General features: G+C 36.4%; 1 protein-coding gene and 1 pseudogene across 1 annotated transcript; both read left to right on the plus strand.

Annotated features, from left to right (window-relative positions):
- Positions 1 to 3,987: 3,987 nt before the first annotated feature.
- Positions 3,988 to 7,658, plus strand: LOC129246478 (zinc finger protein 830-like; annotated as a pseudogene).
- Positions 7,659 to 38,867: 31,209 nt separating this feature from the next.
- Positions 38,868 to 60,592, plus strand: LOC129244497 (tubulointerstitial nephritis antigen-like). Its single transcript, XM_054882153.1, has 6 exons — positions 38,868 to 39,146; positions 53,932 to 54,131; positions 58,364 to 58,819; positions 58,916 to 59,099; positions 59,159 to 59,507; positions 59,572 to 60,592. The coding sequence occupies exons 2-6, from the start codon at positions 53,954 to 53,956 to the stop codon at positions 59,713 to 59,715; spliced, it is 1,311 nt and encodes a 436-aa protein (XP_054738128.1). The 5' UTR covers positions 38,868 to 39,146; positions 53,932 to 53,953; the 3' UTR covers positions 59,716 to 60,592.
- Positions 60,593 to 68,112: the final 7,520 nt, after the last annotated feature.

The following is a 68,112-nucleotide window of genomic DNA, read 5'->3' on the forward strand; positions in this document are numbered from 1 at the left end:
TTATTATAACTTATAGTTTCGGCAGCTTTAAATTAAAAATAAGAAACAAATACCAAACTTAAATGTTTTTTCTGATATATTAAAAAAACGTTAAATATAATATATTGCGAAGAGCAAATGGTTGCCAACACTGCACAACTCGGCCATTGTGACGACATGCACTCTCTGATGGGCGCAATCTTGCTTCTATCATTTTTGTTCACTTTCAAATCCTATTGCGCGCGCATTAAGAGAATTCAATGAGATCTCGAGGTTTTCTCCACTTGACTATTCGGTGTTAAAGAATGAATTTTCCGAATTTTTAAGCCCTTTTTTAAATTTATTTAATTTATTTATTTAACTATATTTAGTAATTTAGGCTCATATTAGGTTTGAAAAGTCTGTAGAAACTATTATTATGTTTTATTATTATTATTATGACTTTTGGCAAGAGTCACAATTAAATTATCAGTAGTAACTTCTGCTCAAATATGAACGAGACGTTATCAATAAAACGGTCCGCGGATGACATATGGCAAAAATAAACTTTTTGTTTTTTGGTAGGACTGTTATAAGCTTACATGGCAAATTTCAGCGTGATATGTCACATAGTTTGTTTTCTGTGCTACTGTAAACAAGTCAAGCTCGAGTGTGTTCTTCGAATTCTCTTTTATGACTTCAATTGTCTCAAAATGTTTTCCACGGAGCGGCAACTTGAGCTTGGGAAACAGGAAAAAGTCACATGGAGCCATATCAGGCGAATATGGTGCTTGCGGAACGATATTAACATTATTTTTGTTCAAATAATCGCGAACAAGACGTGATGTGTGAGCTGGTGCATTATCGTGATGCAAGAACCATGACTTGTTGTCCCACAATTCCTTCCTTTTAAGACGAATGTTCTCGCGCAAACGCTTTAAAACGTCTAAATAATATTCAGCGTTAACCGATTTTGCGATTTGTGCGATTTTCATGCACAATTTCCTTTACTTTTCCGATGTTTTCGTCGTTTACTGATGTTGCTGGACGACGTTCATGAGGCAAGTTTTCAACCGATTTACGGCCCTCTTTGAACGATTTGTACCACTGGAAAACACGTGCACGCGATAGAGCAGAGTCCCCATAGGTTGTTTGCAACTTTTTTAAGGCGTCTGAAGCCGAAATTTTGTTGGAATAACAAAATTTCAAACGAATTCTTTGAATTTCCATCGTTAAATTCGAAGAACACACTCGAGCTTGACTTGTTTACAGTAGCACAGAAAACAAACTATATGACATATCACGCTGAAATTTGCAATGTAAGCTTATAACAGTCCTACCAAAAAACAAAAAATTTATTTTTGCCATATGTCATCCGCAGACCGTTTTATTGATAACGTCTCGTTCATATTTGACCAGAAGTATCACGTCGCTCTGTGGATTTTGGTGCATTTTGGGCTTAAGTGCATTTACATTCGAGATTCTGTTTTATTTTTTCATTGGGGGAGGATTTTAAGGTGGTGACACAGATCATCTTTTTGTCGATTTTAAAGCTGCATTCGATAGTACGAAAAGAAGTTGCCGATATGCTGCGATATCTGAATTTGGTATCCACTAATGGCAAAACTAATACGGCTATGCAAGATGACTTTGTTCAATACCAGCCGCACCATCAGAATTGGCAAGGACGATGACAACATCAAATGAGCGTTCCTTAGAGTGTTTGAGAGAAAGATTCTGCGCAAGATTTTTGGACCTTTGCACGTATAGCGAGAATAGCAGGCGATAGAACGACGAGCTGTATGAGCTTTACGACGTCATAGACATAGCGCAGTGAATAAAGATCCAGCGGATTCATTGATGTCGGCCGAATTTCCACAAAGGCTCCAGCGCTGTATTTGATGCGGTACCAGCTGGTGGTAGTCGCGGAAGAGGACGATCTCATCTGCGTAGGAAAAATCAGCTGGAATTCGCTAATGGTTACATTGACCACCAAATATACAAGGTGGCGCAAAAGTAACCTTGCGATGTTTTTTGGCTGTAATTTAAAAAAAAAAATGAAAAACTTTGATTCTTCTTGTGGATTATTTTTATTTGGTTTTTTAATTTTTTTTACATCAAGTCGAGAATATGATGTCATGTAAATGGCCGCCGCCACAGTTGATTGCCATTTGAGCCCTTTTTATGGCATTTTCCATCACTTTGGCCAAAACTTCCGGCGATAGGTCCTCACGTTCTTGACGGATATTGTCTTTAAGAGCTGCAAGAGTCTGAGGCTTGTTGACATAAACCCGCGACTTCAAAAAGCCCCACAAAAAGAAGTCTGAAGCGGTCAAATCAGGGGATCTTGCTGGCCAGTGCAAATCGCCAAAACGGGAGATTAGGCGCCCGGGAAATGCATCCTTCAGCATATCGGTTGGGGCACGTGCAGTGTGTGCCGTTGCACCGTCCTGTTGGAACCACATGTTTTCCAATCCCAATTCATCAAGTTGCGGCAAAAAGAACTCGTTGATCATTGCTCTGTAGCGCTCACCATTCACAGTAACCGTTTGGCCCGCGACGTCTTCGAAGAAAAAAGGTCCGATGACTGCTCCAGCGAAAACAGCTCCCCATACAGTGACTTTGAGCGGGTGTAATGGCTCTGCGTGGGTTACACGCGGATTTTCAGTGCCCCAGAAGCGTAAATTTTGTTTATTTACGTACCCGCTAAGATGGAATGGGCCTCATCACTCATGATTATTTTTGATAAGAAATCATCTTCCTCTTGGTGGTGCTTAAGGATGGCTTGAGCGTATGTTAGACGCGATTGGCGGTCAGCACCTAACAGCTGATGCACCGTCTGGACTTTGTACGGAAACATCTTCAAATTTTGTATCAAAATTCGCTGTAAAGTCCGTCGACTGATACCCATTTGCGTAGCACGTCGTCTGGTCGATGTCGGCGCTTCCATGACATCCTCGGCTACAGCAGCAATATTCTCTGCAGAACGGCTACTCCGGGGTCTGCCACGCCTGACAGCATCTCGTGTTGTGCCAGTCTCTTCGAGGCGAGCGGCTAAACGTCCCAGTGTTTCACCAGTAGGCGTTGGACGGCGAGGAAATCTGCGACGAAATTCACGTTGTGCCAAAGTCACCGACCGATTATTGGTCAAATAAATAGTCAACAATATTCCGCGTTCTGGAGCAGTGTAGTGTAACATTGTTTATTAACGTGTATTTCGCATGTGTTTATTACACAAATGTCAAAACAGAACGGACATTAGGGGCCAATCGCAAAATTTATAGCATTTTCTGATAGGAGGATTACTTAAGCGCCACCTGTTAGGGAAAAAGAGGAAGATGCATTGAAAACTTTGATATGAATTGACGTTCAGTTTTCAATACCCAGTCGTTTGCGCCTCTTTAAACGCCCACGCAAAGTGTTGGAGTGCTACAAATGTACGCCCATATGTATGTGTGTACGTGCAGTAGAGTAGCACGTGGTGCTAAATGCACACTAAGAAAAACTCCACAAACAGCAAAAAACACAATTCAGCGATTGCGGTAAGCACTAACAACAACAAAACAAAAGCTTCGAGTTAAAAAAATTGCGACATGATCTACACTCCTCCTCCTATTTTATTATAATTTTTTATTTTTTTTTGTACGAGAATGCAAAATTAAGAGTTCAATAGCAAACGCTTAATAAAATGCCAGAACTTAATGACAGCGACAAGTATTTTTGACATTTCATTGTCACATCTCTCGCAAGAACCAAATAGCCATTTACTTAAATGCTTATGGCGGCATAAAAATTAAAATAAAATACACATAAAAGGAAAAATAAAAATAACTCAAATAGCAAAAGAAAATGAAAAGTAAAAATCAGAGTAAAAAAAAAGAAAATGAAAATAAAAACAAAATGTTTGAACTGCATTTTAATTGCTTTGAAGCGCGCCAAACGATTCAGCCAGTGGCATTGCCAAACGACACATTTGCTTTATAACTACATACATTCATACATACATACATATGTACATGTGTAATTCTTATGTTGCACGCGAACGTGACCAAATCGCCTATGGAAAGCCATGCAATGCAATGCGGTGGCGCTACTTATGCGATTGCCGATTGCAGTACGCGCCACTATGCGGGTGTGTCTGCCTGCACATTGGGCGCACAAACAAGTGCATGCGTATGTGGGTATGTACCTTTATTGTATTTAAATAATTATTTGTAAGCATTCAAGCGATTTTGTAGACTTGATTTTTTTATATTTATTTTTTGCTCACAGATATTGGCCTACTGCACTGCATTGCGGCAAGTTTTGCACGCCTAATTGATTCGTTGACAGTCAATAGTCTGTATACCTCCCGCACCGCGCGCCTTGTGCTGCGATATGCGCTCTGGTTGTAATTGTGCGTGCCTGCCACGCCTGCCATAATTCTTCAGTTGCCAGCAATCAATTTAAAAACGCAATGACAACAACAAAGTGCAATCAATACTCCGGTGCAGGCAGCTCGCACACATTTTCGCTTCTCTTTTCCACAAACGCCAACACTTGTTCTAACTATCTACTTTGCGCACAGACATATCAGTGTGTGTGTGTGTGTGTGTGTTGTATAACTTTGAGTATTAGCGTGGGTCGCTGGAAATACTGACATGGAAGAACCTTACTTGATTGAAATTTACTTGCCTCAATGGAAGTCCGAAAAAGTACAAACAAAGGATGATACATATAAAGGGTAGTTAAGTTTCAAGGGCCGGTGTTGATTTTAAATGAAATACAATCTTTTTAGGAAATTTTTGTCATTTCTCTTTATTATGATAATATTGGTATGGCTCAATTAGGTGTGGGGCAAAATATCGGCCAAATGGCCATCGCGGCTTCGGCGGCACACCTCCATTCGATGGTCTAAATTTTCGATGACGCTGAGGCATGGTTGAGGTTCTATGCCATTAATGTGCCGAATTATCTCATCCTTTAGCTCTTGAATAGTTGCTGGCTTATCGACGTACACCTTTTCTTTCAAATAACCCCAAAGAAAGAAATCCAACGGTGTCAAATCACATGATCTTGGCGGCCAATTGACATCGCCACGACGTGAGCTTATTCGGCCAGCAAATTTTTCGCGCAAAAGAGCCATTGTTTCGTTAACTGTGTGACAAGTGGCACCGTCCTGTTGAAACCACATATCGTCCACATCCATATCTTCCAATTCGGGCCATAAAAAGTTCGTTATCATCTCACGATAGCCAACACTATTTACAGTAACTGCCTGACCGGTCTCATTTTGGAAAAAATACGGCCCAATGATGCCGCCGGCCCATAAACCGCACCAAACAGTCACTCTTTGTGAGTGCATTGGTTTTTCGACAATCACTTTTGGATTATCATTCGCCCAAATGCGGAATTCTGCTTATTGACGAATCCACTGAGGTGAAAATGTGCCTCATCACTGAAGATGATTTTTTTCGAAATGCATTTTGATTTGAACGCCCGTTTTCATAATAAGCCTGAATAACTTTAACGCGTTGCTCGATTGTGTATCTTTCCATGGTTCAAATTGAGTTAGTCTGAAATTGAACAATGTCAAATGAAATGCAGAAAAACACTTGAAGTTTAGGTGTGGTTCACATTCAACATCGGCCCTTGAACTTCAACCACCCTTTATTTCAACTTAAAAAAAATTTTGCCCGGAAAGCAGTATTTTTATGTTTTTTTTTTTAACTACAATGGACACTACCCATTTTTTGTTGCTTATACGAGCTCATATAGCGATTAAGAAAATTTGATGGCGCTTGTAACAACGGATTCGCTAAAAATAAGCAATTTTTAAACTAAAAAATCTTCTTCTTTACTTGCCAATTCGATTCCGAATATAGGCGATCAAACAATTTATACAATATATATGTGTATTACAATTAAATATCGAATTACAAAAATATTTTACGTTTAATATAAATTTGTTATAATTTTATGATAAAGGTCTCGATTTCTCGCTGTCTCCAATAAAGTTCCGACTTTGCCGAATGTCTTATACTATTTCTCAGCCAGGATAGTTGTTTTCTGCCTATGCCTCGTTTGCCTTCTATTTTTCCTTGCAGGATTAGTTGAAGTACTACATGATATTTGTCGTTTCTCAAAATATAACCCAAATACGCAGCTTTTCTTCTTTTTACGGTGGTTAGTAATTGTCGATCATGCTGAGTTCTACGCAATACTTCAGCATTTGTTACTTTATATGTCCAGGGTATTCTTAGAATTCTTCTATATATCCACATTTCAAATGCTTCTATTTTATTCATTTCAATGGTTTTAATGATCCATATCTCCATAGCATACAGAAGTACGGAACTAAAAAATAGCAAACTTAAAATACCCACCGTATTTCCGCAATTTCCTCATTTACTTATTTTATTTCTCTCTCTTCCTTGATGACTCTCTGAAAGCAAATTCACCAAACGACCGAGCATAATTTTTCATTTGGAGACCCATCCGACTTAATGTGCATGCATATAAACCTACGTATGTATGTATGTATGCATGCCTATACGAGTAAGTGCATACTAAGAAATGTTCGTCCGTGCGTGCGTGCGCATATTTACATACTAATATGCAATATGATAAATAATCCATTGTCGATCGCATGGCTTATTGGCCGTACCGCTAACTGGCTAAGCGACTGGCAGCTGCTTGATTTTAAAAACCAACTCACATTGTCTGCCTTGCCATGCAATTTGACAATTTGCGATTATCTTGTTTTAAATGGCTTGGGCAGTGCGCATTTTATTACTAAGATTTGTCATTTGTGATTTTAAAGTTGTTATTACCGTTGACAGTTTCACAAGTGTAGCGTTTACAGTGATTTATTTCTAATACTGAAAATTTATTGAATGCGCATTGTTGGCTTTTATCGGTTGTATGTATTTTCACAATATGGAAATAATCGTTTAATGATCTTACAAACACCTGTCAACTACTTTTGATAAATTTATTAACAGATTCTAAATTTGTCATTAAATTGTCAGTGTCATTAAAAAAGGTCTTATTTGTATACAGATTTTTTTTTCTGGGATGACTCCCGTGAAGAGGAAAGAAATGCGAATGGCCACATAGAATGCATTATCTGCAAAGTAACAGTGAAGTTAACACCTTATGGAAAGTGCATATCAACTCAAAAACGCACAAGGAGAGCATATAGATTGTAAAACAGATAAAATCGACATTTAAAAGCGGACCGGCAACTGGAGCTGCTTCAAAACTAAAATTGCTGCAAAAATAGCGGAAAAACCGAGTGAATGCAGAGGAACGCAGAAAATATTACCAAAGACAGAGACTGCTCCAACACCTACAACAACAGTTCTTTCCCAGAAAAATCATCCACAAATAAAATCGATACGCTGTTGCCCGAAAAGTTCTTTTACGACCCCGTTAAAGATGCATAGACTCGTAATGTAGAATACAAAGACCCACTAACTGACGAATGGGAACGTTTTCGATTCATTGCGCGAGAACAAATCGAATTTGCGTTTGATCGTGATATAGATGAAATCAATGACCAAATGAAACACTGGTCTAGATATATGAATTTTGAAGCGCGAAAAGGTACACTGGGTGGCACGAAATACCATCAACCTGAAACGATGCAACGACTGAATTCTCTGATTGGTGCTCTAAGTCATTTATTTAAGGAAATAAATGTATGGAAAACAATTTGATTATAAAAGTGAGAAAATGACAGCATATCAACACTTACCTCTCCACTATCTATCACTCTCTCTGCGGAACTACCAAAAAGGCATTACCTCACGGAGCTGGTTAGCTCAAGGGCTCCTCATTATTGTTGACGTCTGCGAAACTATGCACGTCTTAGATCGTTATGAATCTGTGTTACATGCGCGCAGATTCTCTTCCAGTTATTAGCTGATTTCACCATAAAATCCATAATATTTTCTCCGTTTAAAAATTTAGAGATTTCGGAAGCATAGCGGGGGCATTGGAACATTGGAGCACTCTTCCCTATCCGTGCGGTTTGGGCAGTTTGGTGAACTACCTAATGACCAAATTTGTGGAGGTATTTTCTAAACACTCCGTTCCCTGAAAGGAATTGACCTAGTTTGTTCCTCCGTGGTTCTTTTCACGCATCCATCTACCCTTGAGTGACCTAATCCACCGATTCTGCCAGAAGGCGATGGAGCGGCGCCTTTCTTCTTCAGCGATTTCTTTACGCATTACACCTTCATAGAGTTCCGATAGCCTTATATACATTCTTTGCATTTCTTTAGCTATTTGTGATTAGATAGTCTGCGAAGCGCTTAACCAAATGGCGGGTTTTGAATTGATAGTTACGTGCCCAATTTTCACAATTCATCCTACTGCCTTCCTGCTGCTTATTAACACTACATCAGTTTTTTGCGCTCAGCTAATTCCGGGTTCATGGGACATCAACCAAGCCTTGATCCCACTTACTGATTTGTTGACAATCCTCTCAATATCTTGAATGCGTTTTGGCACTATTACTCGTACCACCGCGTTATCATTCCAGAATCCAATGACTTTCTTTCTGGGAGGCATATCTTGTCTGAGTACCCCGTCGTAAATAAGGTTCGATAGCAGTGAGCCCAGAACTGATCCTTGAGGAACCGCTGCTGTTACACTGTACCCCTCAATGCCTTTGTCGGTTCTAAACCTCAGTTTACGGTCCGAAAAATAGCTCCCAATTATTTTGGTAATATAACTAGGAGCCCCTACTTTTATGATGGTTTCTAGTATACGCTGTGTTAAAAGCGCTTTTAACGTTACCAAAGTGCAGTATTATCTTGCCCTCAATGGCATCTGCTGCTAATTCCACCACGTATTTGATTGCATCAACTGTTGAGCGAGACTTCTTGAAGCCGGTACGTACCAGGATCTTTGTTTCCTTTGGGTAAAAGCACAAGGATTTGCATTTTACTCCTGTTTGGGAATGTACCTTCATTTAGGCAAGTTTGGAATACCGCTAGAAATATGTCTGGACGTTCAACGATCGCAATTTTCAGAACACTACTGGTATCCAAGGGCATCTCTCTCAAGGAGGTGACGGGTACGACGACTCCACGGACCCCAGTCAAGATATCCCTCGCTTGAGCGACATTATAAGAGTTAGCTAGAAAGTTAGGTGACAAAATCCGTCTGTTCCCATATTGGGCGGTGTGTTGGATTCTGGGAATTGTTGTTATCCCATTTACCTACTTTTATCTTGAGAGGAGGACAGTGCACTTGTGGCCTCTTTAAGTATTCAGTGCCTTTTACAAGGAGTAATCCACGCGACGATCATTGGACAATGGATGCAAGTGACGAGAAAAACCATCATTTTGGAATTTATTTATTTAGGGCTAATGGTTTTGGTCAATTTGTTTAGCCTAGTTTTATCCATTTGGTGCTCGAGTTTGATGCCACTTACTGCAAGACTTTCTCTTTAATGGAATAAGATCTCTGATACCTTTTGGGTATTATGTATTGACTGCGGTTTAAAAACCGCTTGGTATATTTCAATAAAATGTAAGTTTGCAATCAATTGATTTTGATTACTTTTTATTTATTTCCCTTGCTAATGCAAGGGCAGCCGGTCTCAGCGGAAGAGTTATAACAACTAAATTTACAAAAGGCGACGTTAGCGTCTAAATGCCTACACTTCTACCACTAACACTAGCTACTGCACGTTGTTAGCCGCGTGACTTCTGCTGCAATATTCCGCTTATTATGCTGTGCTCGTTTTGTTGTTGTCACGAGCAAGACTGAAAATATTTAGTCAGCATTATTGGCATGAGTGAAGTTTTTACCTGTCTCCACGCGCAAAGCTATAGACGCGTTGTCAGCGAAATCGGTGGGAAAGGTAATTTGGCCAGCGTTAATTTGTAATTTAAGTGGATGGGTGTTTACTTGTGTTAACTACTCCCCCTCTTGAAGCGAAGGCGTCCTCGGCTTCCTTTATGACCTTATTCAGTGTTACCTTATTTTTTCGTCGTTTCCCCAAAAAAATTGCTATGCTCGTAAGTGTAGCCAGTAGGATTAAGAGTAGGGCGCTTCCTGACTGTATGGAGCGGGTATCAATAAGGTCACGTAGGTGCGCTATGTGTTTGAGGTTCTTTATGTTTATTCTCTGTAGGTATGGGAGTGATAATAAATCGATGTGCTCGGTGAAGTTAACATGTTGCGCAGGTACAGCTTCGGGATGCGAATGTATTACTTCGTTCCAGTTACTGTAAGTGGTGGTATTTATCATAATATCACCCTTGAAGGTTATTAAAAAGGTTCCTTTGGTCAATATTGTCACGTTATCACTCTGTATTATCGCCGGGTGGTCGTTGATTAAGATTATGCCATCATCGATTTCTTCAATAGCGGACACATGATCAGCGGATTTGGACTTGCATTTTGTGTGGTGTTCGTTAAGTAGTTGTTTCACACAAGGACTTTCTTTCAAAGGTTGGCAGAAGTTTGCTATTACAGCCTCTTTGCATTTCCAGAGTGGAATATATTCTTTCTGGCATTCGGCCACAAGGTGTGTCTCCAAAGAGATAATCCTTCCCTCATGAACAACGGGCAGTAACTTTACACTATTACAAATTCTAGCTATTTTTGGGAATTTTATAATGAAGTAAATAAATTGTGTATTTTGATATATCTTAACTTTAGAAACAGAAAGTAAATCGCTTATACTAGTGTTTGTAGAGTGCTCAGCAGCCAGCATATCATTTATTTCGATGCCATTAAGTAGGGCTGGATTGATTACATTTACCCTTCCTAGAGCTACTGATGTTATAATGGTTTCTAATTCCATTATCACCGCTCTATTTCTAGTACTCAGTAAAGAAAAGAGATTTCCAGTGTCAATTTGTGTCTGTTTTGCCTGAGTTAGGAGCTTGTTAACCGTCGTTGTCAATTCATTAATTTGTCTCTGTGTAACCAAATTAACTGCTGTCTGCTGTTCGTTTGCTTCTATTAGAGCTTCGGCTCTGGTCTCGATTGATTGAAAGTCATCAAAGTCCGGGGTACCTGCTATGTATTTTAATGCCGTCCCTAAGATATTAATACTTCGCGCATGTCGGTGATGTATTTTGACTGCGTCTAGTAGTTTTAATATCTCATTAGCGTCATTTCGGAGGAGTTGCCTGGCGTGCGAATGTGGAAATTGTTCTAATATTGTGTCCGTCTCTTTGGCTATCGTTTCGAATTCTGACAAGTTTGTCTTGTGGAGTAGAAACTCATACTGTTCATGGATGATTACCTTTCCTGTAGTTATCGGAATGTAGTGGGAGCTGGTGTAGTTTAATATTTTTGCGTTAGTCCAATGGTCCTTTGTCAAGAGTAAAGTCACCCTAAGAAAGAAAGAATAATTTTCAGTTCTTCAAGTTGGTTTTGTGAACTTTGCGTCCGTCGATCAATACAAAGGTACCCATATCTCTTTGGATTATTTTTTCGGTGTAAAGCTTAGTGAATTTGTTACCTATTCTCTTATTAGTCTTTACAAAAACTTTTTCCCCTGGTTTGTATTGCATTGTTTGTCTTTTTATATTGTTTCTCTGTAAGTCTGTTTTTTGGGTACGTATGAGTCTGTTTTTTATTTCATTTACGAGTTCGTTCGGTGTTGCATGAATGATATCTATAGGCTTCCTGTTTGTTACAGAATGGATGGTGCGGTTGTACTTAGTCGTTGCTAGCAGAATTAGTTCCGTCGTGTCAGAGATGCAAGTCTCAAGCTTTTGACAGCGTGCAATTTCAGTAAGCGTACTGTGGAACCTCTCTACCTGGCCGTTAGTTGCACTGTGTGCGGGTGGTGTGGTGTAGATTGTGACTCCGAAGTGGTTTTTTAGAATTGATCTGATAGTTTCTGAATTTAGTGACCTTTCGTTGTCGCAGACAAGCACTTTAGTATTTTTGTAAAAATTTAGAAGTTCGTAAATTTGTTCTTTAATATCTACTATGGCCCTAGATTTGATTGGAAAAACTATTGCGAATTTGGAGAATTTATCTATTGTTGTGAGAAAATGTGTCTTGTCCGTTGAATAAATATCAACGTGAAGCATTTCTCCTGGGTAAGAAGGTATGGGAGTTGATCCAATTTCGGGCTTGGGGGGATGTCGCTGATATTTTGCTTCATGGCATACTTTGCAATTTGAGACTATTTCTTTTAAGATTTTCCGTAAGTCAGGAAAGTAGTAATTTTCGAGAACTTGTTGTTCGTTTTCGCGTAGGGATCTATGTGCGCGGTTGTGTTCGGTTTGGAGGATTTCCCGCTGATCTTCCTTATTAAAAACGTCGATAACCTGCTTTGTGCTGGAAAAGCTGTGTAAGCCATGGCGGCAAGGGTACTGTAAAAAGGTTGTAATTATAGACCTATAGTTATTCATCTAATTTTTAAATCTATATCGTTGGCCTATGGCATTTATTACGCTTTTTTCTATTATCTAAAGATCGAACGCCTATGGCATTTTTAACGATTTTTCTTACTATCTAAAGATCGAACGCCTATGGCATTTTTAACGATTTTTCCTATTATCTAAAGATCGAAAGCCTATGGCATTTTTAACGATTTTTCCTATTATCTAAAGATCGAAAGCCTATGGCATTTTTAACGATTTTTCCTTTTATCTAAAGATCGAAAGCCTATGGCATTTTTAACGATTTTTCCTATTATCTAAAGATCGAAAGCCTATGGCATTTTTAACGATTTTTCTTACTATCTAAAGATCGAACGCCTATGGCATTTTTAACGATTTTTCCTATTATCTAAAGATCGAAAGCCTATGGCATTTTTAACGATTTTTCCTATTATCTAAAGATTACATTAATTATTTTCAAATTAAATTTAATCATATTAAAATTCCTTTGATTTTGATGGTATCAAAATTAATTTAATTCAATAGAACTAAGTTTGGTTTAATTGTAACTGGCTCATACTGAACCACCTGTGTTGGGGTCTCAATTCTGGCCAGTCTACTTGTGAGTTCGTCTAAGCGACTCTGAAATTCCCGTCTGGAATGTTCAGTTGCAGTCCGGATTGCCATAGTCAGGACAGTTTGGAGAGTTTGTGCGTCCATTGTTTTTAAAGTAAATCTACCCTGATTTCAGGGTTCCTATACTGACTAAAATTTCTAATTGGAAATCTCTATATCTCTATTAGATCTGAGCCTTTGGGTATTTATTTATAGTTTACAATTTAGAATTATATTGTTATGTATTAAAATGCGGCTACTAAGTTTCCACTTACAAATATAAAAATAGGTCCATATTAAGATGCTTTAGGTGGATGTTTGCTGGATTGTCCCTCGCTGGTCGTTGGATTGCCTCTCGCTGGTTGTTGGATTGTCCCTCGCTGGTTGTTGGATTGTCCCTCGTTGGCAACGCCTCGGCGTGGCGTGCAAAGCCTTAAATGTTTCACTTGATTGTGGCACTGCTTATGGTGGCACTGTTAGCGTTCTTTAATTGTTGCTTTTTTTTTTAATTATTGTGGCACTTTATTAGCACTGCTTATGATGGCACTTGTTAGCGTTCTTTAATTGTTGCTCTTTTTTTTTTAATTATTGTGGCACTTTATTAGCACTGCTTATGGTGGCACTTGTTAGCGTTCTTTAATTGTTGGTTTTTTTTTTTTAATTATTGTGGCACTTTATTAGCACTGCTTATGGTGGCACTTGTTAGCGTTCTTTAATTGTTGCCTTTTTTTTTAATAGGAGGTGGGTCCGAACCCACGGCCAAACTCGCGTCCTTTTATACAAGGATATTATTTGTTTGGCCCCACGTTGGGCGCCAGTTTGCAATCAATTGATTTTGATTACTTTTTATTTATTTCCCTTGCTAATGCAAGGGCAGCCGGTCTCAGCGGAAGAGTTATAACAACTAAATTTACAAAAGGCGACGTTAGCGTCTAAATGCCTACACTTCTACCACTAACACTAGCTACTGCACGTTGTTAGCCGCGTGACTTCTGCTGCAATATTCCGCTTATTATGCTGTGCTCGTTTTGTTGTTGTCACGAGCAAGACTGAAAATATTTAGTCAGCATTATTGGCATGAGTGAAGTTTTTACCTGTCTCCACGCGCAAAGCTATAGACGCGTTGTCAGCGAAATCGGTGGGAAAGGTAATTTGGCCAGCGTTAATTTGTAATTTAAGTGGATGGGTGTTTACTTGTGTTAACTTGTATACTGCTTTTGAAAAGCATAAAAAAACTCGTGCTCAGGCACGCTTTTCTTTCAAAAATTTCGATTTCTTTTAACAATTAATTGTCGGTTTTTTTCTTGATAATCTGAAAATATTTCCCTGTTAGTTTTGAAAAAAAAAGCTTCGATCAGGCACAAGATCTATTAATAAATCTAATTTCTCTTTTCCGATTGATTTTAGATGAAGCTCCAAAGACTTATGATGATCACCGCAAGGGACTTCTGGAGAAACGGGCTCCACACAATAACTTAACTAACTTACAATTATAAATTTTTTTTTTGAAATTTTGTAAAAGTCAAGTCAAAACATGATTTGTTAATGCTATGTTTTTATTTTTGTAAAATAAAGCAATTGACTAGCAAACAAAAAATCTTGAAAATCATAATTTTTTCGAGACTCCAACAACACCTAACCCCTTAAAATTTAAATAGTTTTATTAAAAACAAAAATATATACACTTGCATAAACACTCTTTATGGATAGAATTAATTAGTTAACTGTTATTGACCTGAATCAACTGCTGAATCAGACTAGTTCGCGTCAAAAGTTTCAATGCGCTCTGGTTTTCCAGTTTTAAACTTCCATTTGCGTCAAACCCTCACGCGGAATTGAATGTTTGTATTGGGATTATTGATTTATTTATTCTTTATTTATTGGGCTTTATTTACAGCGTAGTTACATATGAATATAAATACAATAGTTAAGAAGGTACGCAAATCATCTGTTTGCAAAACATTCTCAGCCCTTTTATTTTCCCCTTTCGAAACGGCAATGAAACAAACATTGGCACACTTGTCTAAGCAAACCTTTTGAATGCCACATATTTTCACTTGATTGTGGTTTATTGTTTTCATATATTGCATATTAATTGCAATGGAATCGATGAAATACCAAAGGCATTATGTCATCCCCACAAACTATCGAGCAAACAATTTGCTTGGCGTCACCTACCTGTCACGCATGAAAAATGCCAACATTTAATGTATGAAAAAAAAGTTCACTACTTAGTTAAATTCATTAGCAAGATTCTAAAAATTAATATGCCAAATTAGTAGTAACGGCCTACATTTTCGTCAATTCGCTATAATTCAAATGATATTCAAATCACTAATTGTACTTTAAATGCTTTAAATACAAATTTATTTGGTCGTAAAACAATTACGCATAAATTAAGTACTCAGCATAGGCTGGGAGGCACTGAACATGGTGAGAATGCGATTTTTTTGTTTTTTCATATGCTAGGACTTATTCTGCACGAGGCACACATTTTTTTGCTGTCGTTACTTGTTGAGTATTTATGATATCGCAGCAGTTGGCTGTTGATTGTCGATTGTGTTGTTAATTCTGTGCTAATGATCATAAACTATTTATGGTATAAAATTTCATGTATCTGTACGTTTCGCTTATTACTCAAATAAGAGGGTGGCGCTTTACTAATTAGCAGAGCAGAGCCAATAAATTGTCTGATTTGACTAATGCCTAATTAAACCTTGCTATGCTGGAAACACAGTGTAAAAAAATATGTTAATTATAAAAAACTGAAGTCATTGAAATAACTATTGCAACTTATAAACACTTATTAACTTATTAAACATAAAATTACAGTAAGAAGATTGGAGGAAAGAACTTTGGTTTACTCCCCAACTCATTCCCAAATGGATGCCAAGTGATTGATGAAATCGAAGCCACTGTATCCAGTTCGAAGCTTAATGTTTTAAGTTCAAGCTTGATTTTTTTTAAGGTCAAGTGCAAGTTCCCGTATGATTGCAGTATTTTTTAATCAATGAAAGCAACTCATTTGACGCTTAGATGAAAATCTTCATTTATAGCATGGGTGATCTTGCAATAATAGACCAAAATTGATAGTTACATTATAATAAAAATTTACGCAGATTGAAGTAAAAAATGAGGTTAATTTCGCCGTGACGTGCACGTAGAAAAGATGTGTGAGAGAACTAAGAGGGAATGTCCAAATAGGGATGATTTATAAAACAAATTGAAAGATTAGGTTAGGTTAACCTCAACATGGAAAGTAATAGAAAAGAGAATAGAAAGACTGCAATTGTTTATAAACACAAAAATGTAATTGTTTGTAAACACAAAAATCTACATTTAGGCAAAACCTACAGCTGATTCTTTCAAGCCGAGTCAAGCATGAGAGAACACAAGATTGTGAAATCCCAGGCCCGTGACTTCGGTACAGAAAATAAACAAACAAAAATAACAGGAAGAACAAGTTATAGTAAGGGTAAAACCAGACGGCCGACATAGCCGGATGGGTTGGTACGTGACGTAGGTTCGAATCTCGGTGAAACACCAAAATGAAGAAAAAGTTTTTTCTAATAGCGGTCGCCCCTCGGCAGGCAATGGCAAACCTCCGAGTGTATTTCTGTCATGAAAAAATCTGCCTCATAAAAAATATCTGCCGTTCGGAGTCGGCTTGAAACTGTAGGTCATCCCATTTGTGGAACAACATAGAGACGCACGCCAAAAATAGGAGGAGGAGCTCGGCCAAACACCCAGAATGGGTGTACGCGCCTATCATTTAAGGACATTACTATTTAGGTAATTTCTGACAGACAAATGGAATAAGAAGACTAAAGAAAAAAATCGATTAGAAATATTGGGGCATGAACACCAAAAATGTTCACCCGAACTTTTGCGATTGTTTAAAGAGGTAGTGTTTGGAACCCATGTTTCGTTATGTTGAACTACCTGGTGAGTTTATTCAATTACTTTATTCTTAGAATATTATACGTTTTGGGATGGCTAAAATCGCATACTATATATTTTTTAAATAATTTGCAGAATAGTTTCCAGCAATTTTTTTCCAATAATGCGAAGTAGGAAACACTTTGTGAAAAATCGTAAATTCAGTTAATTTTTAACTGTAAACCGAGAAAAATCGGATTTTTGAACTAACATTTAAAAAAGTACAAGCCCAAAAATTAACAAAAAAATTAAATAAAATTTAAAATAGAATATCTCGAAAAATTTTGGACATCATAATATGTAATCAAATTAGCCAGAAATATCCTAAATAATAATGCTCTTAAGTATATCGGACAACTTTCCGGTGACCCTGTATACTGAAGAAAACAAAAAAGGAAAAATGAGCCGTCAGATGTGCTGGCCAAAGCTGCAAGTCTATCGCCCGTAAACATAGCAGACATCTCTCTTTACCTCAGTCTCTCAACAGCCGTAGAACTAAGCCAAAAAGAGCAGTAGTACCGAAGCCAGGATGCAGAATTTATCAGTCATGTTTTAAGGTTTTCAAGGGCGAATTGTATAGTATATTAGTGACTGGAGTACGAACGGAACGCCCGATCTTGGACTGTTGAAAAGTTGCTCAGCTTGAACAACATAGAAAACCTTCTGTCCAACTTTTTGAATATCGTAACTTAGCTATTTTGATTATGGCGCCCTTTCCCAACAGTATCATCACGTGTAGGATCTAGCACACTTATTTATAAATCTTTGAGAACATAATGGTAGTAGAAATTATACATAGTTATGCAGAACTGAAATATAAAAAAAAAATTCAAAATAAATTTTTGTGTAATGAGTGCTGCCTTACTTTTGTGTCAACTAATGGTATTTTAAAGAAAGTGGCTGGTTTTTAACACACTTTTATTAGGTCGGGTTGTATGTATGTATGTATGTATGTAACGGAATCTTTGAGCTTAATTTTCACTGGCTTCTAAACATCTGATCGACTTGAAATTTTGCACACCTATCAAGGACCGATGACAATGCAATAATTTGATAAAAGTTTTCCATTATCCTTATTGGGATTGCCAGGATTAATATTTTCTTTTTTTACCTGTGGGCAAAAAGTAAGGTGAATTTGAATCTTTCAATCTTTTTTAACACACTTTTATTAGGTCGGGTTGTATGTATGTATGTATGTATGTATGTATGTATGTATGTATGTATGCATGTATGTATGTATGTAACGGAATCTTTGAGCTTAATTTTCACTGGCTTCTAAACATCTGATTGACTTGAAATTTTGCACACCTATCAAGGACCGATGACAATGCAATAATTTGATAAAAGTTTTCCATTATCCTTATTAGTATTGCCAGGATTAATATTTTCTTTTTTTTACCTGTGGGCAAAAAGTAAGGTGAATTTGGTTGTAAAATGAAAAATCTTTTTTTATTCTTGCAAATCAGTTTCTCAGGCTCCCTCCACGAAATAAGTTCTTCATCCTGATTACTTCTTTATCACGGCCGATAACTGCATAGCTTTAGACTCACAGTCGATAAGAAAGAAATTAAATATAACACGAATATATCGAATCATTTATTCACTGACTGCAATGATAACAATAATTTTCATTCATAATAAACAAAAAATAGTTTAAAGAAACTAAAAAACACGCTTTTTTGCTAATCCAACTAAAAAGTAGAAAATAAAAAATAGTTTAAAAAAACTAAAAAACACGCTTTTATTGCTAATCGAACTAAAAAGTAGAAAATAAATTTTAATGACAAAGGGACCTATAATGAAGTAATAGCAAATCGAACGATCAGTCATAGTCAACTACCTCAGAACAGAATTATAACAAAAATTAAGATACAAATAGAGTAATTCAAATTAGAGTTAAAAGCGTGGGATGCTTGATATAGTAAATATTACAAGCATTCTATTGGCAACTACCTATGTACAGAGGGTTATGAAAGTGAAGCAAAATGCACCCCACGCTTTTAACTCTAATTTGAATTACTCTATTTGTATCTTAATTTTTGTTATAACTCTGTTCTGAGGTAGTTGACTATGACTGATCGTTCGATTTGCTATTACTTCATTATAGGTCTCTTTGTCATTAAAATTTATTTTCTACTTTTTAGTTCGATTAGCAATAAAAGCGTGTTTTTTAGTTTTTTTAAACTATTTTTTATTTTTCATTTTAAATTAAAGGCTACCTTCAGGATCACTCAAAAGGTGTTTTTTGTGTAAAAATCACCATTGAGATATGGCAGTGAAAAATGCTTGTTAATTATTAAAGCTTGTACTCAAAAGCTGCGATCCCTTCGAGAAGTGTAAACAATTGTGCTGCCAATTTAAAAAGGATTTATTGTACTTTCGATTAAATTTCCTTACGTATTGGTAGCTGTTGTTTAATCCTGATAAGATGATTTGAAAAGCAATAGTTGATTAAATTTTCTTATCGCGCAATCTCGCAGTAGTATTGAAAAATTTATTTCCCATCTTTTAATTTTATAATCTATTTTTATTATTATTTCGTCTACAGAGGTTCTTACAGACTACGAGACTCTTCTCATATTTGTTATGTGCGTCTTGAAGTTGTGCTAATATTGGCTCTATTGAGAATCATATAATATAATTTCATGACGCCTCCGAACAAAAGAAGATTTTTATGAGAAACTTTTTCATCGGAGGATCATCATTATTTGACTGGCATTAAAGATTCTATCACTTTCGTGTCCACAGCAGGCATAGAACCAGGAATCCTTACATGTAGGTGCATTGCGGTCAAGTAATGATAACAAACCACTACCATAAAATGTGCAAAATTAAGTGAGTTTTTGTCAGCTCATTCGTCGACGCCTATAGCGCATTGTAATCCAGTAATGAAGACAGAGTACGCCATAAAATTTTAAAAATTTATTTAAATGTCAAGGTGAGTTTTTCTCAGAATATTCACCCACTGGAGCCCATAGTCTACTGGCGGAACTATATAAATACCGGCTTCCAAAACAGGTGATACTATATGCGCTCTTCTACTTATACCCTGTATTATTGTGTGAAATACTGGGGTTTATCGTTAAATAACAGATTAAAATTTATGAGAGTTGCTTCAGTGCGAATCCACAATATAACCATTGTAATCGGTGTTGTTCTACTGGGCTGCAGCAGAACCATGAACAATCAAAAAAATACGATGCTTCCGAGGTCTTTATTACACTTTCCAGTGGGATCTTCTACAAAGCACCGTTTAATAAATTTTTTATATTTTTATTTTATATTCATATTTTACATTTATAAAGAAATCTCAGTTATTTCACTTTATTTCATAGATGAAATTACGAATTCTGTACGTATAAGCACAAAGTATAGGGTTATCCAATGAGCGGTGTTATTTTGATATTCAAAGAAAAATGCAATTTTTGTCCAGATCAGTGCCATCCAATTCCGGCCACAAAAAACCGTTAATCATGTTTCTATAGCGCAATCCATTCATTCATAGCACTTGTTATCGGAAAACCCTTTACTTAATAATTGATTTTTGACAAAAAACAGCATCATATTACAACAATCAATCACCGTACAATGTAAAAATTATCTGGAAGCAGTCACACATCTGTACATACAAATGTATTCGTGAGTACATGTGTACATACCCTGACAAATATTATTTTTCACAAAATTGATTTTTATTACTCCCTTTCAATTGCGTTTGTACGGTGAAACGCAATACGAAATTTAACTGGAGCAGAATAGAGGTCAAGTTCATGAAACTACAACGCACAGCCACACATTTCGCTCCTCGTTCAAACATTTGGCATTTATGTAAGTTGTTCGTGTAAATTTTCAATTACAACAATTTCATGCGTGTACTGGTAATAAAATTCGACAGAATTTTCGTGAACTTGCGCCCAACATGAAACCACTTGAAGCTATAATAAGAGCATACGAAAATAGCAACAACAACAAAGAAAATAAACACAGTCAGCCTCATCGAGAATTACTTGTGAACAAATCATTCTCATAGAGTGCAAGGCAAAATGAAAACTAAGCGGTAAACAATTCCCAAATTTATTTTTGTATTCTACTGGAATTTTTGTGAAGTGAATAAGACCCGATTTACACGAGGAGACATCTGGAAGGGAGACACTGGAAATTCTCTTTTGAAGTTTCATTCGCGTTCACACGGGCAAAAATGTTTCCGCGACATTTTGACATTTAACACTTTAGCATCGTCTGGTTCGGATGTATTCTAGCACGCGCTTACATGTAAAGCAGAGAGCGTTCGACAACAGTTTCTTAAATATATGAATGAAAAATGCAAACTGGTTAAATAATAAATAATTTGTTGTTTTTTTATTGAAATAATCTATGGATAAGTTCGTGCGGTTTTACAACAGATGGCGTAACTTGATTATTATTCCATCGATCCACATTTCCAAACATTCATTGGAGAGCTACTGTCGTAAGGCACAAACGTCAGTATAAGTTTTTTATTTGAAGCGTAAACAACAATATTTTTACCACACTTGAAAATGTCGAATTTCGTGCCAAATAATGTGTTTTTGCGGGGAATTCTTCTTCATTATTTTAATATGAAGAAAAAAGCAGCCGAAAGTCATCGTATCTTGGTGGAAGTTTATGGTGAGCATGCTCTAGCTGAGCGAACGTGCCAGAAGTGGTTTGCACGCTTTAAAAGTGGTGATTTTGGCTTGGAAGACGAAGAACGCGAGGGTGCGCCGCCAAAGTTCATGGATACCGAATTGGAGGAATTGCTCGATCAAGATCCGGCTCAAACGCAAGAAGAGGTTGCAAAAACTTTGGGAGTTGATCAATCAACCATTTCCAAACGTTTAAAAGCCATGGGAATGATCCGAAATTCAAATTTCGAAAAAAAACCGCACGAACTTATTCATAGACCTATTATATTTATAAATTCTTATTCTTGAATAAAAAAAATTAAATTAAAAATACTTCATATGTAAATAATTAACTTAAAATTAACTTGAGTAACTAGAAATGCGAGGAAAATTAGAATTCAACATAAACATGCCCCATAATATATTTTAAATTATACCTACTTTACTAGCAAAAATAATCGTGCATTTCCCAAGCAGTGTTCGGATGTTTGTTTTCTTTGTTATCTTCCGTTTGCTTGAAAACCAACACATAACTCAGAACCTTCTCCCACAAAAGAAGAAAACGAATGAAGCAACTGTCAAAAATTGGAAAGATTGGAAATACGAATAAGAAGAGCAAAGCGTGTCGCCGAGTACGGGAGACAAAATCCCTTCTCTCTTCCCCGACCGTCCTTCGCCACCGAACAAAATGTTTCCCTTCCAGATGTCTCCTCGTGTAAATCGGGTCTAACTCACATGAAATTCAGAATTAGGCTAAATATTTGCAAGCACTTTTTCGTATGCCTTTTAAATTATGTCAAAAGTATATAGTAATTTTTTTACCATACTAAATTAGGAAAGAAATGATTTTAGGTGATGAGGATCTTTATTTTGATCTTTACTCGCTCCATTGCTTGTCTGTTTGTATACTGCAGCTGCCTCGTTCACAAGTGTCAAATATGATTGACGTACGACGCCATTTACGAAAATTATAAATCTTCCGAGAGGGTGATTAATTTTGCGCCACATTGTATAATATTATTATATTTTTATGAAAACTTTGATTCTAAAATACATGTTAATACATACTATCTATATCTATCTATTCATATATACATAGATACATACAACAAACACAACTGTAGATTGTGGGGCTCTGAAAATCCAAGGGCAACACACCAACATCAGTTGCACCCATCTAAATGTACTGTTTGGTGCGGTGTTATGGCCACTAGAGTTATAGGTCGATATTTCTTCGAAAATGAGGATGAAAGGCCGGAATCGATTTCAGGAGCTTCTTACAGAACATTTATTGAAAACTTTTTGCGGCCAATGGCGGAGCAGTATCCTAATTTGTGGTTTCATGAGATTTTTGTGGTTGTAGATGGAGCAACTGCGCAAACTGCTAGGCAAACTATGGACCTGCTGCGTGATATTTTTGGCGAACGTCTGATTTCCAAATATTCAGATTTCGCTTGGCCACCTCGTTCGCCAGATTTGACTGCGCCCGACTTCTTTTTATGGGGATATTTAGAAGACAAAATGTATCTTAATAAACCAGAGACTATTAGACAGCTGAAGCAAAATATTCGAGACGAAATACTGAGCCTTCAACCAGAAAAATTATGTGGTGTAATGGAAAACGCGTTAAAAAGAGCCAATTTTTGTATCGAGAAATATGATGTAATATTTCATACATAATTTCCATAAAATATATTCAATGCATAAAAACAATTTACCAAAATAAATGATTATTGCAAAATTTATTTGTGCTTAACATTAGTAGGTCTTATTTGGCCCACCCTGTATTATATAATACCACTAATAAATCAATAAAAAATATGAAAATAAAATTAAGCAAAAGAAACATCACAAGCCTGAAGAAAAAACACAAAAATTGATTACTGTTTTTGAACAAAGCATCCATGAACAAATTACATACATACATATAATCAATCAATCCTTAATAAAAAAATTTTGTCATAAATTAAACCAAATTTCAATTTTTGTTTTTATTTTGATTTTTTTGTTTAACTCATAATGAGTAGTCCAGAATTTTATTTAAAAATTAAATTTGTTTTCTGCAAAACCAGCAATTAACGACCAACAAGCAACTGCAAATGCTCAACATCATTACCATGCACACACATGCATACATATGCATCCACACACACATACTTTTGACCATAAATAAAAAAATAGTAAAGTGACATTCAATTTAAACTTAAAAAAAGAGGTTGCAAAATAAAAAAGGGGGAAAAGAGTTTTGCCGAACAGCATTGCGGGACGCACAAAAAGCATCCACAAATTAAGAGCTGATGTTTACTGCATTTTAGGAGAGTGACAATACCGCAAATGAGCATCGCAGAAATTTTGGAAACGAGCATAAGCAAATACAACAACAATTACCGGTTAAGTGATATGCAAGCAAGCAAAACCAAATTAATTCATATTTCTGTTTTGATAGTTTGTGATGGAATTCCATGCAACAACGTCAGCAGATAGTGTATCTGTTATTTGTGTTTACTGCTGCTTGTTTGTTTTTTTCTTTGAAGCTTTTTTTGGTTTTTTTGTTTTTGTTTTTTTTTTGTTTATACGAACTGATAAACCAAAAAAGCGCAAATGTTCCAATGCACAATTAACAAATATAAAATGAAGAAGAAGCACACAGGGATGATAAATGAGATCATAATTATTTAAGATATTAAAGCAAATCTCAAAAGCAGGGAGTTCGACAACAGGGTATGTTTAAAATATTAATAAACAACAAAAAAAAAACACGAAAGATCAACACTTGAAAAAGTAGCGCGCGCAAATGGTAAACACTAAACAACTTTTGGACTAGAGGCGTCATTGAAATGAAATAGGAAAATTCCACCAATTTAAAAAAAATGTATTTAATATTCAAAAAATAAGAATTAACTACGTAATTCGAAAAGTTTATTTTAACGAAACGAACTTCTTTTTCACGTATAAAAAGTGCAAAAAATTAGTATAATCATATTTGGCAATCATCACTCATTGGCTGTTATTTAATTTTGCATACATACATATAATCAAATTCTTAATCAATCAAGCCATCAAACCGTCAATTACTTGCCACAGCCGTCAAACAGGTACTTGAAACATTCAGCAAGCCACTCACAATTAGTGGGCAGTGGGTAACCAAGTCAAGGATTTAATTACATATACAAGAAATAGAAAAAAATACTTTCTTGCTTACTTTTTGTTAAAAAAAGTTAATTTCTTAAAAAAATGCGTTGATGCTTATAAATTGAGTAGTGCAATTTGCATGTTTACTCATGAGCAAATAAGGTTAAAACAAGTTCGATATTTCGAGTGCTACACAAACAACCAATTATAATGCATATTAATCGCTCATTCATCTACTTGTATAAGCTTCGCTTTACATCATTTATTAATTATTTATTAGGACGCATCTTTAATATGCCGTTTTTATATGGAGACTGGTCAATCAGTCTGTCGCAAACAGGATTGTACATGTTCAAAAATTGTTTGCTAAATTCGCACTTCGCTCTTTAAATTTTAGTGCACCGGTATCGCCATACATATATTTCTCCTCTACTACTCATAAAGCTTAACTCTCTTGAAAATCGTAGGTCTACATATGTATTGGCCTCTGGTTACGGTCAAACATTGCTTGACAAACACTTTATATGTGTGCGTGTCGGGTGCTTGACGCTAATATCTAAAATTTTTGATTTTCATCATTCAAAAGCCGACAACAAGTATGTGTGACACGACGACACTCGACTGCACTAACACACACAAAGCGCAGTCAAGCATGTTGGACCGTCACCAGAGGCCATATGTATATTCAGCTTTTCTACTCTCTATAAAATCATCACTAGTGCAATTGAGTGCCTGCAGTTGTTGGAAAGAAGCAGATGTAATGTTCTCCAACGCTCTCTTCGTAACTTACTGCCGTTCTATGGGGAAAATGTGAGAACTCAATATGTATTTAATGCTCCTACCGCTCGATCTATTCGTGAATTTAATGCTTTCTTGCTTGACTTTTCTGTTCCAAGAGCAGCTTTTTATATTCTTTTGTATCCCAATTTTTTAGTTTTGCAAATTATTGCATGTAATTAGTTTTAAGTTACTTTATGCATTCGTAGCTCTCAATTTTTAGACTAAATTGAATACTATTCAAATGGGCAACTAAGGAAGTAACAAAATTTTGAAAAATTTTCTTAGCTTATAAGAAATTTGTTTATGTAATCCAATAAGAATTCAGTGAGATTTTTCGGGAACGTCAAACTTGCTTTTTATTATGCTGAAATTGAATAAACCATCAAACTGCCTAACATTCACAGCAAATGGTTGCTTCCAAGAATAATTGTTCTAGATTAATGCCAATAATATCTGGTGACCCATAAGGTTCTATCGTTGGTCCAGTTTTTTTTTACTTTACACATCAACGATATCGAAAGATACTGTAGAAATCTATCTATTCATCTCTGTACTGATGATGCGTAAATACACCTTTCAGCCTTGCCGTGGACTTTGGATTTCTAAAATATCTATAGCTAAAGTAAAATAGATTCAATCTTAATGTATCCAAAATGCAAGCGAGAGCCTTTCCCTATTTCCCATATGACTTGTATAATTTCTTCCCCTTCTATTAAATGGAATTATGGTTAAATATGAGAAAGTTCTTAAAACTCTTGCCTTTAAACACAACTTTCACATGTGTCGATTATGTTAACTTTGCAGTCAGCAAAATGTACTCTGTGGTGAGGCAACTATGGAAAACCGCGGTTTGCATTCCCCAAGACATTAAACTCATAGTAGTTTAAACTACATTAGATTCAATACTGTCCTATTACAAGTTGATGAATGCTGTCCTGACAGAGCCGCGGCGAAGAAATTACAGTTATTACTTGACAATGCTGCTAGATATATTTATTCTAAACAATCATTTTACCACATTTCTGAGTTTTCGTTAAAAATTATTGACTACAGTTTACACAAAATTTTCGATGCTATACCTAACTTATTTTTTTCCAAATTACTATTTGCTCAGTCAGACCATATTTGCAACCTTAGATATCATTCTTTAAATTTTCGATTACGTCAAGAATGCTTTTCGTTAGGTCTCTATAGTTATGAAATTTTTTAAATAACCAATTAAAATCGGATGCAAATCTGAAACGCTTAAAATTGGTTGCTTACTTATCTATTCAATCACCTTTTCTTTTGTCCTACTCCCTCAGCTTTTATCTTCTTAATTTTAAGGTTATTCAAACTTTATTTTATTTATCATTTTTTCTCTAATTTTCACTGTTGAATATGTTTTTAATAAGCAACAAAACCATCTAAATATATGCTAAAACTTCTAAAGACACAAAAAATGTTGTTCCATGGGTTCAGTGTAGCCATCGAACTTCCGTAACGTCTTGTAAAGACACTCATTTCTTCGAAAAAGGGGTAAAGACCGGAGCACAAGTGTACTAGGAGGATGTCTTAGAAGGCGTAATGAATCATTTGAGCAGTACTATCTTCAATGGAGATCGTTGGATCTTCCAGCAAGATTCCGCCCCAGCCCATAATGCAAAAACCTCCCAACAGTGGCTAAAAAACAATGACCCTGGATTCATAGCCGCAGAAGATTGGGAGATGGCCCGACTGGGAGTTCAGATCTGAATCCATTGAACTGCAGTTTATGGTCAGAATCGGAGAATATAGTCTGTCGAAAACCTCACAGAAATTTGGAGAGTCTCAAACAATCCTTGGTTCGAGCAGCGACGTCAATTTCGATAGAAACCGTGCGTGCTGCAATAGCTGAATGGCCTAATCGGCTTGTGTAAAAGCAAATGGTGACCATTTCGAATGAAAATTAAAATATTTTTTTTTTATATTTCCACGATGAAATAAAACTAATTTTTTAAGAAAAAAAGTTATATTTTCAAATCTAACTTAACTTGTAACAGAACTTACTTCAGGACTAAGTATCATAAAATTTCTAAAGTGAAACGAAAACAACTCTAATGTTAATTTTTTGCTGCATTGATTTGTTTACAGAAGTGAGAATTGCTGCATTCGAAAGTGAAGGCTTCTGGGTCAAGCAGCGGTTGGCGGATAGCACATTTGTACTACTCTTAATTTGTAGAATAATTTGCTTTTTAATAGCAAATCTTTAACAAATTGCCATGAAATTTTGAAAAAAATCATTCTGTTGACGAAAATAGCTCTCAAACTGACTGTTTTGCATCAATCTGATTTCATTGTCAGTGACGGATAATTTTGGGTGGCGCCATACGGCCAGATTTATTGAAAAAGTAGTCAAAAATTTGGGCTGATCTAATATAACTCGTAGAAGCGGCGGACATATGCCGGATATCATATTAAAAAATAGATGCAATGAAATTATCTACCAGTTTATAACAAACAAAATTCTTTCCAACAATATTACAATACTATTTTCTATTATCATTTTAAGTTCTCGTGCTCCCGATATTTGAAAGAATACTCACTTAGCATGAAGAGTAACGGCGATGATGTTACACCGCTCTCAGATATGCAAACTTGACATTGACTGTCCTGTTACTTATGCAAATTAATACAAAACACTTTTTAGTATTGTATTACTTTTTTTATTCATCAAAAGTTCACAGCGATGTTACTCGCTCTATGACAAATCTTATTATGCCCTACTATCACTCAAGTGCGTTTTGGGAGACCTCTGATAGGTATGAATGTGCAAACGCATTCCGTTGCTTGTAGCGGGATAACAAGGGGCGTTATTTTGGGGAAATGCAAAGGCATACCGAAGCTATTTTCTTTTTGTAATGCGGGACGCTTCGATCAGCAACTGAAGTTATTGTTGGCAAATTAACTGTGTCGATAAACGCGTGTTCGAAGGTGCCGCTAAGCGGGGACATAGGTATGTTGTTGCTGAATTCTTATTGTAATGCTATGATCATAACGCAAACGTACGATCAATACAAAATTAAGTTTAAGCACAAAATTGAGTGCCAAAGCAGAATTTGGACAACAGCTTTAATTCTGCGCCTCTGTTACTTTAACTTGCACAATCGATATGCATTGCCGAAATAAACTCAGAAATAACATTTTTTCCCCACAACCAACAACATATTGGCTGATCCGGCCTGTCAGACATGAAGTTTTGTCATCTTTGTCACGAATGTGTTTGTAAGGGGCATACCGGGAGCAGACAAACATCAAAATTTATTCTGACAGCGAACTCCCCTTGGTGGGCAATCGTCTGCAATGTAAAACTGTGTGGCAGAATGGCTTTCAGACATTTGCTAGTTTTCCCTGGTGTTAATATTTCATTATTTTTAAATACCCAGTAATGCTAATAAATTAAAAAAATAAATTAAGGCCAAACAATGGAAATGCATTTTAAATATTTTTACCACCTAAGTGCATTCTGTTAGCTGCAAATTTTACTTAACGATGTCAAATACATATATATTGGCAGACCTCCATCAATTCGTAGCAATAATTAAATGAGTTCAATACGAATGTAGAGGGTGAGTAGTTAGCTATGTTTGTTTTTCCCATTGTTATATTTCAGTTGGCTCAGCTGAAATTAGGCAACACTGGATTTTAACCAAAAAATTACCTTCTCGGTTGAGGCTCTGCCAACGAACGAAATTGCCATTTTTTACACAATTGACAAGAATTGAACCAAACATAAATTCATCCAAAAATATTGCCTTTGCTGAGATTTATGACATGCCGACATCATCGGATCTTATTTCCATCGAAATGCGTAAGGAGGAGTCTCCATTCAACGTCAATAATTTTCAGTATAAAATGATATAAACTGCTTTTCTGTGACCAAAACTCGACTACACATCGATATTTCCGAGCAGTGGTGCCAAGAATACGGCGATATAGGCCATACAAGTGTCGCAGCGCTCGAAACTGAGAAGAAGAAATTCAACGAATGGGTCATCTTACGTTAAGTATTCATTAATCCCCGCTATCACTCGACTTGACACTCCACGATTATTTTCTCTGTAGGCTAGTCAAGTCCTTAGTCTATGCTAACAAGTAAACCAGTTTGTATGAGCTCAAAAGCAACATTCGAGACGGTATTCTCCGAATAATATTGCACAAATGGATCGACTTATCACAAATCGATCCGATCGCTTGAAGCACTGGCAACGCATTCGAGTAGGCCATTTGAATGATTTGCTATTCCATCCATAATGACTTGAATTTTGCTTCAAAATAGAGCCAGAGCCAATTTAATGTCTCGCATAGTTGAGTTTTATTTAAATTCCTTTTCCTATCATTCTTATCGGCTCACCCCATATAGATATTTTTCACACAAGTACTGTGTAAATAATGAGAATACATACATACAGATAAGCGTATGCATGAGCTGAAATTAATAGCTCATTCACACTTAAAGTACATACATATATGCAAATGTGTGTAAAATATTATATATAATTTTTGGTTATTTCATTAGAAAATTTGCTTAAATTCTATTGAAAGTTCAATGAATCAAAGCAGTGTTATGGTGATTTAATAAATATAATATTATATGTAAATACTTTATCATTTTGAATTTAATGCTGAAAAATTAAAAAACCAACTCAACAATTCATTTAAATTCGTAGTCGGAAGTCAGTAACGTGGGGATGCCATCACCTCGTCAAACTTAAAAGGTGGCGTCAGATGCGGTAAGCAAATTGCTTGCGGAAAGCATTTAGACTGCACTCTTTCAGAAGTTGTTGCACGAGCAGTCACACCCAGTCATACCCAAAATGTGAATTGCAGGTTAACTTTCCGAAAGCAGTTTTTAACGACGAATAACTGAACAATTACACTGTAGGGAAATACAGTTAAACTTAATTTTGAATAGTAGCTTATGGCTCTGTGCTCCATTTTTCTACATCAGATCATTTTTACAAAATATTTCGGTGTTAAGTTTGCATTTTCTCAGTTTTCAAAATAAACCAAATAAAAATTGAAATGTAAGCTGAAAACCAAATAAAATAAAATACAAGTTAAAAAAACAAATCAATAAAAATTAAATAAATAATAATAGACTATAAAATAAAATTAAAATAAAATAAAGCAAAAAAAAATTAAATGACAACCTAAAACCGAAGCAAAATAAGAGAAAAGTGGAAAAAAAATTAAAAAACAAAAAATATTTTATCTCTAGTAAGCAATTAAATTAAAAAAAAAATTGAGTAAAAAATTATGCTTCTCCACTGTTATTAAAAATGAGTCAATATTTTCTATTAAATTGTGAATTCCGACACTGAGAGCGAGACCGCGCCCCATTGGTCAGGTGGGCCAGCAATAACCGTAAGTACAAACATTCTTACACAAATACATGCACGCATTTATGAATATAAAGATTTCTTGATGCGCGGCCAAGATCAGACCGTTAACCGGCTCTCAGCGTAATTGAAGGAATCAGCTGATTGGCTGACCTAGAAGGGGTCATGAGAGCAGTTTTTTTTCGAAAAAATTGAGATGGTGTTGGTGGTTGACAAAAAAAATCAACATAGTCTACGCTCATGTTGCTTCGTTGCCGTCAACTGATGACTGATTTGACGAGTGTGTGAATACGTGTGAAAGGAGCGGGCAGAATTCGGCTGCCTAGTCACCGGTGACGTGGAAGACGAAGTTACTCTAACAATTTGGTTTTTCATCTTTGCGTATACAGCATATACAACTCCCTGCAGAGAATTTCAGTGGAAATCAGCAGGAGTTAAAAATATTTTCTTTCTCTTTGTCGCGTCTGATCGCACCATAATAATTGTTATTCTAAGCAATTCGCAATTCAAAAGTTTTCCCCCTTCTTTGTATGTGTGTACGTGCGCATTAGAATCGTGTTAGTCATTTCGCAAATGTTCAGCTGAAATGCAAATATGTAATATTGATAAGCCATTAAAACGTTATGAAATTCAAATATTGCAAAAAATACGCATTTATTAGTAATAAAAGAACTAATGATGAATTTATTCAAAATTGCGGGTATGTGGTAATTTCCAAGATGTACCAATGATTCACTGGCATAACAAACATCCAGCACAGGAATGAATTTAATTTGGATTCATAAGAAGCCAATACGGTCTGCTATGCGCTTATTTGAATCGTCACCATTTGTTTATCACTACGCAAACACTTAGGCTTTCTCTAACTGCCATTGCTCACAAGTCGAAATGTTGATAAGTTGCTTAGAAATGTGGAGCAGTTGAAACATAAACCACTACTTAAGTAAATCAAATATTTTTGGAATACTAAAAATTGAGATAATATTTTGATGCTTTTGGTAAATAAGTTATTGTGATGAAATGATTTGCAAACTTGTTTATCTCTGCTTTATCTAATTCAAGGCATTTGTTTTGGTTATATATAAAATTTGATAACTTTTTTTCTACTGTGTACTACGTCGGAAATATAATCGTACTAGTAAAAAATCGCATTGACCTCAAAATGACAATATCTATAAAAATATTTAGATTACTCAAGGCTATCAAAAGGCTATGTAAATATGTATGTATTTGTTAAGGCGTTAGATAAAAATGGAAAAATGTCACATTTTCCTCGAAACTAAAGGGTTTTCCAATAACAGGTGTTGTTTTGAATAGCCCGCTATTTCGGTAGATGTCAATTTTGAAGCTGTCATTTTTTTATATTTGACAAGTAGAAACTACGACATTAATAAAAATGGAACAATAGACGCTTAAACAACGCATTGAAATTAATAAAATTCACTTTAAAAATGGTGAAAATTTGGCAGAGACGGTTCGTAAAACTCGAACATTTTTGGGTCATCGTGAAGCACCTTGTCGGAAATTGGTGAAAAAATTCGAGCTGCTGGGACAAGTTAGTGATGTGAAGAACAAAACCCGTGCACGTTGCTCAAGAACAGCCGAAAATATTGCTGTTGTAGCCGAAAGTGTTGAAGAAAACCCAGGCTTATCCATTCCTCGTCGTTCTTCCAAATTAGGCATTCCACAAACATCATTACACCGCATTTTGCATAAAGATTTGTGTTTTAAGGCATATGAAGAGGTGATCTATATAGCAGACCGTTATTCGGCTCTGAGCGAATTTGACGGAATCGGCTGATGGGCTGACCTCACTTGATATACGAATGCATGAGCGTTGGCTGTATTGATTTTTTTCGTATATCGCTAATACGTCCCAACGGACGTGGCAGCCAAAGTTTCCCTCAAACATTTTTTTCGCCATGGCTATCAAGCAAACCTTGAAATCTATCATCCTTGGTATATCACTAACGCAAGATTAAATTTGTTAAACCTATCCCAAGAGATGTGGCAGCCAAAGTTCCCTTCAAATTTTTTTTTCAGCACAGCTATTAAGCAAAACTTGAAGTGATAGATTTCCTTGAGTTTCAAGTCGGCCGAAGTCAACCCTCGAAAAAATCTTGACCGATTGACTTGATATGTTAATTCACTCTACATATGTATGTATGTTTATATGTTTACAGTGAAATGCCCGAGGTCTTGTATATTTCCCAATAACAAAAAGGCGTTCTCTTGTGTGTAATCGTGAGCCTCTCCTTAGCCATTTTTCCACCTGTGCATTTTTCATCTTTTAATGAAAATGTATTGTCGGGTAATGAGCGGAAAAGCAAGCCAGTCTCATCTGCATTATAAATGTTTCGCAAATCATATCCTTCAATCAAATATAGTTGGTTGGTTGATTCCAGAATCCAACTAGCGCTTTCGTACCGTTTTGTTGCTACATCCTCGTTACTAACTTGTGTAACAGTTATTTACAGCAAGACTATTCGCAGTCTGTGGGGTTCAGGAACCTTATTAGGCTGTTGACGTCTAAGCCAGACAGTTGTTCGAGATTCTCGAACAGCGGTTGGCCCAGGGTTAACATTCTGTCCTTCTATAGGGCAGGGCACTCACTTAGGAAATGGAAGATTGCCTCCTTTTTCTCCGGTTGTTTACAACTATGACAGTATGTGTTGAGAGGGATGCCCATTTGGCTGCTTGTTCTCCCACAGACCAAAAGCCAGTTAAGTCTGTCGTTAGTCTCCAGGCGTCCCGTCGTTTCATGTGTATCAATGTTGACGATTGCTTAAGGTTGTAGGTACGCCATAACGTTTTGCTAATTTTGCATTTCGTCTGGTCTCTCCATCTACAATCTGCGATTCGGAGGTATTTGAGGGAAATTCTACTCCTAACTGGACCTAATGGTGTGAATACCGATTTTGCAAGAGCGTTATTCATGGCAGATCCCCTTCTGCCCAGTTCATCCGCTTTTTCATTACCTTCAATGCTCCGATGTCCCGGGCCCCAAATTAAGGTAACTTTATGGTTTTCGCTCAAGGTGGTAAGGCTAGTCCTGCTTTGTTCCACCACTTTAGAGGTTGTTGTAGCCGAACCCAGGGACTGGATTGCAGCTTGGCTATCCGAAAGAATAGCGATATTGCCCTTAAAAGAAGGATCTGCGATTAGTAGCATACAAGCTTCTCCAATTGTCAGTATTTCCGCCCGAGAGACACTGCAGGTATTAGGGAGACGCACAGATTTTGAAATTTTAAGTCTATGAGAATATATACCGGCTCCAACCCACACTCTATTTTAGAACCATCTGTAGTGTCGAAATTGTTTAGTGAGAATCCCTTGTTTCATTCCTCCTTAGATGGAAAGAGAGTGGCAAAATTTCTACTGAATGTTACCGTCGGGACGATGTAGTCAGTCCTCTTCGAGGTATACTGGGCTTGTCGCAGTAATAGACTGGCATGGCCATGAGCGTTCTCCTTCCAGCGACTCGCTTCATTTAAACTAAATGCACTCATTGTTGCCATCTTCTTGATATCCCTATCTTGATATCCCTATCCCTAGAACATGGTCTGATTGCACCGACTGTTATTGCAAGGCTGATATTTGTATTCTGCCATGTAATTTGATGTTGTTATCTCTCTCTAGAGCTTTCCACCAAGCCATACGTTAAAATTAGTCGTATAACCGTCTTATACAACCATAATGTATACTTGGGTTGAAGACCCCATCTTCTTCTTAGTATACGTTTACAGGCATATAAAGCAATTTCTGCTTTCTTTACCCGTTCTTCAATCAAATATGGTACCTTTTTTGGTAAAACTTTTGCCATCATCTTGATGGATGGATGATGCACTAAAATTGTTGTCATGTTGAGTCTCACTGAAATTTCTTTAGCTTTGCTCCTTATAAATGTGCCAGACAAACGAATGCCTTTATTTGAAGCCTTCACAGGTCATTAATAGCAAAATTCAATCAATATTAAGACCTTTGGGCTTTAGCAGACTCCTTTTCCTCACCGGATTGGCATCAGTCTTCCACAAACGTAAATGTTGGTCTTTGTTTTTGATGATGCAATCAGCTTGAGTTTTGCTCATTTTACATTTCTTTGCCAACTCGCTTACACTAAGTTTTTCATTTTTATAAATTTCAATGGCATTAAGTTTGTATTTTCAACTCAACACTGCTGCAGGCATTTCCATTCACGTAAGTATACAATAGCAAACTACTGCATTAAAAAAACTTCTTCATATTTAGGGGATTCCCCTCTCTGCAGCTACATACAAGTTTTATTGAATAAACAACAGCTGTACGAATATGGTAGAGAGTAAACGTAGAAACAATGTTGTACGCTGCCTGGTTATGGGGAATTAAAATACCCTTTTGAGTGGAAAACAAGTGTCCGCGTCCTGTTATGAGAGGGTTGTCCGCTCAAGAGGGAAACTTTTTCAAAAACCCTTAAGAATTTTTTAGTACTGAAAAAACTGTCCGTTTATGGGAGGTGTCCGTTTAAGAGAGGTGTCCATTAGGAGAGAGTACAATGTATTACATAATTTTTTTTTTAATTTTTAAACATTTGTTTTAGGAACCTAACTTTTTTTCCCAAAAATCTATGCGTCAAAGTTCTACGAGGTCTGCTAAAAAAGTATCGCGAATTTCGCCTTTTTCAAAATTTATTTATTTATTCATTAATATCGATTTTGCCCCCTTAAAAGTAATCCTCATGAGATATTATGCACTTGTGCCAACATTTTTACCAATCTTCGAAGCACTTCAAAAAATATTTTTTTTTTATCTTGTTCAGCTCCTCCTTCGATGCCGTTTTATCTCGTCAATCGTAGCGTAGCGTCGTTCTTTCATGGGCCCTTTCAGTTTGGGGAACAAGAAAAGGTCACAGATCCCAATGGGGGGATCACAAAGGGCCAGATCTGGGGAATACGGTGGCTGTGGCATCATTAGTGTGTTGTTTTTGGCTAAAAAGTCGCGCACAAGCAACGATGTGTGATGTAAGAGCCCATTTTTGTTCTTCCACGAATCCGGGCGTTTCTGGTGGATTGCTTTGCGCAAATTGCGCGTAACTTGCAGGTAATATTCCTTATTGACCGTTTTACCCTGTGGCAAGAACTCATGATGCACAACGCCCCTGCAATCGAAGAAAACGGTAAGCAAAACTGTTACATGCGACCAAACTTGGCGCGCTTTTTTTGGTCTTATTTCGTGCGACAACTTCCATTGAGATGATTGAGCTTTGGTTTCCACGTCACAGCCATAAACCCACGATTCGTCACCAGTTATGACCCTTTGGAGCAAATTTGGGTCGTCGCGGACAGAGTCCAACATCTCATTAGCAATGTTCTTGCGATGCTGCTTTTTGGTGGAAATTGAGCAGTTTTGGTACGAATTTTGCGGCGACTCGTCTCATGGCCAAATCATTGAAAAAAATCGAATGGCACGAGCCAATCGATATGTCTAGGTCCTCAGCAACTTCTCTAACGGTGATTCGACGATTGGCCAATACCATTTTCTTCACTTCATCAATTTTTTCTGTTCTGGTCTGTTGTTGAAGTGCTCGGGCTTCCGGCAAGCTTTTCGTCGTTCACATCTTCTCGGCCTTCTGAGAACATTTTGTACCACCGATAAACCTTGCTTTGGTCCAGTGGTAGTAGCTTCTCCGTATGACACAGTCAACATTCGGAATGCATCCGCGCACTTAATTTCGTTTTTTACACAAAATTTGATACAGGTTCTTTGATCCATCTTTTTGAATAGGTAAAAATCGTGCAAGCAAAGCAGCTGTCAACAATTAACTGAACATTCAAAATGGCCGAATTCGTCGGCATGAATGAGAGACATGAGTGCCAACACACCGCCACAAAAAAATCGAAATTTGAATATATGTAGCCTGCGAAAATTCAAAATTCGTGATACATTTTAACACACCTCGTACTTCTTTTAACTTAACGAAAAAATTTCCCAGAAATTACGAAGTACGACCACTAACAGACTTTGAAAAAATCAGAAAATAGACAAAAGTTATGATGCCAATGTCTGCAAAAAGTGCAAAAATGTAGCCTCTGCGCTAATTCACTCCATTGCAAACAATCAACCACACAACTCGTAAGTTCATACTCGTATACACGGCAGTTATGTATGCATGTGCGATGAGTGATGAAAAACCGCCGAGGGAGCGTGAATCATCTGTTTCATACTCGCAGCAGATACCTGCAATTCATTTTATAATCCGCTGATATACATATGTACATGTGTATGTACGTATGTAGGTATGTATGTATGTTTGTATGTATGTATGCATAAAATGTATATTTTTACAACTTATGTCATTCATAAAATATCTCATAATAAATAGGCATTTCGCTCACTCATATAGAAATCCGCGAAAAACTCTATTAAAAATAATAAAAGTATGTCGTTAAAACAATTAAATCGCTTCACGCACAACTATTTGTACCCAACGCACAGGTGTGACGCGACAACAGCTAGGCTAACCTTATTAGCGCCGTTCAATTAGCATTTTTGAAGCAAAAGCAAAGGCACCGTTGGGGCAAGAGCGTACGAGTAAATAATGTCTTTGCATTTTTTGTTTTTGCAATAACCGTTTGATTTTAGGAGACACACCAGCTAATTATTTCAGCTTTACAACTTATGAACCGCTTAGGCAGAATTTCAATTATTTTTAACTAAAATATCGCCATTATTATCGAATCGTAGGCCATTGAAAAGTGGATATATGGAATGTAAAGTAAATAAAAAAAAATTTAAAAATTAAATTTAAAAAAATAAATAAATAAACTGAGATGAAAAAAAAATAAACTAAAGTGAGGGTTGAAAACATAAATCAGATAAAATAAAAACTAAACAAATTTAATAAAAATAAATTTTTTTTTAAATTTGCTTTTCAAATGAAACGAAAAATAAACTAAAATGAAGTTAAGAAACAAAAATATATAAAATAAAAACTAAAAAAAATAATGCAACAAAAATAAAATGTAAAAAAATTATGCTTTTCAAATGAAACAAAAAATAAACTAAAATGAGAGTTAAAAAAATAAAAATATATAAAATAAAAACTAAAAAAAAAAAAATGCAATAAAAATATAAATAAAATATAAATAAAAAAATTTAATAAAAATAAAATTTAAAAAGCATGCTTTTCAAATTGAATTTTTGTAAGCATGTTTGTATATATATTAACTGTTGTCGTTGACCCAGCGACGCGGGTTCGCTCCCCAGTGCCAGCACACACAACTGAATATAAATTAATGACTCAGTTTTTTTTTTCAAACAATTGAAAAGCATATTTTCTTTTTTGATTTAATTTTTATTGAATTTTGGTAGTTTTTATTTTATGTATTTCTAACTTCCATTTAGGTTTATTACTTATTTGAAATAAGTAATTATTTGAAATAGTAAGAAATAATAAATAAGTAATAAACCTAAATGGAAGTTAGAAATACATAAAATAAAAACTACCAAAATTCAATAAAAATTAAATTAAAAAAGAAAATATGCTTTTCAATTGTTTGAAAAAAAAAACTGAGTCATCAATTTATATTCAGTTGTGTGTGCTGGCACTGGGGAGCGAACCCGCGTCGCTGGGTCAACGACAACAGTAAATATATATACAAACATGCTTACAAAAATTCATACATATACAACGCATACTCAACTCCCACATTGCGCTGTTCGCTTCGCTCTCTGTTAAATCGGCTTGCTCTGCGGGCAGAGAATGTTAATAGATTGGGGGCATTAACATTCGCTGCTTCGGCACTCGCCTACTGTTAAATCGAGAATAACATTTTAACATAGTGAACTTTGCCTGCATAGTAAATTTAACATTCTCTGGTACCACTGCTTGTTTACTCACTCACTTCCGATCGCTAAACCGGTCGCAGGCAAATGCTCACATTCGTTACTTTTATTTTCTGCTACCTTTGATTTTTCGCTTGTAGCTTTTCTGTCAAACATTTCTGTTACTCATAATTTGTTAAGTGAGGCACACATTGGCATCAGTATGTGTTTTTATATTATTTTTGTTTTCATACTTTACTTTGCGATAAACTTTTCTTGCGCCGCAAATTCGCTACTGAATTCAGTTGATATCGAGACGCGATCGCAAATAGTACGCGAAAAAGGGAGCAAGTTGCGAGCTGTATTTATTTATTGTTATTTTGAATTGTTCAAAAAAAAATCTATTGACGCGCATAAGAAAAAACGAACAAACAAATTAAAATAAGTGAACTTTAAAGAAAAGTGTGAAACAAGAAATTTTCGCAAATAATTTGGAAATTAAAAAAACGAACTTGTGATACTACTGAAGTAGCAGTAAAACATTGAGCAATAAAGACGTTTTTGTTTTACAAAAAGTTAGTATTATTGGCGACAATTTTCCGTACATATTTTAAGATAAAAAAACAATAATGTGGTTGCTTGAAATATTGATTTTATAGGTTTGCATGGATATTTTTGAAAACTTGCTGAATAAGTGTTTGCCTAAGTTTTGCCAATTTTGCGTGAACAAAATGCATTCAAAGTGTTTTTGTTGTTCTTGTTAACATCATTAATTAGTGCTTTGGAGGCAATAAATGAATTTCGCAAACAACTTAAACAAATTTTTTTTTTAGTCCGCGTGTGTGCTGTGGTAGACATTTTTTACGAAGCTAATATTTTTTTTACAACGATTAGAGGATTTTGATTTTAGGAAAGCGGAAAACGTTAAATAATAAATTTTTGTTTGTGTGGTGCAAATTATATTTTATAATTTTGTTAGGAAAGAAAAATTTATTTACTAAAAATGTATGGAGGATTTTAGAGTAATTTTATCTAAAAAAAAGGGGTAAATAATTTTTGGCAGTAAAAATTGATTAATTTATAGGTTATTATTATTTTCTTGAAAAAGTATTTTCTTAAAAATTAAATTAAAAAAATTTAATTTTCTTAAAAATTAAATATTTCTTAAAAATTAAATATTTTTTTGTATTAATATAAAATTAAAAAATTTAATTTTCTTAAAAATTAAATATTTTTTTTTTTAATTTCTGGTGAGAACTAATTTTCTGTTTTTGTGTTTGCTTTCCACCGCTTCTTATTATATTCGATTTCAAATTATTCACAACTGTGACAATAAACTCGAAAATTCTGCTGCTTCTGCAAAAACTGTAACGAATTGCAATAACCATACACACACACGCATATACCTACAAAGTGCAATCAGTGATGGTAAATGTAGGGAAAATTTCCTACATGTAGGGATTTTTGTCGAAAAATGTGGGTGTAGGGAAAACAAGGACAGATTTTGTTAAATTCTGTAAATGTAAGGAATTTTCAAGAAGGACAGAAAAAAATTTGAAATAGCGGGAAAAATTATAAAAGTTCATTTAAAATAAAAATCCGCAGTAAGGTTTCATGCCAAACTTTTTTTCTTTATGGCAGAATACTTTTAAAAGCGTTAATATGGCAACATTGCCGTTTTTTTCTTCATTAACGCTAACGCGATTTTTTCTTCGCGCGAAAATTGTTAGTTTTCTGGTGCTTTTCACTTTTGAAGTAAATTGGCAAATAATTAAGTTTTAGCTTTTTTTATGTTTAAAATGCATGTGAGTTGCCCCTCAGTTGCCACCAGAAAAAACAATGCAAGTATCGGAAACAAAAGTTCAATATCAAGTGGCTTGACGACGACAATTTTAGTGACTGGTTGGAAGCTGTGGGTAACGATCCATTCAAATGAAAATGCGCTGCGTGCGACAAAGTTTTGAGCTGCGGCAAGTCTGATTTTCAGAAGCACGCCGAATCAGAAATGCACCAAAAAAATATAAACGCAATAAAAAAGACACCTAAAATAAACAGATTTTTTTAAGAAAAAATCGAGTAAACCAAATGGTTCCAGAAATTTCGAATTAAGACTTAGCTGCAAGTGGTGAACCATTTAATCCCACTCTTAAAAGAAACCGTGCCGGATTCTGAAAATTTAAAAACTCTGCCTTGCTTTAAACAGAATTGAATGTAATGAAAAAGTCTAATTTTTAGTCTTTTTGGTGAATTTTTCTGTACATTTTTGTTTATAATATAATAAATATGTGTACTTATATATATTTGAAATAAAATTTGTTTTTATTATAAAGTGTCAAAATAGCACCAAATCCAAAACTTAAGCAAATAATTCAATTTTAACGTTACAAGTGCGTCATTATAGTGTAAACACAGGAGACAAATTTTAGGGAATTGTATAGGCGAAATTTTTTGTAAGCGTAGGGAAAAGTAGGGAATTTTTTTCGGTTATGTAGGGATTTTTCGAAAAATCATTTACCATCACAGAGTGCAATTGCAGCAGTACACAGTTAACACATTCACACCTAAAAATGTTGTCCCTGACATTACATTGCAACATATTTTTGGCAGCCCATTTACCGCGCAGATGATGATGTTTTAATTTAAGTTGTTAATTAGCCCATTTTATGTAGGAAAATCAGAAAATACGCTAAAATTAGCAGAATCACCAGAATTGCAGCAAAAAATAAATTCAAATATGTATGTGCATATGTGAAATATTTAGCAGCAACGCTATATTTCAACACCTTTCAATTATATATCAAATTTTGAAAGTGGGGAAAATGATATCACCATCGAGGAAAGATATTCGAGAAAATAGAATTTTTCTTTTCAATGGAGTGTGAAATTGAAAATTGTTGTATTTATTTATTATTAAAATTTTGCTTTTGTTTGCCTTTAAAAAATAATATTTCAAAGGGCTTGTTTGCGCGGTGTTACTGAACCGCAATCGTATACTTGCAAGATTTCAACAATAAACGCTGACTGGACTGTAAGTTTGAGGCAATAATTGTGCAAATATTTTTACACTTTCGCGCCTTTTTGCAACGCTGCATGAAGCAAAAGTCGATGTTTACTCGATATTTGATAGCAAAAAAAAAAAATAAAATAAAAAATAAATCGTAGCTCATCGTACTGATGGAAGTTATTAATATTGCAATGTTGATTAAAGCCCAGATAAAAACGATTTATACATATTTGGATTTATTTATGTTTTATTTAAAAATGTATAACCAAAATCCAAAAAAAAAATCATGCTTTTGCTTAAGGGGTTAGGGGTAGTCAGAGGCCCGAATCAATGATGATTTTCAATAGTTTTTTTTTATGCTGTTCAATTGCTTTAATTTACATAAATAAAAACATGACGTTAATACATTATGTTTCGACTTGACTTTAGCAAAATTTCAAAAAAAAAAAAATTAAGGGGGTATTCTAGTATAGAGGGTGAACGAATCTATTCAAAACACCATAACTTTTTTGTGTGAAATTAGTTTTTATAGACTTCAAAGACAAAATTGTTCAAAACTGATTACAATTTTAAAATATATTCATTTTAGCTCGATATGACCACCTTTTGCCTTGACTATAGCCTTCAAACGGTCAAAAAATGGGTTGCATGCTGCACGAATGTGATGTTGAGGTATTTTGGCCCATTCTCGTATAATCGCTTTTTTCAGTGCATCCATACTGGCATATTGTTTAGTCCTCACCTTCATGGACCAGATGGAATAGTCCATCGGATTTGCGTCTGGCGAATTCGAAAGCCATATTGTGAACGAAATGAAGTGTGGAACATGATTTTTTAACCATTCTTGGTTCACACGAGCTTTATGAGACGGTGCCGAGTCCTGTTGGAACGTCTATGGTCTACGACTCTAAAGCAGCTTCTAAAACATTTTCCCGATAATAAGTTGCATTCACTTTGACACCAGGCTCGATAAAAACGATTGGAGAGCGTCCATCAGCGGTCATTGCGGCCCAAGCCATTACTTGGGATGGGAAATTGCTTCGAGTGGTCATACGTAGGCTCAAATTCTCGTATGAGCGTTCGGTCAAGTAAACGCGATCGTTTTGAGTGTTTATGAACTGCTCAATTGGGAAATTTTTTTCATCAGAAAACACAATGTTAGGAAATTCGCCACGTTCGTGCAACCGCAACAACTCCTTTGCTCTTTCGCACCGAACTTTTTTTTGCAAGGGTGAAAGATCGTGTGCTTTTTGGAACTTGTAAGCCTTGACCTTGAGCTCATTTTTCAATATGCGTCGAATGCTGTCTTGCGATATTTTCAGTTCTTAGGCCATTTTTCTTCCACTTCGTCGAGGATTTCGTTTAAGTCGAGCCTTCACTTTCCGAACCATTTCTGACGTTATTGCGGTTTTTTTTGGTCCAGCTCCATAACGTTTTGCAATGCTTTCAGTATCATTGTAACGTTTTATAGTGCGACACACAAACATTTTATTCACTTTGAGGTGACTCAGCTCACGAACAATGGCTGGTTGTGATTTTCCAGCCAAATATAACGCAATCACACTATTACGTTTGAATTCCATCACAGAAAAAAAAATCCAACAAAACTGAGACGCAAATGGTTTTGATGGCTTATAAACAATATATTGAACTGTCTTTAGAACAATTTTGACGTTGATGTCATGAGCTGTTTTACAGGCACAAGCAGTGTGAAGGTGGTAACTCTTCATATTATGCACCCTGTATATGGGAGTATGAAAACTATTAAAAAATTTAAGATAAATGTAGTTTTTTAGATTTTCAAATTTTTGAAATTTTAATACATTTTTGTTTGTTTTTGATATTATTTAAATTTTAGAAATTAATTAAATATCCAGCTTACATATATAGGAAATCGTATATTCTCTTACGAATATTAAGGGGAAAATATAAAAATATGTTGTCTAGCTTTCGCGTACTTCGCCAAGGAGATACCAAAATCGCACAATATTTTTATTATTTTATTTGCAATTTATTAGCGCATTCTTTATTGACAACAAATCGAGCTGCTTAAATTCACTTAGAGAATAGCAGTTGAGTGACAGCTAAAATTTGCGTATGTATGAATGTTTATCAAATGCAATTTTCGAGTGCCACTTTTACCACTCGACAACGCATCCGCACGAATGAAAGTCGGTTATCAAAAAGTCATTTAGATAATATTAAATATTAAGCTCGTAAATATTGGTAATGGGGTTGATGGACACTCTCAGGGCCGATTATATTTTGCTAATATATGCCACATATGCAGATATTTGATTACCTTTTCAATCACCAAGTATGCGCAGCTATCTATATTTGATAAGCAAAAATTTCATAGACAGCAGTTCGCTTACTGCGCTAGCATTTGTTAGCTTCCGGGGCTTATCCCCCTATTTGTCTCGTGCGTATTGATGTTGTTAAACGAATGGAGGGTTTTACAGCTTTATGCCACCTCCGAATGGCAAATGGTCTTATGAGTAACCTTTTCGCGGCAGAAATTGCCCCCGTAAGTTGTGATTGTAGTAACATCGAACTGACTGTCGTGGGATCGCAGTTGGAAATTCGTCATAGCAACCGAAAATCCCTTTCCTACATCATTTTATTTAAATGGACCTCAACTACCCAAACACCAGACCAACCGAATGACTCATGAAAAATTACTTTAATGAGTTACTAATCAGCCATGAGTATCTGCACATTTTCCTATATATTTTAAAGATGAATTATTTATTCCTAAATAATCCTGATGAGCAATAGCCCTACAGTGTCACTTAACTTTCCAAAGATACAGATAGTAGAAGAAATTACTTATTGTCGTGTAGACAGGTAAATATTTTTTGGAAACAATAAAAAAATATAAAAAGTTCAGTTACCTAAAATTGTTTAAGTAAATAATCCAACTACATAAAAAACAAAATAACAACCAAACATAGGGAGAATTGTTAATTGGAAGCCTAAGGATAGGATTCTAGAACTAGCCGTTTTCTGTGAATGTCTGTAGGCCCTCCGACCGAGAGGGGAGAGGGGAGAGAAGTCAAGTGGAGTAAAACTCGAGATAAGTTTTACCACTTTAAAAAGGTGTTGTCACATGTTTGTTAAAAAAAGTTATTTGAGTATATAACAACATGGATACTAAAGCAAATATAAAAGATTCAGATAGCGTTGCCACCTGAATTGTAATACAAAAATACCAATTTATCACACATTTCGGTTTCTAACAGAAGATGTTTAAACAAGTTTTAATGAAAAAAGTGTGTTCAGGCGGTGTTGCCACCTCTTTTTTTTGAAAATTACAAAAATATTTAACACAAATAAATTAACTGTAACAATAATTAATTTACATTTATCAATGTAAAGGCAAATCCAATAAAATGATTTAATCCAATAAAATGCTTGAAAAGTCTTGCCATCTAATTTAAAAAGTTAAATTATTAACAAAATTTAATTCAATTTTTCGATACGGGTTGCAAACAAAATGTGTTAGAAAGAATTAACAAAGCGTTACTTAAAAGTTTTTGTGTACGGAGTTGCCACCTGAATTTTATTAGAAAAATAGCTATTAATCTAACATTTCAGTCTCCAATGAAAGATATTTAAAGCAGCTTTATTAAAAAATAAACATTTTTAGGCGGTGTTGCCACCTATTTTTTTAATTAAAAAATATTTAACAGAAATAAATTAATTATCAAAAAATATATGGCAAAAATGTAAAGATAAAAATAGCTTAAATTCAATAAAATGTTTGAAAAGCGTTGCCATCTAATTAAAAAAATTAAATGATTAAAAACATTTTAATTATTAAAAACATTTAATTAGAGGTTTTGATATGGGCATGAACAAAAAAAAAACAAGAAAAAGCAAAACTTTTCTTTTTGCATAACATTTTTTAAAGTTTATGCGAGTATATCAAAATTGTTTTAATTTTTATGTATGAATTAGAATGCTAATATTTACATCCTGTTTACATGGCGTCGTACGTCAATCCTATTCGTCACTTGCGAACTAGTCAGCTGCAATATACAAAAAGACAAGCAATGGAGTGCGTTAAGGTCTGCCTAAAGATTTCTAATACTCAAAATAATTGTTTTTATTTAGTAAAAAAGTAATTCAAAAACAAGTTTGGACGCTGAAGTTTGCGCCAACTTGTAAATTAACATTTCAATGTTGAATTTTTTTTCTATTTTCTCGAGACTCGAATTTCCTAAGGCTTGAATGCTTACTAAAAATTTTAATAAGTTTATTGCTATGGCAGTGTTTTCTTTTGGTTTTTTTTGTGAATTAGTAGTCTTCGAAAATTTAGCAAATACCCAAAAGTCTTTATAAAGGTCTCCATATACGAGTATTATTGTCTAACAAATCAAATTCTCATCACGAATTTGGCAAACGAACCACGCCTATAATCCAACTGGGAAACCAAATGAAAGTGCAATAAAAATAGCGAAACACAATGAAAACAGAAAGTGTAACGCGAAATAAAAAACAAAACAAAAACAAAAAAAAAACTATTCAACACAGCGCACAGACAGACGTGCCAAAACACCCTAAAATTTGGCAGTCGCGGCACTTTGTCACCTCAACCGCAGAAACTACTAGTTTTTTTTGGTTTTCTTTGGTTTTAAAATATAGTAGCGGCTATATTTTTATGATGTTTTAGTGATGTTTCGTGTCACTTATGGTTTTGTTTTTAGTTTTTATGTTTGTTATTTATTAAAAAAAAAAATAGATTTCATTATTTTTTAATTACATCTGCATTTTTTTCTCTTTGGGGACTTTTTCTTATTTACATTTTTCTGTTTTTGTTTTTTGTTTTATTTATTTTTTATGTCTATTATTCATTTGTTAAGACGCTGACCGACTTGAAAGAGAAGGTTAGGAGAGTCTTCAATAAATATTATCAAATAAGGAACTTCCAAGATTACCGAGTAATTCTGAAAGAGTATAAGAAAGCCATCAGAGATGCGAAGCGCAAGTCTTGGAAAGTGTATTTCGAAACCATTGAACCCGTAAGAGACTCGGCCAGACTCAGCAGGGTTCTCTCCAAGGACCACTCCTCTAAAACTCTTGTCAAAAGAGAGAATGGGGAGTGGGCTGAATCTGCAGGCGAATCTCTAAAAATCCTTGCTGATGCCCATTTCCCGGAAAATTCTATTGCTCCAGTCTGTAACGAAGGCACAAATCGACAGGAGGGGTCACCTGCGATGTCCCTGACATCTGTCCTGTCCATCAACAGAATAAACTGGGCAATAGATAGCTTTTCCCCTTTTCAAATCTCCAGGTATCGATGGCATCATGCCAGTTATGCTTCAAAAGACTAAAACCTTGGTCGTTCCCGTCCTTCAAAGGATCTTTTTGGCGTGTATCTCGCTAAACCACGACCCTGAAAGCTGGAAGAAAACCAAGGTGGCCTTCATCCCTAAAGTAGGAAGGAGGGGCCACGTCTTGGCCAAGGTCTTACCTTCTTTATTCCCAAAGTATTCGAAAGAGTGATGGACTATTACATTCGAGAGCACTTGGACTGTTGAGAAATCTCTTGAGGGATAACAATTCACTTTAGCGGCCTTTATAGACATAGAGGGCGCCTTTAATAATATTACGGCTGAGTCAATTGTCACTGCTCTAAATAGGCTGGGGGTAGAAAGACCTATCTACCTCTGGATCTCGTCCCTGCTTGGAGGTAGGGAAATAAATGCTGTGGCAGGGGGGGCTAGAATCACTAGGTTCGTACATAGAGGTACACCACAGGGCGGCGTCCTCTCGCCTCTCCATTGGCTAGTAGTAGCTATGGATGAAGCTTTAACTCGCCTAAACAGGGGAGGAGAAAAGGTGGTAGCACATGCCGATGACTTGTTGCTAATGGTCTTAGGACCCTTCCCATCAGTAATGGCTGAAATTTTGGAAGGTGCACTGGCTATACTCAGTAGTTTGGCCGCCAGTTGCGGTCTCAGAGTCAACTCTGACAAAACGGAGTTGATGCTATTCGCCAGGAAATACAAGTCTCCGCTCTTTTAGCTTCCAAGACTAAACAACCAGTGCCTTACACTCGCATCGGAAGTCAGGTATCTTGGTGTAATACTTGACTCCAAGCTCCACTGGAAGCTGCACATAGAAAATCGATTTAAGAATGCCAATATAGCCTTCTACGCCAGTAAATTTATGTTAGGCAAAAAATGGGGTCTCAAGCCGCGTGTCGTACTTTGGATGTATAACTTAGAGCAGAAGCTGTGGGGATCCTACAGAGACAGAGACTGTTGAACATTTTTTTTGCAAACGTCCGGCTCTGGCGGCTAGATGCTTGAGATTCCTTAGCGTGCCCTTTGCGGATGGCTTAAAAAAATTCTCCAACCTAGATCCCTTTTCTCTCCTCCACAACATCAACAGCTCTGGATGGCTGTAGAAGGGTTTCTCTTCCCAATAATTTTTCTTTGCACAGGTAGGGGCCCACATTGTGGTATCAAAACGGCACGAAAGTGCTACTTGAAGTGGGCCTGTGGCACTCTTACCATTTTACCTACCTACCTACCTATTCATTTTCTTTACTTTTGTTTTTACTACAATATATTTTAATTTTATTTCTATTTTTTTCTCGTTGCCGATTTTTTGTTATTTAAATGCTTCTATTTTTGTTTTTTTTTTTATTTATTTTTTATGTCTGTTATTAATTTTCTTTACTTTTTTCTTATTTTTTAATTTTATTTTTCTCTCGTTGATGACTTTTTGTTATTCATTTTTTTGTCTATTTTTGTCGTTTTTTGTTTTTTTTTTGTTTGTGTGTTAGTTTCAAATTACCCTACCCCCCGTTCTTAATGGGCTGTTTACTCGCTTGCGCATCTAAATTACTATTTAAACAAATTTATAATATAATTATGGTTCTTCAATATAAAATATGACATTTCATAATTAATTTCTAATTTTTTTTCAATTTAATTTATTGCTTTGCCTCCATCATAATTTGTTGACTTTGTTTTGCTTCCAAACCAGCACTAATCCTCTAGTGTTGACTTTCTGTTCACCTAAGCACCAAACAGATTTTTTTTGTTTTTGTTTTTTTGTTTAATTTATTGGTAGCACCTTAGCAAAAAGCAATTTCATTAAAATTTATTGACTGCCAATGCTGCATTTAAATGAGTTGGTGGAAAATGTGACTAACGAATGACTCAAGCATTATTTTTAAAACCAACGGGTTCTCAATTTTATAACTAGAATGGCTAAATAATACACCGTATAAAAATTATGAAATGCAAAAACAATAAACAAATCTAAATATGTATGTAGGTGTGTGCAAACATTATGTATCTAATACATCTACATATGTGTGTGTGTGTAATAGCGACGCAGTTAACTGCTCGAAGAACTCCGTAAAAATATTCAAATATTCAAGTTGTTTAAATTATTGGAGCGCGTGCGCAAATGCAGGCAGCAGTGATGTTTGTCGAATCGGGTTTGCCTGAGTTGTTTTGCAAGACAAATTATTTATTGATTTTTATTTTTGTTTTGTTTACCATCAATGCTGTCGTACAGCTTCTGCGTTTCAACTGATGCTAATCAAATCCTTAGCTAATCTACGCTGCATAAATCATGCAAATTAATATCTTTCGAATTAACTTTCAATTCATTTAAAAAATATATATTTCAAGAATATAATTTCGTATGCAAAGTTTTTTTTGCGTTTTGTGTAAATTTTTTGTTTTTCTAGCAAAAGTACAGCATAACCTGAAAGCGCGGCATGACATCATTTTTCGCGCAAAAAATTTCTCATAGCCAAGGGTTTATGGGAAACTTTTTCGGCATTCTGTCACAATCTTTTCCAATCAAAAAACAAACAAAAAAAAAAATAAAATAATAAATAAAAACTAGAAAAAATAAAAAGTAATCACATTTCACAGAATAACCATTGAAACTCTTCCTCGCTCTGTGCCCACTAACCGGAATGTTGCGCGCATAAAAGGTCTGCTTTAACGGTCAAGTGTACCAACACTCCAGCCTGCCGGTCATAATAGCGAGAATTGACAAATAAAAAATTGTTTGTTACATTTTAATTAATCGATTTTGTGTCCCCTTACGCGAATTCCCTTTTCCGCATTTATACATTTTATCGCTGTTATTCGTCTATTTCGCCTTCTATCTGCCATCTAAGCAAGCAATCAGTGCGTGGCGTTGAGCTTTGGAGCCGAATTTGTGACTTTCAGGCAAGCGCATAAAATCAATAATGTGGATATGGATACTCAGTTGATGGGTCGCGTAGTCGCTACTCAAGCGTATGAGTATGCACATGCGTATACACATACATACATACACACATACATACATACCCACATGCATACACGCATGCATCCATGCATTCATATCTGGTTTGTGGACAAACAACGATCTATCGCAAATGCTAATCGCATTAAGAACTTTATATTTTTGCATGTTTCAGTGCGTGCAATAACAACAACACTGTCATCTCATTTAACCGGTTTACTTTCCACGCCACTTAGGCAGCAGACAGGCTGTTTTTGACATTACCCACGCAAACATGCCAAAAGCTACTCCAATCAGCTGTGTTTAGTTATTCTTTTTGATCTGCTGTTTTTTGTTTACACATTGGCGTTAAAAAATGTAAACGCCAGCAAAAAAAATTAAATTAAACAACTAAAACTGGAACGCGCCAAAATCTCGTTTTTGTTTCGCAATGCGGAAATCATTGTTCTTAGGAATATTAGAAAACAGATCTGTTCGCTTAGCAACTTTTTATCGGTAATGCTTTGAATATTCATTGCAGATACTAATAAAAATGTTGATCTGGTCTGATCTTATCTTTGTGCGTAGTTACGAGTATTCATTGCTGTCGGGGGCGTATGAGCAACTTTACAACGGATGCAAGAGAAAGTGCGGTATTTCAATATTTAATTGAAAACAAAAACGACGTTTAATTTTTTAAGCCCGTCCATTGTGAAAGCGCGAATAAAGGGTGATCAATTTAGAGGTATCGGATTTTTAATTGAAATAAAACAACGGAAATTCAATTTGACTGGGCAATTTTTATTATTTTTGTGTAGAACCGTTCATGACAATTGCTTTTTATAGATAATTCCTTTCAAATGTTGGCCGCAACTGCGCCGTTATTCGCCCAACCATAAACACCAATTCTGAATGACTCGCTGGAGGCCTTCGACCGGTATCTCGTGAATAATTTTAGTAATATTAGCTTCCAGTACCTCAATCGAAGCTGGTTTATCCACCAAGCATTTAGACTTTACAACAACTTTACCCAACAAATAAAAGTCCAAAGGGGAGATATCACTCGATCTTGGTGGCCAACCCACTGGTCCGACGCGAGAGATAAATTGCTCACCGAAACGACGACGCAGTAAATCCCTTGCTTCACGAGCTGTATGACAAGTAGCGCCGTGCGCCGTGTTGTTGGAACCAAATGTTTTGGGGATCACGGGCTTCAATTTCCGGCATCAAAAAGTCGTTTTTTCATGGCGCGATAGTGTTCGCCATTCACTGCTCCATTAACGCCAACCTTGCCTTTGAAGAAATATAGGCCGATGATTCCTCCAGACCATAGGCTGCACCAAACGTTTGTTTTGAATGGCTGTCATAGCTGCTCTTCGGGTTATAGCTTCGGGTTGCTCTTTAGCCCGAAAACGGCAATTTTGGATATTGACGTAGCCAATAAGTCAATTAAGTTCCCATTAAGCCATTAAGTTTGCCTGAGCACTTTTCACAGAGCGTCGACTTTCTTAATACAACTGTGCGATTTGTAAACGCTGTGGAGGCGTAAGTCTTTCCATGATGAAATGTGAATGAATACTGAAAAGAATTATGAATTTAGTTTGACAATAATCATGCGAGATCTGTCAAAAATCCTATTGGAAAAACTACTACTAAACTGATCACCTTTATAAAGTCTGCCCCTGGGCAGACAATGGCAAATCTCCGAGCGTATTTCTGGCTGCAAAAATCTCCTCATAGAAAAAACCATTTGCTGATCGGAGGCGGCGTAAAACTGTAGGTGGAGAAGAGGTGCTCGGCCAAACACCCAATAAAGTGTGTAAGCGCCAATTAGATATCTATATACAGGGGGCGCCATATTTTATGTCGTTATAAAAACATTGAATAACTTTGAAAAAAAAAACAATTGATTTGTATAAGTGAGGTATTTTTATTTGGTTTGGTAATTTACAATTTATTAAAACTTTTTCTTGAATTCAATATCAATCAAGTGGCCACCTTTATTATCAATCCCAAACATCGATCTTTTTTCTGCGTTTATCATCTCCTTGTCAACCATTTCGGGTTTTATGGCGTCGATTTTGGCACGAATGTTTGCCTTAAGCTGGTCAATAGTCTGCGTCCGGGCAGGTTAAGTCAGGTGATCGGGCCAGTCGATGTCGCCTCTTTTTGACACTAGACGTCCTGGGAATTTTCGTTGCAGAAACTCAATTGTTGTATTCGCAGTGTGGCATGGCGCACAGTCTTGTTGAAACCAGTAACCGTCTAAACCTTTCTCATGTATTTGCGGGTAGACATAATGAGCCAACATTCCATCGACCGTTTCGATTTCTCTGGTCGTAGTCCAAGTGACGTGAATGGTCTGTCGGCAATATTCTTTGTGTCAATTGCACTTTATATGGAAACAAATTTAAATCATCCTTTAAAATGCGCCTCATTGTGGTTTCACTGACGCCAAAATGCTGAGTGCGACGACGGTACGACACTGTTGGCTCCTGGGCAACGCTCTCCCTCACTGATTCAACAAGCTCATTGGAACGTCTTGGTCGTTGATGAACGGCATGTTGACGATCTCCTACTGTCCCGTGTTCGAAAAAATTCGAGCCCAAACGACGAATAGTATTGTCAGACGGTGCCTGCTTGTCACGATACTTTTATGCGATATGCGCGTTGAGTTAGCACAATAGAACGACTATTTTCGATGTATAGCGTCACTATTCCAGCGCGTCGTTTCGGTGTAAAGCGATCCATTATTAAAATTGTACTGAATTGAGGTATCGAAAACATGTATGTTGAAGTCGATCGGTTGGTAAATGACAAAGTTATTCAGCGTTTACATACCGACATAAAAGATGGCGCAACCTGTATATATTGATGGCGATGTATATTTTTTATATTTTTTTAAAGCCTAGCAAAATATTTTTTATTGAGTGCAATATTAGTTCTGAAAATCTATGTACTTATCATTATACATTTTTTTATTTTATCTACAATTTCGGCAAATCGTTACCACTGCCTGAAGTGATCATTCAGCACCCACCACTCAGCTGTTGACAGCGTGCGCGTACTCGCATTAGTACAAAAGAAATATTGCCATAAAGTGCCACACTTTCTGCCACAAAAACATGCCAAAACGTACAAGCAGAAAATATGCACGGATACTTATGTGATGCCCCCCACCTTGCAAAGCACCACAACAGCCGCCAAAGTGTCTGCTGTCAACAAACGCCTATCGACACGGCAAAATAGAAAATAAATATAAACAAACAAGAAAAATGTAAATGAATAGCAATTAAAAGAGCGGCTAAATGCGGTCACGAAAATATAATAGGAAATAAAATCTTATCAGTTCAGCAAAAATGTAAAGTAAAGAGAATTAAGTAAAAATTTAAAACAAAGAACATTAGCTTGTAAAAAACAAAAACAAATGTAAAAAATATAACAAAAATAAAAAAACTTTTGGCGTAGAGTCAATGCAGTTTCTGGCACCTTTTTGTGCTAGCTCAGCTGCAAATTTATTGCTACAACGAAAGTGAAACGTAAGGCTGGGATATATGTATGTATGTGTGTCGGTGTATCTGTGGAGCAAAAGCTGACGCTCGCTTGCCTTTGAAGGGCATTTCAATTATTACTTTACTTACCTTTATCCATCTACCTTCCCACATTTTTCTGGTGAAGAAGGCGTGAAGTGATGTACGAATTATTTATTTATTATTGTTTTTTGGAAGAAGAAGACCTCTTCTATTTATTTTTAAATGCTTATTAATCCTCTTCCCATGTTAAAGAGCTGCGCTATGGGCAACGTTTATAGCGAAAATTATCAAGAAAAGCAAAAGAAAAAAGGCAAAATGCAGTGATTATAAAGAGTTTATGTTTACTTGTTCTTTGTGAAATGAGTGCATTCTGAAGCGGAATTAGGTTAACGGGCGTAATAAATTTAAGTTGTGAATTAAGCGTGCAGGGACGTTGAATTATAAAACATGTATGTGCATGTGCATGTGCAGTTGCACTGTTGACTTAATCTCTTAGTCTTAACACTTTTCGGCAATAAAATTGCAATGACTAACCTTTACTTTTTTCATATTTTTTCAACCATTTTTTTCCATTTGCAGCCAGTCGAAAAATTGAACAAATATGAGTCGAAAAATTGGTAAGGCGGCCACGAGCCTGCGGTTGCTCACTGCCTTCATTCTACTTGGCGCAGTAGCGGCCTTCGATCACACACTGAAGTATGACTATCCGGGTCCGTACTGTGCGGCGAGAAAGATTTGCTGTCGAAACAGAGAAGATGGTTGTGCTTTGCCGATTGCAAGTAAGTTTCAAAGACAAGTTTTTGAAAAAAACTAAAAAAAAAAATAGCTACTAATATTATTTCATAGTAGAGTAATTTAAAATATTCTGAAAGCAGTGAAATGCATTTTTGTCTGCATTTCAAGTATAGGGGTTTTCAGTATGAGCGCTTCAACTTTTGAACTTTTTTGAATAAAACACAAACGGTTTGACTTTTTTAACTAATTTTTTTTGTTATTATCGAGTTTGAACATATACATTTAAGTATGAAATTCGATTTCTTTTGCATGACCACCGCGTGCACGTTTTACGAAGTCCAATCGTTGAACCCAATTTTCGACCACTCTTTTGCATAAATCGGCCGAAATTCCAGCAATTTCGCGCTCAATATTGGCTCTGAGCTCCCAAATCGTCGCCGGCTTGTTACTGTAGACCAATGACTTCACATAACCCCAAAACGGGACGGCTTGTTAAATGGACCTTAAAATGGCCGTAATGCTCTTAAAGTAGCAGCAACAGAACGATTATTTTCATAAAAAATTTGCACGATTTGCAATCGTTGCTCAACTGTGTAGCGTTTCATGATGAAATGTATACTAATGAAGTTTACAAATGACAAGCGAAAAATAAAAAATATTGCGTCGTTCGCCTTCCCTATCGGAAAAAAGTTGAAGCGCACCTATTGAATAACCCTATAATATCCGTAAATTTTTCATACAATCGATGCATAAATTGCTTTTTCGGCTTTTGTAAACTGTTGGCAATGAAATCTATTTTTGATATCCGGAACATTACGCCACCAATTCGTGATCGCTTTGAACACAATTAACATCGATGTAGTGGGGCCATTTCGAAGTTGTAAAAGACTTCGTTTATTTAGGAACCAGCATTAACACCGATAACAATGACAGCAAACGTAGGCGATTGAGTAGTAAAGTCCTCTCTCGACGAACAAGCCTCCTTTGTAGCTATAGGCAGTTGCTGCTCTGCGAAATATATTCGTACTTGTGTTATTGTACTTGACGTTACTCTCCACCCCCCGTATTAAGCTCGTCTGGCCTCAGAGTTTTGATCCACTAAAAAAAGTTTAACCACTCAGATACTTTGTCAACTACAGGCATGCGCCTTGAAGGAAGTAGGAACAGTGATGGTAAATGGTTTTTTGAAAAATCCCTACACAGCCCAAAAAAATTCCCTACTTTTTCCTACGCTTACAACAAATTTTCCCTACGAAATTCCCTACATTTTTTTCTCCTGTGTTTACACTATAACGAGGCAATTGCAACGTCAAACTTGAATTGTTTGCTTAAGATTTTTTAAAAATTCCGTACAGAGCTTCTGCAGTGCAATCAGTTCTTATTGGAATTAGATCCAGCAGCTTAACCACAAGCCGCTCGCTTTCCTCGTCGAAAAATCTCACCATAAGACACATATGCTTATTGAGTCCGACGTCGCTCATCGATCGTTATGGAAAATTTGTTTACTTTTAATTCTTTTAACGAAATTGTCTTTTTCCTCTTTTGCCAATTCATTTTTTATTATGGTGGTGCACTTCTTTCTTCCAAGCTCAGATTTTTTTATTATTTCAGAATCGGGCACGATTTCTTTTAAGAGTGGGATTAAATGGTCCTACACTTGCAGCGCAACATTATGCTCAGCGCAGAACATGCTAAGTCTTATTTCGAAATTTCTGGAGCCATTTGGCTTACTCGCTTTTTCTAAAAAAAGCTGTTTATTTTAGATGTCTTTTTAATTGCCTTAATATTTTTTGGTGCATTTTTGTTTCGGCGTGCTTCTGTAAATCAGACTTGCCACGCAGTGCATTTGCATTTGAATGGATCGTTAGCCACAGCTTCAAACTAGCCACTAAAATTTCGTCGTCAAGCCACTTATTATTGAACTTTTGTTTCCGATACTTGCATTGTTTTTCCTGGTGTTCCTCCGAAGAGTCAGTCGAAGAGCTCATTTCTGTAAAATATATGCATTTTAAATATAAAAAAAGCTAAAACTAAAATAATTGCAAACTTACTTCAAAAGTGAAAAGCACCAGAAAACGTGGGACAACTAACAATTTTCGCGCAAAGAAAAAATCGTGCTAGCGTTAACGAAGTAAAAAAGGCAATGCTGCCGTATTAACGCTTTTAAAAGTATTCTGCCATAAGGAAAAGAAGTCTGGCATGAAATCTTACTGCGGATTTTTATTTTAAATAAACTTTTTTAGTATTACCCCGCTATTTTAAAATTTTTTCTGTCCTTCTTGAAAATTCCCTACATTTACAGAATTTAAAAAAAATCTGTCCTTCTTTTCCCTACACGCACATTTTTCGACAAAAATCCCTACATGTAGGGAATTTTCCCTACATTTACCATCACTGAGTAGGAACTGGTTGTGTCGCAAACTTTTGAAAGTTTTTGCACTACTAGAGCGTTATCTCACAATAATACTTTTTGGGAACCATTTTGTTGTAATAATGGGCTCAAATGGTGTGTAAATGGATGGACTCAGTTCGTACAAAACTCAGTTGTGCTAAGAAATCAAAGCTGCTACTAGGCTGGATTGAGCGGCCATACCTAGACAAAATGCGCGTAAAAAAACAATATTAACGGGGATATTTTGGTAAAATCTCAAGCGTCCTACGGGCCCGATCAAGGCGTGATTGTATAACCCGATATTTTATTTATAACTGATTGTTGGGTGTTTGGTCGAGCTCCTCTTCCTATTTGTGGGGTGCGTCTCGATGTTGTTTCACAAATGGAGAAACTTTCAGTTTTATGTCACCTCCGAAGGTGGCTTTTTTGAGGCGATTTTACATTACAGAAATACACTCGGAGTTTTGGCATTGCCTGGCGAAGGTCGACCGCTATTAGAAAAGACCATTTCTATCATTTGATAGAGTTTCGAGCTTAAGCCCTTTCGAGTGGTTATTATGCACCAACCCATCCGGCTACGCTGGCAACGGCAAATGGATTAATAAAAAACTTCAGGTTTCGTTTTCCGTTACAAAACAGCAAATTCTATTAGGTGCGCAATTAAGTTCCCGCTGTTTGTTAATAGATGCCGCCAGCAGTTTGTGCTAATCGATTCTAACATCACCTAAACGTCATAAACCAAGCTTAGACATATGGAAAACAAACTGATTCGACATTAGTGATTTTGTTTTGGTATCGCACACTTTTGGTTTTGTGAAAATGTCTGATTTTGTGCCGAATAATCGTCATTTGTGGGAAGTGAGGATTTTCCTCTTTCATTCGAAAAAAACGGCAGCTGAAGCGCAGCGAGAGCTACAAAAAGTTTATGGAGATGCTGATTTAAGTGAAACATTGTGCCGAGATGGGTTCCGTCGCTTCAAAGACGGTGATGTTAATGTTGACGACCGTCCGCGTGCCGCGTGAAGGAAGGCCAGAAACCTTCGAAGACGCTGAATTGGAGGCATTGCTCAATGAGGGTCCATGTCAAACGCAACAAGACCTTTCTTCGTGACGGGTGGTGAAATATGGATTCATTACAGCAATACAAAGAAAAGAAAGTAATGGGGACTACCCGGTTATGCTTCTACGTCGTCGCCTCAGCCGAATACTCACGCTGAGAAGGTTATGCTATGTATTTGGTGGGACCAAGTCGGTGTTATTTATTATGAACTGTTAAAACCAAGCGAAATCACCACTGGGGATCGGTATCGACTTCAATTGATGCGAGTGAGCCAAACACTGCGCGAGAAGCGGCCGCAATACGTGGAGAGCCATGACCCGTTAAAACCTACCTGGAAACACTAAAATGGGAAATCATACCCCAACCGCCATATTCTCCAGATATTGCGCCGTCCGATTATCACCTGTTCTGATCGATGCAGAACAGTTCCACTCCAGCAGTTCCATTTATATGAAGACATCAAAAATGGCTTGATCCGTGGGTAGCCTCAAAAGATGAACAGTTTTTCAGCGGCGGTATACGAGATCTACCAGAAAGATGGGAAAAAGTAGTAGCCAGAGATGGGCAATACTTTCAATGATTCACTTGTAACCATTTTTTCAGAATAAAGTTGTATTTTCGTCAAAAAAAAAAAAAAAACAGCGAGAACTTAATTGCACACCTAATATATTTGCTTAAAGTTGACTAATGAAAAAATAAAATAAAAATCAGTAAATGAAATTCAGCTAAAATTGTGATTTAATAATATATTTTAGCATTATAAATTCACATATTAAAACCGAGCGTTCCTATACTAACTCAAATTTAATATTTTCCACCCACAGCCACCCTCTGCTATTGTGATGAGTTCTGTGATCGCGATCAATCCGCCGACTGTTGTCCCGATTACCGTTCGTTCTGCCTGAATGCTCCGGATCCGATAATCCGATGCCAACACAACGGCATCTACTTCAACAAATACAACACCACAATGGACAATTGCAATCAGTGTCGCTGCCTCGACGGCGGTGTAGTGGAGTGCGATCGGGATCTATGCCTCACAGATGACAATTTAGTGAACAATGTGAATTCTATACGTCAACTGGGCTGGGCGGCGCGCAAGTACGAAGAATGGTGGGGACACAAATACGCGGAGGGTCTAACATTGCGTCTGGGTACCAAAGAACCCACATTCCGCGTTAAGGCAATGACACGTTTGACCAATAAGGCAGGCACATTACCGCGCCAATTCAACGCTGTGGACCGATGGTCGAGCCTTATAAACGACGTGCCAGATCAAGGTAAGCGAACGAGCAGAGTTATCGGTGGTTGAGTTATTCATTAAGGGGGACTTTGTATTCGTTTGCTTAATTTTCTTCTTTTTTTTCTTTTTGTAGGCTGGTGCGGTTCATCTTGGGTGCTTTCGACTGCATCGGTCGCCTCCGATCGCTTTGCCATTCAATCGCAAGGCAAGGAAGTTGTGCAGCTGTCGCCACAGAACATTTTGTCGTGTACACGCAAGCAGCAGGGTTGCAATGGTGGACATTTGGACGCCGCCTGGCGTTATCTGCATAAGCAGGGGTAAGAGTGCGCGTTCCCAAGGTCTCACGAATTTTCAACAAAATTCATTTTTTTCGTAGTGTTTTGGAGGAACAATGCTATCCATATACAGGACGTCGCGACACCTGTAAAGTACGTCATGGTGGCCGCCGTTCGCTCAGCTCATACGGCTGTCGTCCCTCATCCATATCCGATCGCGACGAGTTCTACACAGTTGGGCCAGCCTATTCGCTTAACAATGAAACCGATATTATGGCCGAAATCTTCCATTCGGGTCCCGTGCAAGCAACCATGCGCATCTACCGCGATTTCTTTGCCTACTCGGGTGGTGTCTACCGACACACAGCGGCCAGTCGCAGCAGTCCGACTGGTTTTCACTCGGTGAAATTGGTCGGTTGGGGTGAGGAACATGATGGCGTCAAATATTGGGTAAGCCATGCTTGAAAACATTGTATTTAACCGTAAATGTAATTGTTGTTATTCACTTGTCCAGATTGCTGCCAACTCGTGGGGTCCCTGGTGGGGTGAGCACGGTTACTTCCGTATTGCGCGCGGCTTCAACGAATGCGGTATTGAGGAATATGTCCTAGCCGCTTGGCCCAATGTATACAACTACTTCAAGGCCAACCAGAACTGAGAGGCGGAGAGAGAGAGAGTTTCCGAAAGAGTGGCGTGGTACAGCGTGAAAGCGGACTAATTATGGCAAACAAAGAATTAAGAAATCTCGTAAACTTTTCCAGTTAAAATTTGTAAATTAGACACTAAAAGGAGCAAGAAAGCAGTTTTAGGCGCAAGGCGCAACATTTTTTTTTAACACTGTATTACAACAACAAGGAGAAAACCCGAATACATAAAATTAGAATTGAGTGTGAAAAGTTGTTTGCGCTTAGAGGCGTAGACTTTAGTCGCATGCGGTAGGCTTAAGAAGAAAACTCTAACGGTATTCAACACTTTTCTAGATTTAAGTAAGTTTATTTAACAATTTCTTTTGTGATTGCAGAAAGTTTTTTTTTCTTATTTTCATGTAACTTCTTTGTAACTCAAAAAAAACAAGAAAAAAAATTGGAAAGTCTTTATGTTAACTACAACTCTTTTTAAATCCTTATTTGAATCTGTTTTTTTAGTTTTTCAATTATTTATTGTTTTTTTATATTTTTTACACTTGACTGCTCGCTTATATTTTCGCTTAAGTAATTTTAAAGTTTTTAAGCCATTTTTTTATATTTATTTTTCTCCTTCGCATTTTTTTTATTTATTTCCTCCAATACTGATTTACAAGTAAACTGCCTGGTAACTCCTTGAGACCAAAAATTATAGCAAACAACCATTAATAAAAAAGGTGGTTAACGTTTACTGCCAACAACTGCGAAAATCTTTATGTAGTTTAAAGAAGTAATCAATCGTTTAATTATATTTGTACATTTAAGTGATTGTTTACGTTAATTCCAAAAATATTTAAGTCAGCCATTATTTCTCAGTTAAATTTACTAGCGTCTTTTGAAAATTTATTATATTTTTTTATTAATGATTTATTTATTGTAATAATTTTGCAATTAAATAATTTTTAGGTTATGTTTAAAGTTTACACACACGATACTTTTTATAAGTATACTCGTACATACATATCTACATATGTGTGTGCATTGTATGTATTGTTAAATGTACTCATTGTAAATGAAAGATACAGCTTTAAGTGAATAATATTGCTAATAATAATTATTATTATGTTAAAAAAAATTACGAGTATTTACTATAAATAAAGAACTCACTTGATAAGCCAAGCATTTTTTTTTCTTTTTTTGAAATTCACCATTTTTGTAACAGAAAAGTGACCACATAAACCTGAAATTGCATCAGAAGAACAAAGCAGCATTCCAGTCATTTTCTGCTTTATTTTTTAGTCAGTCGAAATTTCACAAAGTTTTATGGAATGCCTCCTGAAGATGATTTCAAAAATATGAAAATAAAATATAAGGGGTGGTTAAATTTCAAGCCGATGTTGAATGTGAACCACACCTAAACGTTAAGTTTTTTTCTTGCATTTCATTTGATATTTTTCAATTTCAGACTAGCTCAATTTCACCTCAGTGGATTCGTCAAGGACGGTGCCACTTGTCACACAGCTAACGAAACAATGGCTCTTTTGCGCGAAAAATTTGATGGCCGAATAATCTCACGTCGCGGCGATGTCAATTGGCTGCCAAGATCATGATTTGACACCGTTATACTTCTTTCTTTGAGGTTATTTGAAAGAAAAGGTGTACGTAGATAAGCCAGCAACAATTCAAGAGCTAAAGGATGAGAACATTCAGCACATTAATGGCATAGAACCTCAATTATGTCTCAGCGTCATCGAAAATTTGGACCATCGGATGGAGGTGTGCTGCCGAGGTGTGCGGCGGCCATTTGGCAAATAGTTTGTTCCACGCATAATTGAGTTATACCAATATTATCATAATAAAGAGAAATGACAAAAATTTCCTAAAAAAAATTGTATTTTATTCAAAATCAACACCGGCCCTTGAAACTTAACCACACTTTATATTGACTATGGGAATAAGTTTCCGCCCTCGCTGCTGATATTATTTTTGTGTTCGCTCTAGTAATATACTCGTGATTTGAAGGTGCATGTATATGTGAGGTCTCGGCAGAAAAGAAAAGGTTTTTTTGCATCGCATCGTCACTGGCGATGAAAAATGGGCGGATGGGACGGTAGACATGACAAACTGATTTTGTTGCATGACAACGCCAGGCCAGAAATATTTAGAGGGACTGAATTGGGCAATCTTTCCCCACCCACCGTATTCCCCAGACATTGCTCCTTCGCTTTGCTTCCATTTGCCATCTATACCGATCAATGCAGTCAGCCCTTATTGGAAAGCGGTTCATTTTTTACGAGAACATCGCAAACTGGCTCAATGAATGGACCAACTCAAAAGAACTCGAATTTTTCGTCAGAGGAAAAGAAAAATTATTGATTCTTGTCATATGTTGTCAAATTTTGAGGAAAAATATAATAATTTTCATCAGAGAAAAATTTAAAGCGAAAACTGGGTTAAGCTGGTGATATAAGAAAGAAGTATTTAAGATATTAACTGAATCCGACACTCGAAGTGGAACCAATTAAAAACGCCATAAATTTAGTGTGGAAAATTACTTTTATTCAATTCAAAGTATGAACTTTTAGTTCGGGCCTTGTTCGCCAAAATGGCCTAAAGAGAATAATCCATCGGATTCGCGTCTGGTGAATTTGAGAACCATTATGTGGACGTTATGAAGTTCGGAACGTTGTTGTTATGAGATGGTGTTGAGTCCTGTTGAAACGTCCATGGCCTGCCACCGAAATGTTTGTCTGTCCATGGCTTCAAAGCAACCAGAATACTTTTCCGATAATATTTTGCATTTACCTTGACGCCAGGCTCGATGAAAACGATTAGGGAGCGCCCATCTGCGGTTACTGTGGCAGGTGCTGCCTCCTGATGGCCAATCGATGACTCAAATTCTCGTATGAGCGGTCGGTCAAACAAACCCTATCGTTTTGGGATTTCACGAATTGCTCAATTTGAAAAAAAATCCCGTCAGAAAACACAATGTTCGGATACTGATCTCAAGTCTGACTTGTTGTTGCTTTGGTGTGAGATCATGCGCCTTTTGGATATTGAAAGGCTTGACTTTGAGATAATTTTCCTGTATGCGGCGGATGCTACAGTTAGATATTTTCCGTTCTTTCGCCATTTGCTTGTCACTTTGCCGGATATTTGGCTCAAGTCACTTCTTTCCTTTTTGAATCATTTCACGTGACGTTACAGTCTTTTGATGACCACCTCCATGACGTTTCGCGATGCTACCTGTATCCCTGTAATGAGTAATGGTGCGATAAGCAAACACTTTATTTACTTTAAGGTTCTCGAGCTCACGAACAATGGCTGGTTGTGATTTTCCAGCCAAATATAATGCAATCTCACTATTCCGGTTGAAATCCATTACTGATTTTCTTTTATCGTGTTTACTCTCGACAAAATGTTACCGCGCGCTTATAAACAATACTTTGGACCCTCATTTAGCCAACTAACAGACAGATGATGCCCATGCGTCAGCCGCACGAGCGGTCTGAAGTTGGTTACGCTTTGAGTGCTGGACCCTTTAGATATAACTAGCGATTCCACCCATTTTGGGTGTTTGACCGAGCTGCTCCTCCTATTGGTGACGTGCATCTTGTTGTTCTACAAATGAAGGAACCTACAGTTTTAAGCCGACTCCGAAAGGCAGACGGTTCTTTATGGGAAGCTTTTTCAGGGCATACACCCGGAGATTTGCGACCGCTCAAGAATAAAATTGTTCTATCATTTTGGTGTTTTGTGTACGGAGATTCGAACCTACGCACTTTCGAATGGTAGTCACGCACCAGATTTGGTTTCTGATATAAAAATTATTCGTATTTTACTTGTAAACATTCTGGATTTTGATAAAGTATAGAACATAGAACGAAAATAACAACAAAAAAAAAACTTTTTGTTAAATTTTAAAATATGTGGGTTTTATACCAGTATTCAACAAATTTTACAAAAACTAAAACTGGATACGATTTTTGAATAAAACATTTGTTCGGCTCTTACTTGGTCGAAGCCGCACGGAAACCGAATTGAATTTTTGTAACGTGACCGAAGATGAAGTGCGGTAGTTTTCTAAAAGAATATTATGATGTTGTTGTTGTTCTAATATCATTTCATCAATTCAATTCATTTTATCATATAACTTAAATTTCGGATATAAAAAAATATAATTTGCATTTTTAATATATAATAATAATTTAATATTTAATATAAATATAATTTTTATTTTTATTACGAAAGGTTGTGCGAACCAACCGATTCCAAGATTTATGCAATTTTGAAGCTCATTTAAGTTTATTGTATTATATGTTGCGTGTTTTTTATAGTGCACAGTGTGCCTGTTGCTTGCGTACCTGCGCATGCATGCGGCCACCTGTTGAAATATTCCAACTTATCGCAAAGTCTGTATGGAATGCTGTTGTCATGAAAAGTCTCCTCTCCCCTCTTACTCTAAAATATTCGAAAAATGTGAGAGTTGTTATAGGTGACGTTTTGTTTTATTTCAAATTGTTGTTGAGATCAGGAAGTGAATTTGTTTTATTATACTTCAGCCACATACGAACACAGCAACAACAGGTGTCGTCGCCTTCAAGAGAAAACAAATGATGCATGCACACAGCTGTTCACCCCACAAAACAACAGGCGAGCAGCACTCAGCAGTTAGCTGCAAAAATTTTTCCAACACATTTACATTAATATTTAGCTACCACTCATCTCACGCACTCCACACTCACTTACACACTCGCGCATTTCCCCACCCACCAAAGCACACGTCACAAATCGGCAAAATTTCAAACCCAATTTTGTCAAAACACCAGGCGAACAGAAAGTATGAGTAAGCGCCGGTGTCGCAGAAAATTTTACTTAATGCTTGAATGGGTGATCGAAGGGGAGTTGCACAAAATTTGATCATGGCGCAGAGAAGGAGAAAAATCGAAATGCTGGATCGGAAGTTAAAAAGTTGAAGGTAAAATATGGTAACTTTTTAGCAAAGAATCCCCCAAATTTCTTCTTGTATATATTTATAATAGATTTCGTTAATGAAATGATGGTTTTTGGAATTTAAATTAGTAATAAATCTTAGAAATCTCTGTATTCTTCAATATGTTAATACTTTAGAAGGTGTATTCATACACCGGACTCGCTGCTTTATTACTCATTATGAAGTATTTTTACTCCGAATATTTTATTTTCGTAATACTTCTTCGTTTGAACGGTATTTTTTCCCATCAAAAAGCAGTGTAAAATTAAAACACTAATTTAGTTTTGATGCATTGGTTTGAAAATTACAAAAGTAGCGTCATTCTTAGCACAATAACTCAAGAACTAATGCATAGAATATCATAAAATTTTAAAAGCTATCCTTTGAAGGTTAGTACTAACTGAAAAAGATGTGAATGCAATAAAACTAAAGCCATCTATGAGTTAGTCCCGCGACTTCTCAGCCCATGTCTTATAATTGGCGCTTATTCCTTTTGCTTGGGTACTTGGCCGAGCTCTTCCTCCGATTTGTGCTGTGTGTCTTGATGTTTTTCCAAAAATGAAAGCAGCTACAATTTTATGCAGTCTCCGAATGTCAAATGGTTTTTTTAGGAGCTTCTTCATGGCAGCAGTACAATTCAAGGTTTGTCATTGCCTGCCGAGCGGCGACCGATATCAGAAAAAATTTCCCATCAGTTCGTGTTTCATTCCCGCGTTTTCGAGCCTGGACACTACCGAATGGTAGCCATGAGCCAACCCTTTCGGCGGCCTTTAAACGACGAATAATCTGACTACGAAAGTTATCAAAATTGTTTCAGTTAGATTTCTTAGGAAACTAAATTTTTGCACGTTCAGTTCAACATTTCGATTTTTTACATTTCTTGAATGACTCTCAAAGAATAATTAATATCTGCATATAATTAAAAAGAGTGCTTCTTCCCTATGCAGCTATTTTACTAAATTTTCCATATAAACCTTAAATGGTAATTTTCGCGCCTCCGCAGTTTTCTCTTACTTCCTGTTCGCCTGGTAATTACGAAAAACTCGTTTTGAAATAGACATACATGGCGGCAGCGAATTATGGCTGTTTGTGCCTTTGTGGGGGATAGTCGAATCTAGATGTATATGAGAATGCAGGGGTTCATAGAATACAAGGTTGCACCTTCTAAGCTCGCTGTGTCGTCAGAGCCCATGAGTAAACAAACAAAATATATATATATATATAATTGACGCGTACATCCTCTTTGGGTGTTTGGCCGAGCTCCTCCTCCGAACGGCATATATTTTTTATGAGGAACTTTTTCATGGCAGAAATACCCTCGGAGGTTTGCCATTGCCTGCCGAGGGGCGACCTCCATTAGGAAAAACTTTTTCTTAATTTTAATATTTCATCAAGATTCGAACCGACGTTCTCTCTCTGAATTCCGAGTGGTAGTCACGCACCAACTCATTCGGCCACGGCGGCCGCTAACAAAAGGATTGAGAATTACTTGCATGTGAAGAGGAACTACCAAACACAAGACATTCTAGACATTCCACGACAGTCGGTTTTACTTAACCGGAACTATCCGAATTTATATCCGGCTATAGACTTGCCACTCCAGCACCATTCCCCGTGCATTTGTGGGGAATGTTTATGCTGCTACAGCAACAACAACCAAACAAAAGAAATTATGTATAAAAATACAGAAAAAAATTGCATTTGGAGACTTTATATTAATTTGTGCTTTCACAATTTAACATGCGGCGTTTCGTTTTCATTAGTTTGCTTAGTTCAAATCTCATAAATCACAATATTACCAAGCCACTCACTGAATTTTTGTAAATACGTAATTTCTCCGTCTTTTGCTTGTTTTGTATTGGAGAGGTGCCTGTCGTCAGATTTGTCAAAATTGCGAGAAATAAAGTAACTGTTTTGGGAGGACGCCACCTTCGGTATTAAATTCGCCTTGATGAGAATGTGCGAGGGGAAAATGTTTGCAAGTTGCCAATGCTACTCGCCTGGTATTTTGGGGTAAACACTCGTGTGCACAAATTTTTTAAAACTGCGAATGCCAGCCGCCGGCACATTTGTTGCGTTCGCATGGACTAGACCCGAATTAACTGATTATAATTGAAAAAAAAAATAAAATAAAATAAAATTTCATATGAACTTTTTTTAACCGCTTAACCGATTGTTTTTTGTCCTATTTTACGTAATTTTTTCAGGAAATTTATTTTAATAATCTACAGTATAAAAATACCTTGAATGCTCTTTGTGGAACATTAAAGCTTATCCGCTCTAGTCGAACTGGGCAGTTGACGATGCTATTAACAACACTGAAAATAAACAAATGAACGGACTGTTCCTCTCTTTTCTAGAGATTCTAAATTCAGAAACAGAAAATCGCAGTTCTGCATAAATCGGAGATATTCGAAAATTTTTGAAAATCTCACACTGGTTTTAGGAGAGATAGGGAAAGCTCCCCACGCGGCATCACAATGGGCTATGAGCCTGAGTGTGTCCCACAGGACAACCGCTTCAACCTAACCTTACGATGCATTCAAACTATCGGACTTATACTTCATTAAGATTTTAATTCAATTGATTAAATTATTTTATTCTTTAAAGTTTGAGTAGATTTTTTTGTCATCTTATTTAAAAGAAAAAACTTAAAACTTCTGTACTCCGGGAGCTACCACCGCATTAGGATTTTAGATGGAAATGTTACAGTCGTTTGCATTTCCAATATTGATTTGCATGAACACATCTTCCTTACCGTTATTTTTCACAAATTCCACCGCTTATTGTTTTTGTTGTAGCAACTTACTAAACGCTGTCAGTGCGCTGAAGCTGCCGGTCGTCTTCGGCTAGCTCGTCTAACGGTAGGCCCAGGAAACGTGCTGTTTCGACAGGTTGTGCCCAGAGGGAGAAGGGTGTTAGGTGAGTAGGTTTGATGGGGCATGTAGAAAGTGGCTGCTGTTGTAGCAGCAGAAACATCCCCCCATACCTGCTCCTGAAGTGACATGCCTTGGCCGGATATAAATCCGGGTCGTTCCGGTTACGTAGAGTCGACTGTCGTGGGAACGTACGTTACGTGGGGCTCTCGAGGTAGCTGAGGCTCTTTATCTGCTTGCTATGGGTGGTGGTTGGACTCCGATAACGGCATTCTCAGGTCGGAAGCTTAGGAAGGTGGCACATGTCTCCCGATGAATGTCATTTAGCGTATGTCTGTATGCTGTCCGGTCCAGTTTCATCGCTTATGCGCTATCATGATATTATTATTATTATTGATTGACTATTTGTACACTGCGACCTGAATAGATCTATTGTGCAGCCATGTTACCTACTCAGTTTTATGCTATTAAGGGGGAAGTCTACTGTGAATTTTTCAAAAAATCGATTTTTTTTTATTAGCTTAAAAAATACTTTGACCCTCTTAAATAAGGTACAATATGTG

The sequence above is a fragment of the Anastrepha obliqua genome, chromosome 4 (assembly GCF_027943255.1).
Source record: "Anastrepha obliqua isolate idAnaObli1 chromosome 4, idAnaObli1_1.0, whole genome shotgun sequence".
Classification (NCBI taxonomy): Eukaryota; Metazoa; Arthropoda; class Insecta; order Diptera; family Tephritidae; genus Anastrepha; species Anastrepha obliqua.

Coding starts and splice junctions, on each gene's coding strand:
- LOC129244497 (XM_054882153.1), top strand. CDS start 53,954: ATGAGTCGAAAAATTGGTAAGGCGGCCACGAGCCTGCGGTTGCTCACT. Junction 54,132..58,363: donor TTGTGCTTTGCCGATTGCAA/GTAAGTTTCAAA, acceptor TTCCACCCACAG/CCACCCTCTGCTATTGTGAT. Junction 59,100..59,158: donor CGTTATCTGCATAAGCAGGG/GTAAGAGTGCGC, acceptor TTTTTTTCGTAG/TGTTTTGGAGGAACAATGCT.